The 70,822-nt window shown below is 41.3% G+C and overlaps 2 protein-coding genes across 2 annotated transcripts; one reads left to right on the forward strand and one right to left on the reverse strand.

Moving 5' to 3' along the window:
• Positions 1–19,312: 19,312 nt before the first annotated feature.
• On the forward strand, positions 19,313–25,210 carry LOC131701745 (zinc finger and SCAN domain-containing protein 29-like). Its single transcript, XM_059001512.1, has 2 exons — positions 19,313–21,064; positions 24,892–25,210. The coding sequence occupies exons 1-2, from the start codon at positions 20,056–20,058 to the stop codon at positions 24,897–24,899; spliced, it is 1,017 nt and encodes a 338-aa protein (XP_058857495.1). The 5' UTR covers positions 19,313–20,055; the 3' UTR covers positions 24,900–25,210.
• Positions 25,211–26,371: 1,161 nt separating this feature from the next.
• LOC117430952 (V-set and immunoglobulin domain-containing protein 1-like) lies at positions 26,372–41,371 on the reverse strand. The gene is made up of 7 exons (XM_034051551.2): positions 41,197–41,371; positions 38,703–38,866; positions 32,114–32,312; positions 31,460–31,615; positions 30,739–30,855; positions 28,796–28,931; positions 26,372–27,642 (listed from the first exon to the last, which is right to left on the reverse strand). The coding sequence occupies exons 1-7, from the start codon at positions 41,231–41,233 to the stop codon at positions 27,489–27,491; spliced, it is 963 nt and encodes a 320-aa protein (XP_033907442.1). The 5' UTR covers positions 41,234–41,371; the 3' UTR covers positions 26,372–27,488.
• Between the last annotated feature and the right edge of the window lie 29,451 nt (positions 41,372–70,822).

The raw sequence follows: 70,822 nt of genomic DNA on the forward strand, positions 1-70,822 counted from the left end.
GAGAGCTCCAGTGTGCAGGTAAGCAGAGGACTGTACTCTATTTTATACTGTGAACACAAAAGAAAACGCATCAATTACAATGCAGTCTTCTGTTTTAGTTATGCAGTACAAACATTTTCATGAAACACTCTTCCCAGTTCAGTCTTTCTTCAGCTTCTTAGACTGAGTAGCTAGACCTAAAAACCAGTTCAGGAAACAATTTTATTAAATACACATTGTGTACAGTCAAACAAAAACAATATTCCGAATAAAATAAAAAAAGCATCACTTCTAAACGTATTATTAGTTCATACATATTTTGGTAACACTTTACATTGTCTCTATTTACATAGCAGTCACTTAGTAAATGCATGTGTACTTACACATAGTTACATTATTGTGCATAGTTACAATGTTCTTCATGCATGATATATGTAAACACACAATTGCATCAGAAAAGATTTAGGGTTAGTGGGGTTAGAGTGAGGGTAGGGATAGAGTGAGGGTTATATCATGCAAAAAGATTTACACATTAACTACATTGTAACTATGCATAATAACACTGTAATGATGTGTAAGTACACGTGTATTCACATAAGCAATACAACAACACACCACACAACATTAAACGCAAAATTGGAGCTGTCAGTATGACAATAAAAATGAGAAGTGAATCTCAAGCTGGTGTGAGGTTTCTATGAATGGGTGAACATGCATCTTTATTGATTGTGTTACTCTCAATAACTTAGCTAAAGACTGTGAACACCACGTTTCATTAAAATGAGATGCTTAAGATACATGTAAAAATGTAAGTATGACATACAGACACCTCCATATATCCTCTAATTCTCATACTCTCAATTACCCGCGATAAATAATGTTAATCTGAAATTTCAGATGTATAAATGTGGTGGATAGGATCATTAATGCCCTTTTAAATCTTCTTGTAATTCAATGTTTTCACCACTAGGTGTCACCGCACAGTGCGTTTCAGAATTGTTTGAGTTGCTGAAATCATGCTGTCAATGTAAACCCGCATGCAGAAGCGTGTTTTTGATCCTGTAGCTCTTACCCTCAGGATCTCATTGTAAACTGGATTCGTCGACCGTTTTTGCACTGTAGTCTCCCTCTTTGACATTTTGTATTTGTCTGGGAGCAAATATGTTTTTATATACCTGGAAATCAAACATAAAAACCATGTTTTAAAAAACGAAGTTACACAGAGCAGGTGGAGTTAAACCTTCTACCAGGCCCCAGGTAATAGCGTGTGATTATTTACGCTGCTGTTCTGAGCACATTTTGAGATCAGGATGGGTATTCTCCAAGTGAAATATGAGATAAATAAAGATTGAAGCTGTCGCCACTGACAGATTTTAGTTAGTTAGTTTATTGCTTGTTGTTGTTCACTGCTCACAACGCAGTAAAACATGCAACACCTGCTCAACAATGCTGCAAATGCAATAATGACTCTCTGCTTTTTGTTTATTAAAAACGAGCGCACAAACAAGCAAAACAATGTTACTCCCTTTGTGTTAATCGTATAGTAACCACTTTATAAAGTAATACAAAGTAATAACATAAAACCTTCTTAATGTCCCTTTAAACAACCCCATTTCAATGCTCCAGTTACTGGAGTTACTGCCTTTGTGTATTCTGTCCCCTGTCGATAAAATAAGATGACATGAGGTTAAAGGGTACATAAGGACCTTTTTATTTTATTGTGCTACATGTTCCCATGTGTTGCTACAACTATTTATGTAAGGTGTGTGTATTGTTTTAATTATTATTTTTGACCACTTTTTTAACTTTTATTGCATTCCCTGCCTCAAGATGGCCTCCCATGTACCCGCATAGACCTCTCAGAACTACATTTCCCATCATCCTGCTCACATATGTAACTGAGATGGATTTACTAGTGAGCAGGAGGGTGATGGGAAATGTAGTTCTGAGAGGTCCATGCTTGTTTGTGGTGTGCGGGGCTGCTGGGTGGCGCCCAGCCTCCACACTGTTAACATGTTGGTAAGTTAGTTTGTTAGCAATTCTTTGAAATGAAGTGTGACCTAGTAAAATCATGAGATATACTTTTTTACCACATATTTATCTGGGGGTACTCTTGTTACACTACCTCTCGTTTTGCACTGGTATTGATATTGTGATTGGATTACTGTACTGGTATAATAGCTGTACCTACAACTACAGCTGCGATCAGAAGAAGTTTTGCATCACCTACAAGTTATAGTATTGAAACATCATTTAAAAAAACAAGATCAACATCATTTAGATCTTTTATTTAACATCATGTAATCAACACATCTACTAAATATATTACCAATGTCTACTAGAAGCCATAATAGTGGTACAGTATTTCATGTTAGATTTCCAAATGTCACATTCGTCAATTTGTCAGTTTTTCGTTAAGTATATGGAAAACTACAAAGTGGTATGTAATTCAACATGTTATAACAATATGCGGCAAGTTTCGTTTGACTTTATGAAGCTAAATTTGTTAATTCTATGGGAAGATTCTATGTATAGTCAAGCGTCCCTTTGAAACACGTAAAGCAAATCGACTGTAAAGCATAGAATCTTGTAAATCAAAAACTTGACTTAGAGACGCAATCAACGACCAATTTCCGAATCCAACTTTGACAGGAAATAATCAACAATAATCTTTACATTAAGAAAACGTTATTATTAAAAACCAACAAAATGATGCCATTTCTCATCCTGAAACATACACAAGAGCTTTAGCCAAGTAACTGGGTAGCTAGCAAGGAGAGGCTCCAAACAGGGCACCAGTGACCAATCAATCAAAGAATATTTAACTCAAGGATTAATAATGGATTAGCATCTCTTAACTTGACAATCACTGACGCTTGCAGAAATATTCCATTTCAAAGACAGTGTAACAATAGCCAAATAAAAGACTTGTAAACGATGGAGTCGTACTGACGCGTCAACGCTGCCTCTGCGCACCTCCACCCTGTCGAGGTTCTTGCACTGGGAGATATGGATCTGGAACTCCTGGCTCCTCTGGGAGAAGTCAAGTGCAAACTGTACCCGGGGCTGGTCATCGAGACTGCTCGAATCCACACTGTTCACACTCCAGTCAACCCTGACGGGCACCTGGGCATAGACACAAGGCTGTTACTGCATGCTGTTGTTACTGTGGCAAATATTCCCTGGTTCTGGGAATTTGCGTAACGCAGTTTCTTAAAATGAATTTGGATTTACCTCCGATGCTGAAGCTGTTGATGGGGTTGAGTTTTCTTCTTCGGTGTCGTTTTGCTCCAGATCTTCATACGGGATTACTGGAGAATTATACGCTAGAAATCCCCAAACAAAACAGGCACAGGTTGAGCAAGTGACGCTTTTCTTCTATAAACACATTAGTTCTTGAGTTTAGGAGCTGCTTTTCAGATGTAGTTGCCTGCCATAGATACAGGTAGCAGACGCTGGATCAGACTAAACGTCTTTAGTAATTGCAAAAAGGATGAATGCAAACATAAAAAGCTAAGATAATGACATTTGAATCTACTTTCTCTTTAAATATAAACAGTAGATGTGTTTATTGAACTGCCATACACCGTACAGGCTTGTCTGGCTGTTTCTTAGATGGGAAAAAGTTTAACATAACAGAAAGTAGATTCAAATGTCATTATCTGACAGACGTACACCTCCCCAGTATGTGCCACCAGCAGTAACTGCGGACACAGAGCTGAGTATTCAGAGCGTACAAACACAAGTCAGCACTGTAAAGAAAACCTGTGCAGGAAACAGTAGATCAAGGAGGAGCAGACACACTGTAATAGATTCAACATGTTCTAGCTACTGGCACACAGTACATGTTTCTAATACTGGATTCATCATGCATTTCAACAGGTGTGTGAGAGCAGAAAACACTCACAATGAAAGACAGACTCACTGCGTTCAGATGCAGAATCCTTCACTTTTGCAGTGGTGGCTCTGGCCAAAGCTTTCATGACAGGAGATCCCATTTCATGTGTGTCTGATTATACAAGCAAGCAAATAAATACGTACCTATATGATTAAAAAGTGCACTTGAAAGCATGTTCATCTTCAAACAGTTACAATGCATACAACACGTTTACACTTTTACACAGAACACTCCTGTAGTATTTCAATATTCCTGGGAACATCCAAACATACTGTAACAACTGCAGTAAAAGCAGTTCAGAATATAGTTGCCATATACTTCAGACTGCAATAACCGAATCATTGTTTCTGTAGTTCTAGGTGCATCCGTCATGTCTACTGTATAATCTTCGGTCACTATAAACCCAGGCAGACCGGATACAGAGATGGCAGCAGTGGAATGGAATCGACATGCTTTTAAATAATACACACCTGAAGCACTGAGAAGCTTGAGGGTCGAGTCTGGTTTCAGGCTGTTTTCATTTACCTGTTTCTGTGGACTTGTCTTGCTCCTCTGTGTGCTCGGCTGGCACAGCTTTATTCTGCTCTGCTAAGAGATTTCACAGAGCTCTGTTTATTGTACAAGGGCTCTTCTCTGGTACACTGTTCAAGACTGAGGACTTGTCTATTTGAGTAAGCTTAGTCTTTGTTAACCATTGTTTAGACTTCAGCTTTTTATTATTATTATTATTATTATTATTATTATTATTATTATTATTTATTTCTTAGCAGACGCCCTTATCCAGGGCGACTTACAATCGTAAGCAAATACATTTCAAGTGTTACAATACAAGTAATACAATAAGAGCAAGAAATACAATAACTTTTGTTCAAGCAAAGTACAAGTGTGACAAACCACAATTCAATAATACAGCAGATAATAGTGATAGTTACATCAGGATATGATTAAATAGTGATAGTTACATCAGGATGTGATTAAATACAAAGTACTACAGGTTAAACACTTGGCAGATTACAGTATTCTGAAGTACAGGATTAAATGCAGTAAAATAGGGGGCAGATAAGAGCAAAATAAAGCACATTTACATGAAGGGTGATAGTGTCCCAGGATACAAACAGAGGAGTTCTACAGGTGCTCTTTGAAGAGGTGAGTCTTGAGGAGGCGCCGGAATGTGGTCAGGGACTGGGCAGTCCTGACATCTGTAGGAAGGTCATTCCACCACTGCGGAGCAAGGGTGGAGAAGGAGCGGGCTCTGGAGGCAGGGGAGCGTAGCGGAAGGTAGAGCTAGTCTTCTAGTGCAGGCGGAGCGGAGAGGTCGAGTGGGGGTGTAGGGAGAGATGAGGGTCTGGAGGTAGCTGGGTGCAGTCTGGTCAAGGCATCTGTAGGCTAGTAGAAGAGTCTTGAACTGGATGCGAGCGGTGATCGGGAGCCAGTGGAGCGAGCGGAGTAGTGGAGTAGCGTGGGCGAAGCGAGGCAGAGAGAATACCAGGCGGGCAGCAGAGTTCTGGATGAGCTGGAGCGGACGGGTGGTGGACGCAGGGAGGCCAGCCAGGAGGGAGTTGCAGTAGTCTAGGCGGGAGAGTACCAGGGCCTGGACCAGGAGCTGGGTAGCATAGTTGGTGAGGAAGGGTCGGATTCTTCGGATGTTGCTCAGGAAGAATCTGCAAGTGCGTGCCAGAGTGGAGATGTGCTGGGAATAAGGGGTCCAGGGTGACTCCAAGGTTCTTAGCTGAGGAAGAGGGAGAGAGTGTGGTAGATTCCAGAGGAACAGAGATAGAGAGATCAGAGGAGGGGGAGGAGGAGGGAAAGAAAAGGAGGTCAGATTTAGAGAGGTTGAGTTTGAGGTGATGCAAGTGCATCCAGGAGGAAATAGCAGACAGACAGGTAGAGATACGGGAGGAGATGGTGGAGTCAGAGGTGGGGAAGGAGAGGAAAATCTGAGCATCATCAGCATAGAAATGGTATGAGAAACCATAGGATGCGATGAAGGGGCCCAGGGAGCGGGTGTAGAGAGAGAACAGGAGAGGAGCCAAGACTGACCCTTGGGGGACTCCAGTTAAGAGAGGGTGAGGTGTGGAGGTTGCTCCACGCCAGGTTACCTGGTAAGTGCGGTTGGAGAGGTAGGAGGAGAACCAGGCCGGAGCAGTGCCAGAGATCCCCAGGTCAGCAAGAGATGATAGTAGAATAGAGAGGATTTGTTTGTTTATTCTGATTTTAACCTAAGAAAATGTTTACACTGTTTCAAAAAACAATCCTTAAAAAACTCAAAGATGTGTAACGCTATATTTTTCGGAAACCTCCTACTTATTCTTTGGGTCCAAATGTGTGTTATAAAGGATTTTAAAAACAATATTAGGCAGTTAAAAATAATAATAATAATAATAATAATAATAATAATAATAATAATAATAATAATAATAATAATAACTATTTTTATGGCTTCCAAGCTCAGTACCAGTGGAAATTTTGGCAAGCTGTAGCATTGCAGCACAAGTGTCAGCAACAGATCAGTTTTATGGAGCAGTTTCAATTCAAAATACTGCATTAGTTCATTATCTCACAATGCTTTATAACTTTAAACACCATAGCAACCATGACCCTATCTACACACTGAAAGGAGTTTTAAGCTAATTTTACATTTAACCGTAAGCAGAGGTCAAAGGTCACGATCAAGGTAATTTTTTTTAAATAGAGCATATATGGGTTCCTAAATGTGTTGTATAGCAACCATAACTCTATGTGCACTGTAAGGAGTAATAAACTAGTTTTACATTTGACCTTAGAGAGATCAAAAGTCACAGGCAAGGTGATTTTTGGATAGAGCATATGTGGGTTCCTATCTGTGTTCTATAGTAACCATTAATCTATATACACTTTGTAAGGAGTTATAAGCTAGTTTTACATTTGACCGAAGATTTTGAAAGGTTTTTAAAGAAATGTGTCAGACCATCTTGCTTTGCGCACAAACAGAAAAAGTCAATTGTATTGACACAGGGATAAAGCTTGTCAACTTTGGAGTTAATCAACTAAACCGTGTTCAACTGAAGCGGTTTTAAATTTATGAAAGAAACGTAGGTCTGGCCGCCATCTTGTTTTACGTAAGAACACCATTTTGCCATATTTCAATTCCATTGTCCCCAGGATGACGCCTACCAAGTTAGGAGTTAGTTGGTTAAACGGTTTGCAAACAGAAGCAGTTTGATGTTTGGGCCTGTTTTGGTTAATTTGGTGGCAGACATTTTGATAGTAAAATATATTGCAGCAACTTCTGCTTCGCAAACTTGAAGCAGGTTTGGTTGCTGATGACGTATGCGAAGATTCAGATCAATCGGTTCACCGGTTCCCAAGGACAAGATTTGAAAGGTTTTTCCATAAAATGGGTCAGGCCGCTATCTTAATTGACACAGGAGCGTGTTTTCTTTTTGCATCTGAACTGTAATCTACACGGGATGATACCTGCCAGGTTTCATGTTGATTGGTTACACCGTGTGCGAACAGGAGCAGTTTTGGGGGGAAAAAAAGGACAATTTTTTTCAGACATTGAGTATTGGGTTGACAAACATACATTAGTAAACTCTGACATTAAAAAAACATGTGTTTGAAGGGTTGGGTTATATAAAGGGTGATTTGGTTGTATTCTGCTTTTGTTTGATATGTATTATATTGTTGCAGACAAAGGAATGAGACGACCCTTCTATTTACTTTATATTCACTGCTCATCTATGCATGAAAAGGAATGTTTGTCAACTGTTTAAATCATCACTGGAATGGATCAGAATTCTGAGATGCATATTTCAGCATCCTCGTAATGTGCAAATTAGAGATCAGAGCAAATCAAAACAGTATACATATGAAACAGCAATGCAAATGGAAGATAGGCATGGTTTCCTTAATGTCATTGAGCTGTTTCTAATATTGAGAAATATATGCAGCAAAAACAAGATTTACAAACCGAAAGCATGGCTCTGATAGGAAGCGCTATCCACGACAGTTTCCTTGACTAAAATGGCTTCTCCTCTTTCCTGGATGTCATCGTCCATTTGCATGTTGGTGTTTGTGATCAGCTTCTTCACGTACTCCCGCAGTTTATAGGTGCCATCCTTGCTCAGGGTCAGTGCTTCTTCAGAGTTGTCTATCGTATCAATGGAAGGCTCTGTATCTTCTACAGGATCTACCCCATTTTGCTCATTCTCCTCCAGGATCGTCTCATATGCCGAGGAAGGAAACCTAACGTGCAATGGGAATCCGACCACTTCTTCATTGTTAAGGCTCCCCCCATACTTGTTTGGAGACAGGTCGCTGTCCTCAGCTGTAGCGTATGCTGATCTGGGTGCAGGGGTAGGTGGATCTCTTCTCGGGGGAGACCACTGCATTTTATTAGCATTTCCAGTTGACAGGACATCCTGGGAGGCATTAATGAAATACATTTTTATATACATCTCCACCATGATATTTCTGTGGGGTGGACTTCTGAAGGGCTGCAGAGAGATAGACTTTAGAAATCTTGGAGGGCTACTCAAATCCAGACTCCTGTGCTGGTACAATGCATATGTGCTTTCACCTGCAATGCTGTAGGTTGAGTCCCTGTGGTTTTCTCTTTGATCTTTCAGCCCGAGCATTGAGCCTGTGAAGGAGGGCTCTTTATTTGTGTTGTAACTTTGTGTGGCAGGCTGGCTCGCAGTGGTGAACTGTGGTGACGTCACGGACCAGGAAGTAACTGAAACTAAAACAATGGATGGGCGGGTGAAGCTGAATGCTACGGCATTCAGGTGATTTTATTAACAAATAAACCAAAAACAAATGATTTTAACAAAACAACAAAACAGCGCGTTTGCCAACCAATTAAACAGCAACAAGTATATGAAATATACTTTGTTTTTGCTCTTGCTCGCTCTCGCTCTCCCGTGTTCTCCCGTACTCTCCTCTGTACATTCCACCCCTGCAGAACGGACAGCTGCCGCTTCTTATACTCTGGCCGAGGGGTTAACTAGTTGTTAATTATCTTATTACCCCTCGGCCAGAGTCTGCACGCGTTTGGTAAGGATGCATGACTGTCAGCTACTTAAATAATCAGTAGTTGATCAGTCATGCATCCTCACAGGGTTTTTAAATTATAAATAATAAAAGACGCGGCGCTTTTAACTGCGCCGCAAACAAAAATACAAATAATAATACATAGGGGCAGGACACTCCGCCACACTTTGTGAAAACTCAGAGGAGCTGCTGGAGTCCAATCTTCTGCTTTTGAAATGTCCATCTTCCTGATGATCAAACCAGTCCTCCAATGGTAAACTTCTTGCATTGTCTGCTTCTCCACTTTGTTCATTTTGTAACCCATCTAAAGAAGTGCTGGGATTTGCTGGCGGTTTAAGCTGATCTGGAACATTAAATATAAAAAAGTGGATTTACTTATTTGCATTTGCTTCATACAATTGTATTACCCATCAGACTGGAACCCCCACCCTTAAAACCATGATACTGTGACATCATAATCTACTTTACATTAACTGAGCTATCAGGTGAAGGGAGACACTCATGTGACCAATAGGAGGATTTCTGAAGATCATATTCTCCCTCCCTCATGCAGGCACAAGCAGGTGCTATTAATTATCACAAGAGTAAATATCTTTGAGAATCTAGCCCAGTCCTGACAGAAGTAAAAATGACACCTCATTGTAAACCCCTCTGTAGGAGCCTGGTGTGGCATATTATATTCAGCCTGAAACACTGTTCATGTAATGTACAAAATCACTCCACTTGTATTCCAGTTATTCAAAGCGTTACCTTTATCTGGTGTCTGTGCCGCTGCAGGAAATGCTGCAGCATCAGATCCAATCTGACGCTCTTCTGTTTGCAAGGCTGCGTTCAACCGCTGTGAAGTGTAGTGCCATAGAAAAATACCAACTCAGTACTGAATCATAATGAACTGTCTACGTAATCACCCAAACTACAGCACTGCACTGCTCTATATTAAACACACACACACACACACATTATAGCAAATGAAATTAACTTTTCCTATAATGTGTGTTTTTGAGTAATATCTTACATTGTCTCGACTACACTGTAAAATGGACTATAATTAAGTAGTAATTACACATATTGGTGTGTAGTAACATACTTAATTACAGTTGCTAGCGTCTTTTGTAATTCCACTGTATTTACACATAAGGTTGTATGGTCCTATGGTGACACACATGCTATTACAGTCTACTTACAGAGTAGGTAGTGTACAGTGCTCCTCTGTTTTGTTTAAAGTATACAGTTGAGTGTTAAAGCTTTATATTAGTTGCAGTGCTTTGTATTCTTGTTTTCTGTTAATGTTTCATAGTAAGATGTTGTTTTGTGTAACTGCTCATGTATAAAAAAAGTGATTTAAATAAATGATTGTAACAATACACTCCTGGATGCAATGTGATTATGGGAGGGGTCAGTACTGGATGCAATGTGATTATGGGAGGGGTCAGTACTGGATCCAATGTGATTATGGGAGGGGTCAGTACTGGATGTAACGTGATTATGGGAGGGGTCAGTACTGGATGCAATGTGATTATGGGAGGGGTCAGTACTGGATGCAATGTGATTATGGGAGGGGTCAGTACTGGATGCAATGTGATTATGGGAGGGGTCAGTACTGGATGCAGTGTGATTATGGGAGGGGTCAGTACTGGATGCAATGTGATTATGGGAGGGGTCAGTACTGGATGCAATGTGATTATGGGAGGGGTCAGTACTGGATGCAATGTGATTATGGGAGGGGTCAGTACTGGATGCAGTGTGATTATGGGAGGGGTCAGTACTGGATGCAGTGTGATTATGGGAAGGGTCAGTACTGGATGCAATGTGATTATGGGAGGGGTCAATACTGGCTGGAGGTACATACTGAGTCAGGGTCCAATGAGGGGGGGGGTGGGGGTACATACTGAGTCAGGGTCCAATGAGGGAGGAGGGGGCGGGGGAGGAGGTACATACTGAGTCAGGGTCCAATGAAGGAGGAGGAGGGGGTGGGGGAGGAGGTACACGTGGGGATCTCAGAACAGGAATCTCAGCATTCCTTGAATTCTCCTTCTTTTCAGCAATACTTACAAGGAAAAGAAATAGTGATTACAAATAAGCCTGGTTATAGATACATTACTGTGCAGTAACACAATAGAGATGTGACTCAGAAGCGATTTCAATCCTAGCACTTCAATACAGTTTGTTTCAGTCCTGTTCCTCATACTGATGTGATGGACTTGTGGATACAATTAAATATTACTAGTACTAAGGGCTGAACTCCAGCCTCAATAGTTTTTGTTGATAGAATAATTGTTCCGTTCCATTGAAAACTGTGGTCCCAAACAGTACATACATTTTACACAAAACGATTAATTATTTATCATGTATTTGTCGGTGGTTGTAATGTTGAAGAAAACGTTTTTATACCCCAAAGCTTAGCTGTTGTAGATTTTAAGATTCTAAACGACTTGCTATATCTGAGTTTCCCTACCTCTGGGGTTGCCGGTCTGCTGATCCGGTGGACCAGCTGTCAAGATCCTGTGAAGATTCAGTGCTTCTGACAGAGCTGCTGCTTTCATTCAACTCAACTACAATACAGAAATAAAAAACTGACTGGAATTAATACACAAAGTAAAGAGACCTCACATACTGAATCAGGTCAACCCTGGCCCACCCAACAATGGAACACACAAGCTTCTGCATTTAATGTAAATATTCCCTTTGTGTACCTTTAACATGGGACCACAGTTTAAAGCAAGAACTACATTGGGTTGCTTTCTTTTGGACATGATGTAAAACAAACACCCCATAGATAATGCCTAAACGATCAAATGTGTCATTTTCTAAAGCTTCCAGGATACCGGTGTATCATTTAGCAGTGCTTTACATGAGGTTAGCAGAGCGGGCGTGATCGCTCCGTTAAGGCCCTTAAGCCCCCCGTATCGAACCCTGCTGTTTTGGTAACTTTACTGGGTTTGTTTTAAAAATGTGCAAATGACGAGTAGAAGAGTAGAAAGAGATTAGAAAGCTTGGAGGACCTGTCCCTTTGCAGGCTGCTCTGGAGCTGCTGTTCTTTAAGGATGCTGATAGAAGAGCTCCTTGTTCATAACGAGCTCCGTCACTCATAAGCCCTGCTGGTTCTCTGCAGGGATGCCAGCACCAGCTCCGCCCTGTTTAGCCCATCACAATAACGCATGGCCTTGGCTTCTTCAAACCAGCTCCCTGTCACCAGTCTCTGTGTCCTTTCATCACCAAAATCAGCAGGCAGCTGTCTGAACAAACATCTACAGAATAAAGCACAAGTATAATACACATGTACTCTTATATAGCCCTCTTCATGCCAAGGCATCCCAGATCGCTTCACAATTAACATGTAAAAGATCACCAATGAGCATGTGGTTAGGATCAGTTCCAGCTATGAAACAGCACATTCATACAGATGCAGTATGTCTCAAATCTACTCAAAATGCAGTTCTGCTGGCTTTGATACTGATTGGGATTGATTTCCATAGCAACTAAACGGCCTTGAACCAGACGATTATAACAACTAAACGGCCTTGAACCAGACAATTTTAACAACACCCTTGAACCAGACGATTTTAACAACTAAACACCCTTGAACCAGACGATTTTAACAACTAAACACCCTTGAACCAGACGATTTTAACAATGCCCTTGAACCAGACGATTTCAGCAACACCCTTGAACCAGACGATTTTAACAATGCCCTTGAACCAGACGATTTCAGCAACACCCTTGAACCAGACGATTTTAACAACTAAACACCCTTGAACCAGACGATTTTAACAACTAAACACCCTTGAACCAGACGATTTTAACAATGCCCTTGAACCAGACGATTTCAGCAACACCCTTGAACCAGATGATTTTAACAATGCCCTTGAACCAGACGATTTCAGCAACACCCTTGAACCAGACGATTTTAACAACTAAACACCCTTGAACCAGACGATTTTAACAACTAAACACTCTTGCCCCAGGCTATTTTAACAGGATTTTTGGAAACCGCAGAAGGGAAAACTCTCTAAATTTCTTTCATCTAAGAATATGTTCCATTTTCTTTATTTTTTAATGGATGCATTTACCTTATTCTGTTGGTATCCTTCTCCTTCAGTGATACATTTCTGATCAGAACACCCATTAGATAACCATTCTCCTCCTCACTTAGATAACTGAGGTCCAACATTGTGGCTGATGAATTCCTGGAGACAAAATATGCTTGGATACTGTACGTACTTTGAAATTCTTACACAATCACTGCATATACAGCTTTAAATACTCTATAATAATCTATCCTCTAATTATCATGCAGATGTTTCTTTGAGGAATTTCATCTGCAGCATGTTGGTGGAAGGTTACATTGGCTTTACTGGAGTTAGTGACTATAAAGTCTGGATAACTAAACTGCAGAAGGTTAACAAAGACAGTTTATATGACAATAACAGGTTAGAGAATACATTTGTGAATACAGTCATTCATTTGTGAAATTTTAATAAGCTACTGAAATTGTAGGGTATAATATAGTATGAAATCTTTGATAAGAATGCTTTGGGGAAGACTCACAATGATGTTACTCACCTATAATAGAGGGGACTCAGATCTCATGCTGCAGAAAAACATCTGTAGCCTCTGACAGCTCCTGAAATAGGTTCAGCAGCAGTGGGGTCACACAAGGTTCTTTTGTAATACAGTGCACTCCGTTTATTAGAATCACATCCGTCCCATATGAATTGATTCTTATAAGCGATTGATTCTTAAAAGCGGACCGATATGATTGCTGTGGTGAAGTGCTGCAGAATCAATATGTTAGTTTGAGAATGAAAGCTTTGTTCCCTGCAGTGTAACGGTTTGACCACTAGATGTCATGAGTTCCCGCATGTGTGCACAGGGACCACACAAAGTATTGTTCAGTTAGTGCTCCAGCTGAAAACTAGGTTTATTTATTTAGTTTGTTTGTTTTAATAGCGGTTGTTTCCTCACCACACTGTAACAAAAATAAAACCAACACCGGTTTTAAACTGTAAATCAAGACTCCAGCCTGAAAACTTACACTGTCCTCGGCCACGTCACATTACAATTAGCAAACGCGCCTCTGTGCGTCAGCAGTTTAAATACAGTATACAGATGTCAATGGTGCTCAATCACTGAGGACAGTACATCAAAACAAGTTATCGTGGGTAAGCAGCTTGTTATACGATCACGGTTCTGACTTCTGTTTACTCAAGGCTGCAGAATCCTATTTTACTACAGTATACTTGAGAAGCGATCGTCTCATGAGGGTGCCTAGTTTAACTGCCGTACGGTGTTACATGTAATGGCCTTTGAATTAAAATGACATTACAGTACAGTATTTTACTGTCAGGACTACCACTGCATTTAAGCATCTGTGGCTTACTTATTTTCTGCAAATCTCACAGTTTTTCATTAAGCGGAGATGCAAAGCTCTGCAATCCCCCCCGCCCCCTCCTCCTCCTCACCCTCTTCCTCCTCCTCCTCCTCCTCCTCATCCTCATCCTCCTCCTCTTCCTCCTCACCCTCTTCCTCCTCCTCCTCTTCCTCCTCACCCTCTTCCTCCTCCTCCTCCTCCTCCTCACCCTCTTCCTCCTCCTCTTCCTCCTCCTCCTCTTCATCCTCATCCTCCTCCTCCTCCTCCTCACCCTCCTCCTCCTCCTCCTCCTCACCCTCCTCTTCCTCCTCACCCTCTTCCTCCTCCTCCTCCTCCTCATCCTCATCCTCCTCCTCTTCCTCCTCACCCTCTTCCTCCTCCTCCTCCTCCTCCTCCTCCTCACCCTCCTCTTCCTCCTCACCCTCTTCCTCCTCCTCCTCCTCCTCACCATCCTCCTCCTCCTCCTCACCCTCTTCCTCCTCCTCCTCCTCATCCTCATCCTCCTCCTCCTCCTCCTCACCCTCTTCCTCCTCCTCCTCCTCCTCTTCCTCACCATCCTCCTCCTCCTCCTCCTTATCCTCACCCTCTTCCTCCTCCTCCTCCTCATCCTCATCCTCCTCCTCCTCCTCCTCACCATCCTCCTCCTCACCCTCCTCTTCCTCCTCACCCTCTTCCTCCTCCTCCTCCTCCTCCTCACCATCCTCCTCCTCCTCCTCCTTCTCCTCACCCTCTTCCTCCTCCTCCTCCTCATCCTCCTCCTCCTCCTCTTCCTCCTCACCCTCTTCCTCCTCCTCCTCCTCCTCCTCACCCTCCTCTTCCTCCTCACCATCCTCCTCCTCCTTCTCCTCACCCTCTTCCTCCTCCTCCTCCTCACCCTCCTCTTCCTCCTCACCATCCTCCTCCTCCTTCTCCTCACCCTCTTCCTCCTCCTCCTCCTCATCCTCATCCTCCTCTTCCTCCTCCTCCTCCTCCTCCTCCTCACCATCCTCCTCCTCCTCCTCCTTCTCCTCACCCTCTTCCTCCTCCTCCTCCTCATCCTCATCCTCCTCCTCCTCCTCATCCTCATCCTCCTCCTCCTCCTCCTTATCCTCACCCTCTTCCTCCTCCTCCTCCTCCTCCTCACCCCCCTCTTCCTCCTCCTCCTCCTCCTCCTCACCATCCTCCTCCTCCTCCTTCTCCTCACCCTCTTCCTCCTCCTCCTCCTCATCCTCATCCTCCTCCTCTTCCTCCTCACCCTCCTCCTCCTCCTCCTCCTCACCCTCCTCTTCCTCCTCACCCTCTTCCTCCTCCTCCTCCTCACCATCCTCCTCCTCCTCCTCACCCTCTTCCTCCTCCTCATCCTCATCCTCCTCCTCCTCCTCCTCCTCCTCCTCCTCCTCCTCACCCTCCTCCTCCTCCTCCTCCTCCTCCTCCTCCTCTTCCTCCTCACCCTCTTCCTCCTCCTCCTCCTCCTCCTCACCATCCTCCACCTCCTCCTCCTTCTCCTCACCCTCTTCCTCCTCCTCCTCCTCATCCTCATCCTCCTCCTCCTCCTCACCCTCTTCCTCCTCCTCCTCCTCCTTTACATTGGTTAGTATAGGAATGATTTGGTCCCAGTGGTTTTGATCACTATGTGCGGTTAATTCTTACATCAGTGATTAAACAGAGTGCACTGTAAAATAAGTAAAAGGGAAACTCTGCCATATTTAACTTTACAGCAACAGACATTTGCAGTTTTTATATTACAGAAAACGACCACATGTGCTCACAGCAGACCCATTTAATATGTATATACAACCTATGCATTACAAGATATTTTAATGGGAAACCCAGGATCCTTCTACTGCATGTCTTGCTTACCATTACAGGCATCAGTATTTCAATTTAATCAGCCTAAGCTCCCTCCTGAGTTTAAAATCCTCTATATTCTGTAGTTACAATGAAAATTGGTTTAGTGGATGGACACTAGGTTATTATTGAATAGCAATAAATAACTCTGGGGTGTACATTACATGCGATTAGAGAACAATGAAATGGATCGAAAGACTAGACCTGCGATCTCATCCCGCAATCCTTTTCATAATCCTCAGATCGCACGTGATGCACACCACAGTGTTCTGCATTGTGGCACCACAGCTAGTGAATCTTAAATTACCTTGACAGTTGCCAAGATAAAGGAAATATTGATCTATTAAACCACTAATAGTAAATAGGCCCACAGGAAATTACTCAATACAGGGCAATGGCGCAATTGATTTTTTATAGTGTTTATACAAGTCAGAGCATAGGAAGCAATAAGGTACAGATATTATTATTATTATTAGTTGTAGTAGTAGTGTAGTAATAATACTAATTACTGTTTTTCAAACCTGAACACTTTTACATTTTACTTTTCTAAAGTAAAGCAAGAAAATAGCAAAGACATACAACTATTATTATTTTACATTTTCTTTACAGTAACTAACATAAAAGTTACCAATGTAAGCTTTCCAACCAGCTATCCCAGTTTTGCTTGCTTTAGAACTACTTACTTTTTTTCTTTTTCACACTGCATTGCAGGTTTTTATTATTTTCTTTAAGATGTTTAACTGTAAGACAAGCATGCACAATATGGCATTATTATCATTTCAATGTGTGGTGCCTCAAAGGGCACCTGCTGAAATAGTTTTTTTTAAATAAGTATCCATGAAAGTAAAACAAGAGTGAAACTTTAGAACTGTACATATGACAAATAAAGGACAAAAAAATGTGTGTAAACACTTACATGAAGTTTTCTCTAAAGTATAGTGTTATTTATTTCACCATCTGGCATTAGTGAGTCCGTGGGGTAGTTTAGCAGGCAGAGGAAACGCAGAGTAGATTTGCAGGATTAGCCTGAGGGGATTCTTACAAAGACACGACTAACACGTCACCACAATAACAGGGACATCGTTTGCATTCTTGTGATACTTTTGCATTTCTGAAGTACTTGAGTTCCCACATATTTAAAACTTCATGTAGTGTACAGTAGCCCCTCGATCCATGCAATCCCTGGGTTCTTTAAATCACATGACCACTCGCAGAGCAAGCATCTCAGTGACATTCATCCCAATCAGGTGCAAAATGAGAGCTCTTTAGCATGGAAGAAAGTGTGTCAAAGTACAGGCAGGTGGACAGATACCTCCTTATAACCCCACTCTGATTCTCTAAATAACATGCTCTAAGAAAGTCCAAACCAAGTTTCATCAACACTGAAGAAGCCCTTTCCTAGACATATGCACAACTTATGAAAAGGAACATTAACTCCACAATTATAAACATTTTCCCCTCATCACAGCAATTCCCCATATAGCTCAGGAGAACTGAAGGTTCAGTGGGCGTCTTCTGATTCCACGACCGAGCAAGCTTCCTCTTTTACACCCAGGAATTTAAGGGCGGATGTCAGCAAGCTACCGGCCTCTGGAGGACAAAGGCCAGCCCTGTAGGTGTCTGCCCTTGAGCTCACAGGACACCTGGACAGCAGGGTTCCCTGCCAGTGTTGCCCTACTTAACCCACAGGAGCACCAGAACCAATGCTCCCTTTGGAAATCCCCAGTGAAGACCGATCACTTCGCACAGCCAGGACGTGAACCCGCGCTGTATGACTCACCCTGCACCCTGCTGTGTTTCTACCAGGTGAGCCACCATTAGGTTTCTGAGTTTAGTTTTGCACTTAACCACACACTACACAATATGACCTGGATATTTGTATCACGTTTTAACCAGGTTACACCTAGCTTTTTCATAGATAAACTAGCGTTCATCCCTGATTAACCATTGTTAATTGCCAGACCATGCTTGGTATGCAGCACCACAGCCAAACCATGTTCAGCTCCTACACATTGTCATTGTCAGGCCATGGAGTTTCAGAGCACATGTCAACACCAGTCATTGCTGTATCTGTTAACATGAAATAGTCATTGTCAGCAATGGTACTGTGGTTTATCCAATGGCTGGGGATGCGTGGGTGAGAGGGCAGCTTGAAGTCAACTCAATCCAGGCCCATGGTGTGACTGTGTGAAAGTGTAACAAACCCACAGTACTGTCAGCTAGGGAATTCTTTGGTGTTTGCAGCTTGCAAATGACTTGAGTTTAAGCAACACTAGGGACCACTTATGAAACAGATTTGCATCTTGTGAAGATATAGTTGAGGTTCCAGCCCAACCAAAGAACACTTTGTCTGAAGCTGGCACCTCCTAGTTGCAACACTGTAGGCTGCAGTGGGGGCCACAAATGAATGCCAAATTGCATCTTAATGTTTAGCTGAATTAAAAATGTAATTCTGTATATAAAAAAGGTAACGACAATGGCAACTGTGGGAGAAAAGAGTATCATGGAGTAATACAGGATGGAAGATAGTACAAGTATACATACAAGATAGAAGATAGTACAAGTATACATACAAGATAGAAGATAGGTAGAAACAACACGTGTTGCTTTATGTGTGCCCATGATACTCTAGCAAAGCCATGATTTGATCCCCATTGAAATATATTTTATAGTTACAATACTGAGTATTGAATCATATTAATAACTGGTGGGAATACAGGAGACATACATCCTGTAGATTCGAACTGTTCCTGATTAATTCATGACATTAAAGTTGTGGAGGAAATAAAAATGTATAATATGTTTAAATATATACAAGTCCATACAATTGGAATTTATATAAAACAGCTGTACTTTAGTTTCTCTGAAAGGATTACAGGCTCTGCAATTTCGCAGGACAAAAAGCACCACTTCCATACATGCTGTCTTGACGGATTATTAATGACCAAGCTTCAAACAAGCAATTGTGTATACTTTGGTAAACACAGGATCTGATTTGAATTAAAACTGATGGTTCTGCTGACTGCAAGAGATAATGAACAGGGGTGGTTCTGCCATAAACAGACTGAGAGACAGCGTTCATCACGGGATTTGTTTCAAACTTTCCTCTTACACAAAGTATGGTAGCTAAACAGTTTATTGAATTTAACGGTGCATTCATTCTGTGTAACTGTTTCTGATGAAATGTGTTGATGTGACAGAAATACAATGAGTTCTGGTGATAAATCTTCCTCCCGACCTGTGAGGGCGCTAAAGAACGGGAGGAGAAGTATCTGGAAGGGCTGGCCTGACAGTTCGTTTCCGGGACCGGAAAGTGGGTCAGCCTGGAAGGAAGCGAGACTCTGTTGTAAGACCGTATTGATTTGACAGGTAAACAAGGGGCAGCTGCAAGTAATAAGGCAGCTGCAACCGTTTACCTAGATATCATGCGGGATTACATATAGGGGCCAGGGTAACGCTGTTCTTTTCCTTCGTTTGGGTTAAACGTTTGGAGAGAGAAGGATCGAGAGAGGAGCTCTCATCGTTAAAAGGAAATAATTACGTGTTGGGTTGTGTTGTGTTTGTCTGTGTAATTGTCTGTGTTTTTCACCACCAGACAGTTAAAGCACTACTCCGGAGCTGTCGCCAAGGGTCAGCACTATCCGGAGCACCACTGCACCCCGCACTATCTGTGTTTGCCCCAGCAATACTGCACTCACCCAGGACTGGTGACCGTCTGTTTGTTTTTGTTCAGGACTGTGCCTTGTTTATTGTTATCCCCGTGCGTTACACATCGTTGTGTATCGCCGGGGATTTAGTTGCTTTGCGGTCACCAGACCTGGAAAAAGAATAAAGCACTGTTTTCACTGGAATACCGTTGTCTGCCTGTCACTCCTGCACCGCATCACCGCTACACCTGTTCCCCTTACTTACCACTTTGCCACACGTGGTGTCAGACTACGGGATCATGGACCGCAACGCACTGGCGGAGCTGCTGCAGGCGCTGGAGAGCAGGCGCGACGCAGAGGAGAGAAGGAGGGAGGAGCGCTACACGGCGCTCATTGAACGGGTAGGGCTGGCCGTTGCTGCAGCGACGACCCCTACCACAACACCGCTGATGTCGCCCCCGAAGGCACGGGCAATGAAGATGTCGGCGGAGGATGACCCGGAGGCGTATTTGGTGGCGTTCGAGCGGCTGGCTACCGCGGCGGCTTGGCCGCGGGAGTTCTGGGCCAGCCAGTTGGGACCCTGCCTGATTGGGGAGGCTCAGGCAGCCTACCAAGCCATGAGCGACCATCACGCCACCGATTATGACCTGGTCAAGCAGGCTATCCTCCGCCGGCTGAACATCACCACGGAGACCCACCGGGCGCGATTTAGGGAGTACCGGAGAGCCCCGGAGACACGCCCCAGGGTGGTTGCAGAGCAGTTGTGCGACCACATGGTGCATTGGCTGACCCCCGGGAAGAAGACCGCCCAGCAGATGGGGGAAGCCATTGTGGTAGAGCAATTCTGCCATGTGGTCGGCGCCGAAACCCAGGCGTGGATACGGCGCCACAACCCCGACACCCTGGAGGAGGCGGTCAAACTGGCCGAAGACTTCGAGGACTCCCTGACCTCTGCCCGGATCGGGATCCTGTCGGCCCCTGCCCTTCGGAGCAGCCGACCTCTCCCTCCCTCTCCTCCAACACCACCACCACCACCACCCCCCACGTTCCAGGGACCCAGACCTCCCAGAGCACCGACCCCATTGGGCCCCCTTGCCTCCCCCCCATGGAGACCAAGGTTGGCCCCCAGCTGGGGTAGAGGTGCTGCCCCTGCCCCGTTGCCATACCAGCAGCGGGACAGATTTCTGACCTATGCCCCCTCTGTCCCTCCTATCTGTTTTAGGTGCCACCAGCCGGGACATCTGGCCAGGTCATGCCCCGCTGCCATGGAGTGTGACGTGGCCGCGTGCAATTGGGCACCTGAAACTGGTAAGCGTGGGGAATATGGTCGGGAGGGGCCTTGTTTGATTAATGTTGTGTTAGGGAATGTGAAAACCCACGCATTAGTGGACACAGGGTGTGAGCAAACCTTGATTAGGACAGCTCTCCTGGGCGGTGTGTCGTGGCGGCCACGAGGTCAGGTGGCCATCTCCTGTATCCATGGAGACACGGCGGCATACCCCACATTAAAAGTATATTTATCGGTAGGACCGATAAAACGTCACCTTGTAGTCGGGGTGGCGGAAAGGTTGCCACACCCAGTTATTCTGGGTCGAGACTGGCCAAAATTCAAAGAATTGATGCAAACAATGGCAGTCTCAGCCACACACGTAAACGTGGCAGAAAAAAAAAAAAAGAGGAACGAATTGGTGATGTGTTTCCTTTTCACACTGAAATGTTTTCCCCTCTTTTCCGTCCTAGAAAAACAAATAAGGAGAGACGGACCGCGAAATGGGAGGGAGCATTTGTGAGACAAGGCTGGGGTCTGGTGGGAGAGTGCTGCAATGGTAACAAACGCCAGTCGAAGGGAGTGGGAACGCAGTGTGACCGAGAGAGCGAGGTTACTGGACCGACTAGAGCAGAGGTTATTCCAGCCCCTCTCAATGTACCGGACCCGTGGTACTCAAGCGCGGACCTAGTGTGGGGCCAACAAAACGACCCGTCACTGGTGCACGCTTGGGGGCAGGTCCGGTCCATTGAAGGTAAGGATGTTGACGGCGCTGGGGCGCTAGTATATCCACATTTCAGTATCAAGGGGCAATTACTATATAGGGTAAACCTAGCCGCGGGCACAGGACAGCCTGTAACACAATTGTTGGTTCCCCCGTCTTGTCGGACCGAGGTCATGAGGCTGGCGCATGATATCCCTTTTGCGGGGCACCTCGGAGCCGAGAAGACGAGGGAACGGATATTGGCTCGATTCTATTGGGTAGGTCTTCATACTGATGTGTCGAGATATGTAGCCACCTGCCCAGACTGCCAGCGAGTAGCGCCGGGTCGAGTGCGCCCCGCCCCTTTGGTCCCACTGCCGATTATTTCCACTCCTTTCGAGCGCATTGCAATGGACATAGTCGGCCCTTTGCTACCTTCTGACTCCGGGTATACGCACATTTTAGTAGTGGTGGATTATGCAACGCGATACCCGGAGGCAGTTCCATTGAGGTCCACTAGTGCCGCTGCAATAGCCACCGAGTTAGCACAGATTATGGCCAGAGTAGGGATCCCCAAGGAGATTTTGACCGATCACGGAACTAACTTTTTGTCCAATACGTTACAGCAGGTGTACAAAATATTAAAAATACGTCCCATCAGGACGTCCGTTTATCATCCACAATCGGACGGTCTGGTGGAACGTTTTAATCAGACCTTAAAGTCGATGCTGAGGCGATTTGTGACACAAGAGCAGAAACATTGGGCATCACTTCTCCCCTACCTCCTTTTTGCAGTGAGAGAAGTGCCGCAGAGTTCAACGGGGTTCTCCCCCTTTGAGCTCCTGTACGGCCGGCAGCCTCGCGGCATTCTCGACCTGCTGAGAGAGGGGTGGGAGGAGCACAAAGGCTCGTCTAAAAATGTAGTGAAGTATGTGCTCCTACTCCGAGATCGCCTGGATTTGGTCGGTCGTTTGGCCCAAGACAACCTCAGATCGGCTCAGCACCGACAAGAGCAGCATTATAACAAAAATGCACGGATTCGAACCTTTCGACCAGGGGACAAGGTAATGCTGCTACTTCCCTCATCAGAGTCAAAACTGTGTGCTAAATGGCAGGGGCCGTATGAGGTGATTCGGGCTATAGGGAAAGTAAATTATGAAATTAGACAGCCCGATCGCTGGAATGAACGTGAAATTTACCACATTAATTTGTTGAAGCCCTGGCAGGCAAGAGAGGTCTTATTTATAGCCCCAGGCAATATGGAGGATGATTTAGGTCCCTGTCCAGAGACCCCGAGCACAAGAGCGATTTCAATGGGGGAACAATTAGTTCCGGATCAGCAAAGAGAGCTGCGTAAGCTTATTGAGGAGTTCAACGATGTTTTTTCTGATGTGCCCGGCAGGACGAACTTAGTTGAATATGACATTATCTCTCCCCCAGGTGTCACAGTGCGAGAGAGACCGTACCGGATCCCGGAAAGTCGACGAAGTGGCGTTCGCAAAGAGGTACGGGATATGCTCGAGCTTGGAGTGATTGAACCTTCCAGGAGCGAGTGGTGCAGTCCTATTGTAATAGTGGCTAAGAAGGACGGCACCAACCGCTTCTGCGTAGATTTCAGAAAGGTGAATGCTATTGCCAAGTTCGATGCGTATCCCATGCCTCGGGTCGACGAACTTTTAGACAGACTGGGAAAAGCGAGGTTTATTTCCACTCTGGACCTGACGAAGGGATACTGGCAAATCCCTCTAACCCGCAGCTCCAGAGAGAAAACCGCATTTTCAACACCAGAGGGGCTGTTCCACTTTAAAACCATGCCGTTTGGGCTACATGGTGCGCCCGCTGCCTTTCAGAGACTGATGGACCAGGTTTTACGCCCACATCATGAATATGCAGCAGCGTATATTGATGACGTAGTGATTTACAGCTCCACCTGGCGAGAGCATTTGGCTAGGGTTGCAGCCGTTCTTCAGTCTCTAAGGGCAGCCCGGCTGACAGCTAACTTGAGGAAATGTGCGTTTGCCAAGACAGAGACTCAATATTTGGGATTTGTAATGGGAAATGGAAGGGTGAAACCTGTGGTCACCAAAATCCAGGCTTTGGTTGATGCAGCGATCCCCAAAACCAAGACTCAGGTGAGGTCACTACTGGGCTTAGCCGGTTATTACCGCCGCTTCATCCCCGAGTACGCCACAGTGGTTAACCCGTTAGTCGACCTCACCAAAAAGAGTGCTCCAAATTTAATTAAATGGTCAGCTGAGTGTCAGGGGGCGTTTGATACGATTAAGCGTAAACTTTGCCAGGCCCCCACTCTTATTACCCCAGATTTCACCAAGAGATTCATCCTCCACACCGACGCCTCGGATGTAGGTTTGGGTGCAGTCTTGTCCCAAAAAGTAGCTGGAGTAGAACACCCGATATTGTACCTGAGCAAAAAAATGTTACCTCGGGAGCGTAACTACTCCGTAGTCGAAAAAGAGTGTTTGGCCATTAAATGGGCTACTCACTCTTTACGATACTACCTGCTGGGACACTCATTTGATCTTGTCACAGACCACGCCCCACTCCAGTGGTTAAGCACCATGAAGGACAGCAATGCCCGGATAACTCGGTGGTATCTGGCATTGCAGCCCTTCATGTACCATATGGTACACCGTGCGGGGAAAGACCACCAAAATGCGGATTATTTTTCCCGGGAGGGGGGAGCAATGGGAAAGGTAGATTTAGCCGAGTGTTCCTTCGGCTCCACTCTGAGCGGTGGGATATGTGACAGAAATACAATGAGTTCTGGTGATAAATCTTCCTCCCGACCTGTGAGGGCGCTAAAGAACGGGAGGAGAAGTATCTGGAAGGGCTGGCCTGACAGTTCGTTTCCGGGACCGGAAAGTGGGTCAGCCTGGAAGGAAGCGAGACTCTGTTGTAAGACCGTATTGATTTGACAGGTAAACAAGGGGCAGCTGCAAGTAATAAGGCAGCTGCAACCGTTTACCTAGATATCATGCGGGATTACATATAGGGGCCAGGGTAACGCTGTTCTTTTCCTTCGTTTGGGTTAAACGTTTGGAGAGAGAAGGATCGAGAGAGGAGCTCTCATCGTTAAAAGGAAATAATTACGTGTTGGGTTGTGTTGTGTTTGTCTGTGTAATTGTCTGTGTTTTTCACCACCAGACAGTTAAAGCACTACTCCGGAGCTGTCGCCAAGGGTCAGCACTATCCGGAGCACCACTGCACCCCGCACTATCTGTGTTTGCCCCAGCAATACTGCACTCACCCAGGACTGGTGACCGTCTGTTTGTTTTTGTTCAGGACTGTGCCTTGTTTATTGTTATCCCCGTGCGTTACACATCGTTGTGTATCGCCGGGGATTTAGTTGCTTTGCGGTCACCAGACCTGGAAAAAGAATAAAGCACTGTTTTCACTGGAATACCGTTGTCTGCCTGTCACTCCTGCACCGCATCACCGCTACACCTGTTCCCCTTACTTACCACTTTGCCACAGTTGAACACAGTGGTGGCTGGTGACCAAAATGTTTGGGTGTTCACACCTCAGATGCAGGTGAGAAAAATTGCCGAACACAGCAAGATGTTACTGAGCTTAAGTTAAAGCAGCAGCCTCGGGAGAAAAAGGGACAGACGGCACAAAATAAAAGCAGATTAAAACTGTGAAAAGAACAAGGTTGAACAAATAAGACAAATAACATTCATTTGTAAGTTAGACAAAGATAATTAGACTTTGGAATTTTATTTTAATATTTGAACAGCTTAAATGTTTTCTGTCTTTTTGCAAATTAACACACCATGCAAGTGCTGCTCATATTTATAGCCTTTATTGTCTTGGCACATGCGTGCTGATCACCTGATCACTGCGTTCACTAACCTGCTGCAGACATTTTTAAGCCAATCATAGCCAGTCCTGGCTGACCGCTGGCTGCTACTGCACATGTGCACGGCGGATTTGGGTGCTCGCATTTCTGAGCCAGCACAGCCCCGACATCAGCCCATTAAACAGATGGGTTGAACGGCATTGTTGATGTGCCAGTGTCACGTGAGAGGGGGAAATGAAATGCACATCACCCAGAAGAAGGGAAGCGCAGTTCATTAATAAGAGATTGGGGGTTCAGTGAGCAAGCGAACACTGTTAACTGTCCGCCCCTGGTTGAATATACTCTCAATATACTTTCAATGCCAGTTGTGACAATCCTCATTTGATATTTGCATTGAATTGTGTAACTTGTAAATAAACACATTCATTTTGTTTTACTGTTCAAGTCTTCGTTTTGCTTTCTCTGTTACTCAAGGCTCTGATATATTGCATCTTTTGAACCAATAGGGTATATTAAATAAATGATGAAGTGACATGTATTTTAGTTACGTTTAATTGCATTGAACTGGAAACGTTGGACCACGCTTTGTATTAAAATACAATAATGAATTGAAATACTTTTAACTGTGCTGGAGTTTAATTTACCCTGAGATATATTCAATTAAATCTTACAATATACCTCAAAAAGTGTAGCCGTTATTTATTAACACTTCTTTGATATTTCACGTTAAGCACTGTGCTGTGCATTTTTATGGAAATTATTGATTAAAAGTTCCTCTTATGTTTTAAAAAAACAAAACAACAACGCAGCATTTTTTAAATGTTTATTTTATTTTCAATGACAGTGAAACATGCTGTCCCAATCAAAGCCACCCTTGTTATCAACATTTTAACATGCATCACGACAATAACAATCAGGCATAATCATATTAGAATATTTTCTTAACTGTTAATTGGACTTAATTGAATATGAAATTGTAAAAAATGTAAATAAAATAAAATAAAAACGCCATTGGAAAAGCTTGTTACCAGAACATTTAAAAAATAACTGTAAAGCCAAACAGTCAGTAAACTACAGGGCAGCCATGGCCAGCTATAAAAAACAACAAAGTGTGATGCGCTGTACTCTGCAGAGTAACTGGGGTGAAGGTGCTGGGGGGTTTGGTTAACCCGTTTTGCACACTAGTGGGCGTTATCTGACTTATCTCACTGTATCATTGCGGATATGCTGAAGCCTACAGTAGATCGGCAGTGAGTGAATAGCGGGCCACGGCTGTGCTGTATATTCGTGATGTCAATGAGAGGCTCTTTAAATCACCCAAGGAGGGGAACTCCTGCAGGATACACACAGCTAAACAGTCAGCCGACGTTCAAGTAATAAAAGAGTGAGCAGCTTCAAATGTTCCCTTTTCTTTTTGAGATGTTTGAAATGATGTTGAGTGGTTTTGGGTTCCGTAGATCCAATATTGAGTTAAATGTTCCCTATATCTGAATGTATCTGTCTGTGAGCTTGTCTGGGAATTAAAATTGCCCACACTGAACGACTTCTTCATGTGACAAAATGACTCTTCCACTTGGCTGGTCCCATCTACTCACCCTCTCTGTATATTTACAGTTGGACAGTTGAGTTGTAAGGTCACATTCTCCAATGGATTGGCTAGAATGAGATCTGTTCAGTGCTAGGCAGCTAGAATCCTACAGACTGGCTCAAAGCAAGTTCCAAGCCAGGTAAAGACAGATATAGATAACACATACTAATAACTCAATACTGGAGCATCAAAACCCAGAACTCATCAAAATGATTGCAAACATTCTTCAAAGAAAGGAAAGGCAAACAGATTCATAAAATGACATTTGAAGCTACTGGCTTTTTACAATCCCCCCCGTATCGCCTCAGTGCTGGCCTGCTGGGTTTTCATGCCCCCCTGTTGCCCTTGCTCCTCCTATGCTTCCACAGATGTATTGTTCTGCACAGCCTCCTGCTCCTCCCCCTCCCCGTGGGGCTCCTCCGCCTGGACCTCCACAGCATGGGCCTGGACTGGAGCCGCCTCCACAGTGGGGACATCTTGATACTTCACATCGCTTTTAGCTTTCGTCCTTTTGTTAAGTAAATAGAAACATTCATATCAATTCCATCTGTGTATACAGTATTGTGAGATTTGCCGGAGTAATACATTGTAATGCACAAGTCTGCCTTTGCTTTATCCACAGCCACACTATTTTGACAGTACTTTAGATTATGAGGCATACATTACGAACTAAGAAGTATAATAATTATTACATGGTAACTACCGATGGAATAAGTGAGTAAACATGGGAATGGCCTCAACCCTGCTGTTACTATGTTACAAGCCTGTTACTGTGTAAGAGCAGGTACCATTGGTAATTACACATTTATTACAATGTAATTACACAGGCTATCCTGTAATCTAGTGCTACCCTATTTTGAATTAATAGGGTCAGTTTTTTAATTAATAGGGTCAGTTTTTATTTGCCTTGTGTAATACAGTGGAGATAACTTCAGATCATCTCATATCAGCCCACAAGCAAGATTGTCAACTCAGCATGGCCGGGATTCAGAGCAGGGAGTTCCCTAGCGCATAACTTTTCTGTTCTCCACGCAGCAGTGCCTTTACTAGGTGAATCGCTGGGGACTTGATGAAAGTCAGTCTTGAGAGGGTTTCACTGTATTTCTGTGCACAAGGCTGGCAGTTTAATTTACCTAGCTGAGGCACATCAATGTTGCTCATTATGCAGCAATAAATAAAGACAGCTGTGTATATAGTGTAGTTAATCAGAATTAGCTAGACTGGGCAAGTTAGGTGGCAATTTGTATACCTTACACAACAGGGCATTTCATGAGTGGAAGAACTTCGGCACCATCTATTGAAAAGTGTCTGAACCAAAATATTGAACCATGCATGCAAAACATGTCATGTGTACCTTGTGTAGTGTGTGATTTCTGTGCTTTATGTGCACAACAGAACAGTTTCATTTAACATGCCTTGTATAATGCACATGTGTTGTATAGCGCACACAGGGGTAAAGAATATTACTTAATAGGCACAATCATACTTTAAAAGCTGTGTTAATACATACAGTTATGGCCAACATTTTTGCACCACCTACAATTTTAGGATTGAGACATAATTAAAAAAAAAAAAAACTATATTAACATAATTTAGATATTTTATTTAACATCATGTAATCAAAGAAATTACAGAATGAGATCACAAAGTATTGCACTTACTGCAGTTCAGTACCAGCAGACTTCTTGTTAGATTTCCCCTTCCTCTTGCTTGAGATAAACCAGACAACCGTCCCTATAATGACTGCAGCCAGAACAGCCCCGATCACGGCTCCAGCGATAGCTCCTTCATGTGCACCTGTGATAGGAGATATTACTGCATTGTAGGAAACTCCTTGTCCTACAACAATCACAGGAGCCGATTCTTCCCTGTGCTATAATAACAAGGCATGACTTATTTCATTTAGTACACTGCAAAATTCTATTATCACACTTTATATTTTTTTCTTTTTACATGTATTTGTATAATTCATGTCCCTTTAAAGTGGGATATTTCAATGGAAAATCCAGCCCACTGTGAGTCTGCAGATGTGTGCAATGAGTACATCATTTGAAACATATGTGATCAGTGGAATTTTAATATAAAATCTGCATATACATAATTTGGGACTTTTACCATTTTGAGACATCAAAACAAAATGTGGTGAAAAGGTTCTTTTTTTGTGATTTGTCAATAGTGTACATTTACATAATAGATCAACAGTTTGTCATACAGTAGTTTATAACAGTTTACCGTACTCTGTTCTTTACCACGTTCGTCAATGATTTGTTGTGCATTTACCATGCCAGGGTAGATTTTAACACAGAGACAATGTTGATCTAAACAGTGTCAGATTTCAATACTGCCACCTTAAACCTGTTCTATGGATCACGTCAACTGGATGCGTATTGTTTTAAGTGATGTCAATAAGGGTAAATAAATATACAGTCAAAGGGTGGCAGTATTAGATCCACCTATATGGTAACAATATCCTGGGAGACAGTCAGCATGGTTTTAGGAAAGGGAGATCGTGTCTAACTAACCTACTTGATTTTTTTGAGGATGCAACATCGACAATGGATAACTGCAAAGCATACAGCATGGTTTATTTAGATTTCCAGAAAGCTTTTGACAAAGTCCCTGTGATAGAGAGAGAAAGGATCGATGCTGCAAATCTCCCACCCGATTAGAAAGGGCGCTGTGTAAGGGGGAAGGTATGCTGCCTCCTAGATCTACCACCTCGGTGGTAGGTGGAAACCGGAAGGTGACCACATTAGGAGGACGAGTTGAACTCAGGGAGGAGTTTGCTGGGTACAAAGGGGAAGCAGCTACGTCAAAACCTCCCCTTGCGCTGAGAATGTAAAACAGACGGCCAGAGCCTGTATTGTTTTATGGTTTTTGGATTACGTGTGTTTTGTGTTGCAGAGGGGGAGTGAGCCGCAGACCGGCTATAATAAAGAGCACGTCCCTGCACTGCACAGCACAGCACCGCACCGCACCGCACCGCACCGCACCGCACCGCACCGCACCGCTGACGGCACCACGCTTCTCAGGACCGAGAGCACTGCGTGCACGGAGAACCTGGGGACGGACAAAGTCCAGTTTTTGTTTACTTTTTGTTTTTTATTAAGAGAGCTGCCGTGTACCCCCCCAATACCATCGCTGGTAAAGGGGTGAACTTATTTGTGTTATTGTTATTATTTTTATTATTATTAAAACACGCAGACTGTTTTGGGAGAAAGATAGTGTGGACCTGATTTATTCACTGCACCACTGCACCTGACCACAGTCCCGCATAAAAGATTAATTCTCAAACTGAACACAGTAGGGATTCAAGGAAATGCATGCACATGGATTAGGGAGTGGTTAACATGTAGAAAACAGAAAGTACTGATTAGAGGAGAAACCTCAAAATGGAGTGAGGTAACCAGTGGTATACCACAGGGATCAGTATTAGGTCCTCTGCAATTCCTAATCTACATTAATGATTTAGATTATGGTATAGTAAACAAACTCGTTAAATTTGCATGTGGAGAGCAGGCTCACAGTGAGATGCAGTGACAGTTAAATGCATGTGGAGAGCAGGCTCACAGTGAGATGCAGTCACACTGAGTCCAGCCATTACCTTCAGAGAGCTCCACGGTGCAGATAGAGAACCCCTGGCTGTTGGAGGCATTGCACTGGTAAGTACCGATTTCAAACTGGGACAGATTTCCAATCTTCATATTGCCAGTTATGATATCTGAGAAAAAAAGAATACATTTTTGCAAAATCAAAAAAAACACTGAAAATGAAAGAAAAGCATCAATGTGTTACTGATTAGCCAAGTCACTCAAAAGCATGAGAGCATGCTGTTCTTCACCACAAATTTCAAATAGCCGTTAACAAAAAAAAAAACAAAGCTATTATTTAAGAAGATTCATTAGGAAATATTATTCTTTCAAAAATAATATATATGAAATATTAATCATTGATATCCCATTATATTGTTGAGTTGCATAACATTTTAAACACAATCTGTATTTACCATACCACTCCACACCACACCACACCATACCACACCAATTTTATTTATATCCCCTTCGGTCACAATTTTTTTTATTACATTTTTAGGAATTTTAGAAGAGTTTGTGTGAACTCTATAGAGTTCAGGAAGTTGTATATTGTCAAAACTTTAAAAAACAACATTGTGCATTATAAAATAGATAGATAGATAGGAACCTTAACATGGTACAATGATACACGCAGTGACTGAAGGGGATACAGCATCCTTCATGTGCAAGCATCCCATGATGCTTTACAAAATCACCAGCAAGCCAAAAGAGCTATTGGGACTGAAGTGTTACCCATTTGTCCCAGCGGTTGTGTGGCGACCCCATCACTGAGTTTACTCCAGGTATAGGTAGGGGCGGGGTTTCCTTGCTCTGAGTGGCAGGCCAGGGATACCCGGTGACCTGATTCTGGTGTCCCATGGATGGCACAGATTGGTTTTGATGGCTCAACTGCAAGGAAGAAACATTGATCGGTTTCAAACAGGCTGGAGCCTCAAAGCAAGAGCAACTTGCCCAGACAGAGACAAACAGAGCTAATTGTGACAAAGAGAACTCAGCAGAGTGGATTACCTGCATCACACGTTGAGATTGTTCAAAATGCTACTGCAAGAGTTAACTGTGTCTAGGAAATATGATCATATCACCCCGGTTTGGCCCTCGCTACATTGGCTTGCGGTACCATTTAGAGCTCATTTTAAATTCCTACCCCTTACCTATAAGGGGTTGCATGATGTTTTTCAAATATATCTCAAAGAATTATTGTCTCCATACATCCCTGGCCATACACTACGTTTAGAAATGGCCTACCCCTTTTAGACAAGCATAGTCTGTCCTTATTTTAAAATCTTGCTTATAAAATCTCTTTGAAAAGGCATTCCTTCCTTAGTACATTGCCTTAAGGTTGTGTATTGATTTTAAATTGCTGACTAACAACTCCACTTGTATTACCTAATACAGACACAAAGAACACGCCCTGGTTGTTGCCCTGGAAGTCCGGTGGGTTGTTCACCTCACAGATGTAGACACCGGTGTCGGACGGCTGCATGTTGCTGATGGTTATTGTTGCGTTGCTTGGGGACGTTGCTGCTGTGATCCTGTTTTTAAAGCTTCCGAGACTGTAGGACTGTCCACTTTCAAAGTAATAGATCTGAAGGTAGGGAATGGAGTGATTAAACCACAGAGCAGCATGGCGGGGGTAGCAGTGTAGCAGCTCCTGCATGTAGAATTATAAATCTGAAATCCTGCTGTTAGTGTGTATAATTGTAAATCTGGAAGCAAGCCTGGCGTTAGCATGTATAATTGTGAATCTGGAAGCCTGCTGTTAGCGTGTATAATTGTAAATCTGGAGCATGTCATTAGCGTGTATAATTGTAAATCTGGAAGCCTGTGTTAATATAGAGGGAGGGAGTATTTAGATCTGCAGCTCAAAGTAGACTCTGTCCTCGTCATAGCTGGAGGAGAAACGCAAACAAAGGAAAAGGCTCAACCACGGAATAGAATAGGGAAGCTCCACCCAGCCCACACCAACCCTTCAACTGGGTCTCCACGGGGCACTAGCACAAGAAGCCAGCTGTGTTACAGAACAGTCTGGGATGAACAGGTAGGTAATGCTTGTCAAAAAAGTATAAATGTCCAAAATGATTTTACGTGAGCACACAATGGGGTGAAACGGTGGAAACTTGTAAATGATGTGATTGTTTAAATCATTAAAAGACATGGATTTCGAGTAAACCAACATCTCTAACAGTGTGTGTGAGAGTCTCTTAATTGTGTTTTAGTCTTTAAAAGTCAGTAACATTAGAGGTTTTGATCCTAATGTAATATTTAAATGTTAGCAGTATTTAGATCTTACATTGTTTAGATCAACTTACATCAGCCTACATGACACTGCGACCCATTCTATACATCAATACCAGCCTGCATGACACTGCGACCCATTCTATACATCAACACCAGCCTGCATGACACTGTGACCCATTCTATACATCTACACCAGCCTACATGACACTGTGACCCATTCTATACATCAACACCAGCCTGCATGACACTGTGACCCATTCTATACATCTACACCAGCCTGCATGACACTGCGACCCATTCTATACATCTACACCAGCCTACATGACACTGCGACCCATTCTATACATCAACACCAGCCTACATGACACTGTGACCCATTCTATACGTCAACACCAGCCTGCATGACACTGTGACCCATTCTATACATCAACACCAGCCTGCATGACACTGCGACCCATTCTATACATCAACACCAGCCTGCATGACACTGTGACCCATTCTATACATCTACACCAGCCTACATGACACTGTGACCCATTCTATACATCTACACCAGCCTGCATGACACTGCGACCCATTCTATACATCAACACCAGCCTGCATGACACTGCGACCCATTCTATACATCAACACCAGCCTGCATGACACTGTGACCCATTCTATACATCTACACCAGCCTACATGACACTGTGACCCATTCTATACATCTACACCAGCCTGCATGACACTGCGACCCATTCTATACATCAACACCAGCCTGCATGACACTGCGACCCATTCTATACATCTACACCAGCCTACATGACACTGTGACCCATTCTATACATCTACACCAGCCTGCATGACACTGTGACCCATTCTGTCTTATGCAGTGTTATCAGAAAACATCAGTTGAAATGTTGATCTACTTGCTCAACTTCTCTTGGTCAGTCAGTACATGCTATGAATGGTTTCTTACCTGCTTTTTCCAGCTACATCTCCCCCATTTATCTGTGCTGTACACAGTCTTGAGAACTGGGTGATGTATCCCTCTTCCAAAATGAAATAGTGCTGATCACAGTTGCTGTAAGTTGCTGTTCAGGACTCTGCTCTGAACAACTTCACTGTGTCAGCTCAAGTAATTATGAACTTAAATATCAATAAAGAAATAATGCAGATTTTCTAACATTTACAAATCGAAGATATCATCAACTGTAATTACATTCTTGCTTGGGCAGCACACATTGAAATGGGAGCTTTTTTTCTAGACCTGTTTTAAACAAGAACTTTCATTACAATAAACAGCATTTGTTTTTATTCTTTATTTAAAAGGCAGACATAAAAAACGAAATATTCTACAATTTACGTTTTTTGGGTAAGCATTTAAAATATTCAAAAGGCCGTAAATGATAACTCCAGTGTTAATCCAGAAATCGGTATGTACTGTAGCATTGATTTTGTCATTTTTAAGTGGTCATTATGCCTATTTCATTATTAAATAATCTTGCTACTGTGATTTCCGAAATTATGTTGATTTACGAAATAATATTAATATCTTAACGAGCTGGGCTTCTTGCAACTATTTCTTTTGTTTGCGTGGGAATTTAAAAGGAAATCTGTGCTAATTGTCATAATTTATCAGGAGTTAATTTGCACTTGGAAAAGGAGGGTTTTAATTAATGAAAGAGTATATAACTCACTTTGAAACTGAAATTTAACAGTCCGCGGCTGTGACGCCGATGAGACAGAGAGAGAGAGAGTGTACAGTTAATTTCTCACAGACTACCTAGATAATTCATTATCTGTAGTTATGAAAATATTTTAGCCTTTTCTTTACTTGTGGTTATGAATTAGATTTATTCACTTGTTTTAACCATTTGTAACTTTACAGAACGTTTGTTGCATTGCTAAAATGATTATTAAACCGTTATTTGCACCCAGTTTAATGTTACTACCAAGAAATTATCAATGCAACTGTAGATACGTACATTATATGATAGCTGATCTCTACTGTAGATTTCATTTGAATTATACAAATAAAAACCTAAGAGTAAATAATGAAATCTTGGTATAGGAAACTGCATATTAGATATTACAATAAAATGTCCTTAGGTGATTGCGGATTTGCAATGCATCCTTGGCTTTAAACACCTGTGTCTAATCCACACAAGAATGAAGAACAGGCATCCAAGGGCACACAGATCCACTAGGTATGTGATCGAGATCATTGACATGGATTTTGCCGAAACATATTTGTAATGTAGTCAGACTCCTGTACACTTTCACCTTCACACATTTGTATGCATATACAATGTTCTTATAATACTGTAAGTGTTCATTGGCTACTTCTAATCATGTCGAGTTTATTTATCGCGGAGGCGAGCAAAGAGTACCAGAGAAAATGCATTCAACATGATTAGAGGAATTCACCGAACAGTTAGAAATAAATTGTGTATTGAGTAGGGAGTTCTATTGTAATTTTAAAAGCTTAATAAATATATAATGAAGTGTTACATACATGTATAATAACTAGCAACTACAAACACAAATGGCACTTCAAACATATTTATTTATAGCCTACAATCGTACATATTAAAATACATACAAAAGTAGATGTCAACATAAGAAAATAAATCCCAACCAAGTCTACATAGATGGCTTTTTTTTAAAAAATCCGTGCCGTCTGAGTTTTACCCACACTCCAGATAACGGTAAATCAGCATTTTATATGTGAAGTGTTCTAAATAAATGTACATTCTGCATGACAAAATGCACAATTTTAAATGAAGTTTACAAATTATACACAAAATAGATATTTCCAGTATTTTTTATTCCCATTTGGCTGCTGCTCGCTGGTGGGAAAGCCATCTCCCTGTATACTAGTAGTTTACATAACAGCGAATTATGCTTTGTTTTTTTGGATCTTGTTAACATGCATTTTGATTAAGTTCCCCTTATCTAGTCATTAAGACAGGAAGTGACGTATGTGACCTGTGACAATTAACTTTTTAACGAGAAATGCATTAATTAACAACCTCATCGATTTCAAAGCATTAACAGATTGATTTTATTAACAAATTTCATTTGAAATCACTTGCTACTAAAGCTGTCGTTACTATACTGCAACACTGTTTTTTGAAAATCCTGTCTATTAACGTAATATCGTAAAATATCTTGAAATACCTATTTTTAGACCATCAAATGCAGTGAAATTAGCCATGTTACCATGAAAGAAATACAGCCCTAATTATAACACGCACGCACACACACACAAATGTATTTCAGAAATACAAGCAATGGGTACAGAGGTGCAGTTTCCCAAAACGTAAAGTCTGGGTTGTTTGATAACAGGCTCTCTGCTCTGCTAGTGAACCACACAACAACGATGCCGAATAAGAAATGTTTACCTATGTTAATATGTTTGTGTTGGGCGGGGCCCAGAGGCCCCTTAAAGCGAATGTAGCCTAATGTACATGCACAACTTTGACAGTGTTGCAGCGTGAGCGAGCATCCAAATTCAAGACCAAGGGAAGCAATATGCTGTGCCCTTTTGTCAAAAAGTGGGGGGCCCCTCTGCCCCTCTGCCCCCCCAGCTCTGGCGACCCTGGAAGTGTGGCCTCCTGACCAGACCAATCTATGACCCTTATCGAGATGGAGGTGACAATAGGTCCGGAGGTCGGGTTGTGGCAGCCATCTTGATAAGGGCAGCTACACAGGTGCTCTGGGTTTTCTCCTCATCAAGTCTGTGGTTAAGCGATTAACCAATTTGATGAGTGGCTGAAAAGGGATTGATGGGGTGAAGCCCGGAGTATATATAGGGAACTGTGATAGCAGTAGGGTTGGGTTGAGCAGGGAAAAGCAAGTAGTGAGACGAGATGAGACGAGTGCAAATTATTGTGAATAAATAAAAAATCCACCAGACGAGTGAAGGAATACCTGGACTGTTGTTTTCCTATCTCTCAGTATCTCCACCTCTGTACTGCTTACATGGACTTTTATAAAATCTCAGGATAAGTCTGTGGACTGGATTCTTAAACATTGTGTGTAGTCTTACATTGCTTCTTATTCATTTAACAATTTGTAATTGTTTTTCCTTTCAGAAAAAAAGTGATGCTTTGAGAATCTTACCGTATGTACTGTATGGCACACTTGATATTAAAATGTCAGACAGAACCTTCCTATGTGGTCATGTCTCAGTGGTAACACCCATCCAAGTTGCTTTGTACCATTTAAATCATGAATATAGATATTTGTAAAACGTACATTTTCTATGCACTTTTCTTTCAGTGAAAAAATCAATAGACCATAATCTCTCATTATGAAAGAGTGCTTCAGTTTTGAGCATTGTAGAATTTCACAGTAACAGCAGTACTGAGCCTTACAGTGAGCTCTAGAACAAGTGCACTCCTCTCAATGGGCAGGTCCAGGCAGTCCAGTGTGTGCTTCACTGACCCCTTTATTACCATAGCAGAACACAATAAAGACACAGAGACTTCAAACCCTGATTCTGATGCCATTAACAGCACCAACTGTATCTTATGAGCATTAATGAGCATTAATTGAAACGCAGCATGTTAAAAACTTGCCTACACAGGTGTATTCTGTCAACCAAACTAAGATAAGCCCTGGCCACTGTGGAGTTCTATTGTAGGCTTGTGATACCTTGCCCTGAGCCATGGCCCTGCCTTTCAGCAATAGTGAACCCATGCACCTGATAAGCCTCAACTTAAACAAACCCTCCCGACGCGTCTCGCATCACTTTCTACAATTCATAATTTTGTCTGCAGTTACTTTTGCAGGAGAATTACTGGATAATTACCCCCCTCCCATTGACATATATTGTGACAGAGTGACCGAAGGAGTGCATGTCAGTGTTTGAGAAGGGCTTTATTCCCGCATATTGAAACAGACATTGGATAAAATAGCCTGCAGTATAACCCAGGTGACCACTAGAGGTCCTCACCTGGGTTTGATTCTTCAACAAGGTGACTGTCAGTTAATGAGTATAATTAATCAAGAAGGGACTGTATAACTACTACAGACGGTGTATAAAAACCCTGATGTGGAGGGAGCCTGTGTCAGGGTGGGGCGGAGAAACAGGTATAAAACTCTGTAAAAGTGTTGTGATTTAGCCGTCCTGTTTATAGTTAGAAACAATAGTTTAGTTAGTTCTGCTAGGGGAGATAGGATTGTGTTTTGCCTTTTGTGTGTTAATAGTTTGTAAACGGAAATTTTGAAACTTGTCTTCAAGAAGTCTTGAATTTAAGGAATTGCACCAGCAAATACCTTACCATTATATATAGGTTTGAAATGAGGTATAACAACAGTGTACAAAAATGAAAACAAAGAAAACGTTAAAGTGTTTTTCTGCATGTACACAAAAGATTTAAATGACAAAAGCCCTTCATTTAAATCTTGTGTACATGCAAAACAATATTTTCATTTTTTCTATCTATCTATCTATCTATCTATCTATCTATCTATCTATACTGTATATAACATTTGAAAAAAGAAAACTGGTCTGTCCCAAAAGGTGCAAAATCAAAAAGAAAAAGGTAATTTAGGTACAGAAAATGTGAATAACTGATAAAAAAAAAATATATATCTGGATGTTTCGGTCTTTCTTCTTCATTTATCTTCCATTGCTCCATATTTTGAATTTCTGAACAGATAGAGCTGGCCACCCTATTCTATACCAAACAAGAGAAAGGACATTCAGAATATACTATCGGAGTTGACATGATTATAAACCATTTACCTGATCATTTCTTTGCGAGTTTGCCTGGTGAAAGGTCCACTGAATGTTTAAAGCAGTTGTTGTGTCTATATTAGTTGTATAGGTGCACTGCAGAGTGGCGCTCCCTCCGTCAGTCACATTGAGGTGTTGGTCTAGAACCTTCACGGTGACTAAGTGACTGCTGCCTGTAACAAAGACAATACAGAAACATTACAAAGCACACAGAGGTAGCCACACACAGCAGTGTAAACTGTGAAACAAATAGTGAAATGTTACCGTCAGTGTTGGGCAGTCATGCACTGCATGGAACGCATTGCTGTCATCTCATTACATTATTCATTAACCTGGAACTGGAACCTTCCTTTTTCAGACATTTTATGTGAAAACATAATTACTTAGCTTCATTTTTAAAAAAAGGACAACAGCTAATACATAACGTGGAAATATGAAAGTGCTAGAAAATGGCGTCCGAGGAAGGAATGAGTGGGTTCGATAGCTGAATATTCAAAGAATATTTCGAGCTGCAGCCTGACCAAACCGAAAAAAAATATCTCTGTAAAATGCAAACTGTACCTGAGAAGCAACTATTTGTAACTGGAACTATTTTTTTTTTTCAAAGTAATGTAACAAGCTACAATTTTGTTCAAGGTACGTGCAACTGTAACAGATTACTTTTTAAAAGTAACTTCCCAAACATCTCTGTTGAAAATTCCAGTAGCTGGTGGTGAACTGGTGACTGGCTAAGAACTGAGAATTTTAACAGATATTTGAGCCTCTTACTGGGCCCCCAGCCAGTATATACAATACCGGACAGGATTTACAGCACATATATGGATGGTAGACAATAAACATGGGACTCTGAACATTTTCAGTAATGGCATTTTAAGACAAGCCTTACTACTGAAGGGGTAACAAATAATACCATGTTTTTTTTTTTGTTTTTTTTTTTGTTTTTTTTTTTAAATATAAACAAGTTATTTACACTGATTAAACACTGAGCCTTTTACTTATATTTTGTAATGTCATTCTCTGAAGCAAACTGACCAAGTTTTTAGTTTTAGTTTCCAGCTTTGTTTTTCCAGTTTTTACATCCTTGATGAATCCAAGCTGCCAGAGGGATTGAAGAAAAGGCATTGGGTAGTTTACAGCATGTTGAAAAGGCGATGGGTAGTTTACAGCATGTTGAAAAGGCGATGGGTAGTTTACAACATGTTGAAAAGGCGATGGGTAGTTTACAGCATGTTGAAAAGGCGATGGGTAGTTTACAGCATGTTGAAAAGCGATGGGTAGTTGTTGGTCTAGGTCATTAAAGAGGTTTGATACACTTGGAACTGCAGAGGGTGGCCTCAATACTGAATGCAGGCCTCAATACTGAACATGACTTTACACTACTTGAATTGTATGCAGAGGCAAACATGTTTGTGCATTTTTTTACAACAGCATTTATACATGACTATGAACAAAGATATAATCTAAAGGAAACCTTTGCATAAATGACACCTGAAAGAAACAGCACACATCATCCTGTACAGAAGTGTCTCTCCTCTATAAGATAACAGGATGATGTAACAGGTGTGTATTGCTTCTGAGAAATCTCTCTGGAGTAAAACAGAAATCATTTGAATATTCGTTTGAATTTTGAAAGAATATTTTTGCACACCCAGTCATATATTTTCACAAAATCTATTCCTGTTGAGTAATAAGCTCTTTAGGTGCACCTTTCCTGGAAATCTCTACAGTGCGAGATGCGAGCCACTCCCTCTTAACCAGATGAGCGGCTACATTAGTCCAACTGAACAACACCAGTATCACATTTCCAACAAACTGAAAATATTTCGTCCAAAATTATATTTTGCCAAGTGAGTCTATCAAACATTCTATAGGCAATGCAATGTCAGTGAAGTTTGCACCCTTTCTATTTCATCCTTTATTCCAGTACAATGCACTGCCCACGTTGCACAGTAGAAGCCTAAACTCATAAATCCACAATTGCCATGAGATTACAATTTAATTATGGCCCTCACCATGATTCCCTTTGAACTTTTTTTCTTCTAGAGCAAATTTTAGAATTGAACAAGTCTAACGATTCTACTTCTATTGCAAGAAAAGAAAACCAGAAATGAAATAGGGAGCTAGCAAATATAGATATACAGTGGTCTCTATTATTTTCCACAATTCGATAATTCACAAATTCGCTTAATTCGTGGATAGTCTGTGTTGGCAGTAAATTGCACATGTACTATATTTTACTGTTAACGCACTCTATAATTCAGTTTTCAATATTTCTTCATTTTTGATGTGTAAGTATGACTGACAGCGAAATGAAGAGAGAGTACTGTGTTATTATTTAATCGTTCATACATTTTAGTTATATTGCATGGAGCAATGCCACACCCATAGTCCTGCTAAAATGACGGGCAACTCAGATTTTCAATAAAAAATAATTAAAAATAAAATTCCTGCAGCATTATTTGAACGTTCAATGCAAAGACGATAGAAGGTATTTGGAACTTACCTAGAACACTGAACAGGATGGTAATAATCTTCAGCATGGTGAAGGTCGTGTTGGAACTAAACTGAGAGTGGATTCTACTCCAGCCGTGCCTGCTCCTCTGTAACCCTAGTGAGTCGAGCTTCAATGAAACTGTTTCCACTCCCCTTATCAGTCTAAACCCCAAAGTGCAAACACCCCATACAAGAGCGCTGATTAATGTCCCTTCATTATCAAGCCAGTGCTGACGCAGCCCACTTCCCTGCCCCAGATATAGATGCTGGCTGTTTGATCAGGTTTGTTTGTCGAACCAACTGAGCAGGGTGTGAATACTGCACTGCTCTGTAATTCAAACTGATACCAAACCTGGTTCAGTACTATGAGAAACTAGGGGTTCTCAATGGGCTGAGTGTCTCCAATACCAGGTATTGAGGAGTCACCCTCTGCTAAGATAGTTATATATAGTTTCAATCATTCAGAAGGACCTTTCACGTATGGGTTATTCTGTGCTTTAGGGGCGTTCACAATAACTCGCCAACAAATATTTAGTAAGAAAACAACTTTTAAATCAACAACAACATTTTGAATGAAAATGTACCATGAACAGCAAGAAAACAAATCCCTCCATTGTAGCTGGAATACATTATTTCACTTGTACAGCAGTATTCTTTCTAGATACAGATGCGTCACACCCTAAACCCTAGGCTTGATGAAAGATTTAACTTAAGAAATACCAGTTTAAACGCTTTTCGAAATCTGTTTGTTGGAGTTTATCTTACTGTACTTCTCTGAAACTGATTTAAAGATAATTCCATTTGCCAGAGAAAATAGTTAAGTGTGTTTATATGTGACATTGGACAGACTTTTTTGTACCCCCATAGCAGAGAATGACTCCTATTTGTACAGGAATACACAAGAGGCTCGTAGGCATTGCTGGATTTTTTTAACTTTGGCACGCAAGGAGCCTTTCATGACATGTGTGGATAGGGTATTAGAGTAATGGATTTGTTCAGTGCCGACTTGGGTACTGCATTGAAAGACAAGGAAACCTGTTAACTGTGCAATAGGTTGCAGTATTAGTTTTGGTTTTGAATGTAGAAGTGTATTTTTTGCCTGGGACATGGATAGCCAAGGAAAGCCAGCAGCAAATTGGACGTCGCTCATATCCAACAGCCGCCTTGCCTTACTTTGTCAAGCACAATGCAACTGGTTTAATTGAATTTTAACACATCAAGTAGCAATTCCACTTCAACCTGTTGCACAATAATCACATTTCATGATTGGTGATATGACATATAATAATGTTACTTTATACCATGGCTAACTCATTTTGTCCACAGCACAAAAGCATGATAAGGCAATAAAGGGAATGGTTTCACTTCAACACATACTTTCCAGCACAGCCACTCCCAAACAATGTCCTTCTGAACAATGAGCAGCATTGAGGGGATCCCTCCACAGGGCTCACTCAAAGAGCTCCCTCCACAGGGCTCTGTCCAGACCTACAGATCCGTGAGCAGCATTGAGGGGCTCCCTCCACAGGGCTCACTCCAGACCTACAGATCCGTGAGCAGCATTGAGGGGCTCCTCCACAGGGCTCACTCCAGACCTACAGATCCGTGAGCAGCATTGAGGGGCTCCTCCCAAAGGGCTCACTCCAGACCTACAGATCCGTGAGCAGCATTGAGGGGCTCCTCCACAGGGCTCACTCCAGACCTGCAGATCCATGAGCAGCATTGAGGGGCTCCTCCACAGGGCTCACTCCAGACCTACAGATCCATGAGCAGCATTGAGGGGCTCCTCCCAAAGGGCTCACTCAAAGAGCTCCCTCCACAGGGCTCTCTCCAGACCTACAGATTCGTGAGCAGCATTGAGGGGCTCTCTCCACAGGGCTCTCTCCAGATCTAAAGATCCGTGAGCAGCATTGAGGGGCTCCCTCCAGACCTACAGATCCGTGAGCAGCATTGAGGGGCTCTCTCCACAGGGCTCTCTCCAGATCTAAAGATCCGTGAGCAGCATTAAGGGGCTCCCTCCAGACCTACAGATCCGTGAGCAGCATTGAGGGGCTCCCTCCACAGGGCTCACTCCGGACCTACAGATCTGTGAGCAGCATTGAGGGGCTCCTCCACAGGGCTCACTCCATACCTGCAGACCCGTGAGCAGCATTGAGGGGCTCCTCCACAGGGCTCACTCGAAGAGCTCCCTCCACAGGGCTCACTCCAGACCTACAGATTCGTGAGCAGCATTGAGGGGCTCTCTCCACAGGGCTCTCTCCAGATCTAAAGATCCGTGAGCAGCATTGAGGGGCTCCCTCCAGACCTACAGATCCGTGAGCAGCATTGAGGGGCTCTCTCCACAGGGCTCTCTCCAGATCTAAAGATCCGTGAGCAGCATTAAGGGGCTCCCTCCAGACCTACAGATCCGTGAGCAGCATTGAGGGGCTCTCTCCACAGGGCTCTCTCCAGATCTAAAGATCCGTGAGCAGCATTAAGGGGCTCCCTCCAGACCTACAGATCCGTGAGCAGCATTGAGGGGCTCCCTCCACAGGGCTCACTCCGGACCTACAGATCTGTGAGCAGCATTGAGGGGCTCCTCCACAGGGCTCACTCCATACCTGCAGACCCGTGAGCAGCATTGAGGGGCTCCTCCACAGGGCTCACTCGAAGAGCTCCCTCCACAGGGCTCACTCCAGACCTACAGATCTGTGAGCAGCATTGAGGGGCTCCTCCACAGGGCTCACTCCAGACCTACAGATCCGTGAGCAGCATTGAGGGGCTCCCTCCACAGGGCTCACTCCAGACCTACAGATCCATGAGTAGCATTGAGGGGCTCTCTCCAAAGGGCTCACTCCAGACCTACAGATCCATGAGCAGCATTGAGGGGCTCCCTCCACAGGGCTCACTCCAGACCTACAGATCCATGAGCAGCATTGAGGGGCTCCCTCCACAGGGCTCACTCCATACCTGCAGATCTGTGAGCAGCATTGAGGGGCTCCTCCACAGGGCTCACTCGAAGAGCTCCCTCCACAGGGCTCACTCCAGACCTACAGATCCGTGAGCAGCATTTAGGGTCTCCTCTCAAAGGGCTCACTTCAGACCTACAGATCCGTGAGCAGCATTGAGGGGCTCCCTCCACAGGGCTCACTCGAGGAGCTCCTCCAATCACGTTTAGTAAAAAACAAGACACAATGGGGAAACTTGGCCCCCGCTTTTTTTATTCACGTTGCTACCAGTTCCTATTGAAGTAAAAATGAGGGGGGAGGAATGTTGTCCCAATTATGTCTTGTTTAAATGTACAGGGCTTTTTTTATTTTATAACCTTCATTTTATATGACATGTTAAGATGACTTGTCCCTTTATTCTGACTTGCCCATTATTGCACTTGTGAAATGTTTTTGGACAGATTAGTATACTGTATATTTAACACACACACACACACACATACAAGCTTCCAAGATGTGACATGTTACATGTATTCTGTGTTTATAGAAATTACTTTTAGCTTTCTTTATTGTTTGTTGTTTTGATATTGTTCTCCAAAATTAAAAACCTGAATAATTTCAACAGAGTACAATTTCCTTTTTAATATGTTGCTGCTGACATGCTTTTGACTCAGCCAGCAATGTAAGAATTGTCCAGTCACTGAAGGGGATCTCTGTTAGTAAATCACATAGTGTTAACTGCAAGCAAGGGACCTTTTGTTGCCTCCAGACAAAAGTCAGGAAAGGTGTGGTATGAGAGTGTTAGGACCTGTTTCAGGGGAGTTTCATTTAGGAAAACAAATTCTTATCGAGGTGTATTGTTAAAACATACAAAGCGAGTTAGCCTGCACCAGGCTCTGTTTGATAAAGGAAGTAGTTAATAATTAACCCTCAAATCAGCTGCTAATACATTGACACACCACTCCTGAAACACCACCTTTAAACATTTAAGCATAATAGTTTCTATATTAGTCAATCAATTATTGATCAGATGTTATCAACGTTTAAAAAACTGTATTTTACTCCAGAGACTGATCTTAGGGGATCAAATACCCAAACTAACAATAGAAGAAGAAATACTGAGTACCTGTTGCTTGGCTACTTTATCTGACCATGGAACAAACTTGATGGGGTGTTTGAAATGGCTCTGTCTCTAATTATAGATACTGTAAGCCTCCAGATTCAAGACTGAAGAGAAATTAAGAGGTCGGCCATCAAAGTCCAGTGGAGATTTATCACAATTGTAAGGAAATTTGATAGTCCATATTCATATTGTTAGAATATTGTAGGTATGGTACTTTTAATGGAGAGACATTGAGCACAGAGTTTAGGTGGCATATTTTGGAATGCAGTTTGACTAGATTGACAGCAAATATGACCATTTATGGGCATTTGTGTAGGGGGTATCACAGCTCTGCTCTGCTTAGTTGCATGGGGGATGGGAGCATCTCAAAGAATCTACAGATGCAAAGGAATGTGTGTGAGGCTTGGAGACTTGCCACGTACAGGTACAGTGGCTCTCAAAAGTATTCACCCCCCTTGGACTTTTCCACATTTTATTGTGTTACAACATGGAATCAAAATAGATTTAATTAGGAGTTTTTGCCACTGATCAACACAAAAAAAGTCTGTAATGTCAAAGTGAAAAATAAAATCTACAAATTGTTCTAAATTAATTACAAATATAAAACAGAAAATAACACCTTGTAACAATTTTTTTTTTTTTTTTTTTTGTTCCTGGGTATTAAGTGTTATTTCCTAATTGCTTATGCCTCAAAAGTAGAGAAAATGCCTATTATTCCCCACAAACTTTGCTTTTGTGACCAGGACAGTGATATTTTGAAATTTACCTATTTCCAATGAGAACACAGGTGAATTTGTGTCTTTTCGTTCACATAAAGTCAGAAAAAAACAACATATGAATCCAAATTAACATGTATTTATACTAAAGTAATACAAAAATGACTACAAAAGATTTAGAAGTGAGTAGTTTTTCGAGATTTACAATTATACTGTAAATCACTTTCACGAATCAGCCCCCAAATGTAGTCTCCCATCATGTTCTCGTTATACTGTCCTTGGTAGCGGCGTTCAAAGTCCAGTATATCCTGGTGGAAGCGCTCGCCTTGCTCCTCTGAGTGCTCTCCCATGTTCTCCTTGAATTTATCAAGATGAGCATCAAGGATATGGACTTTGAGGGACATCCTACAGCCCATTGTGCCGTAGTTCTTCACCAGAGTCTCAACCAGCTCCACATAGTTTTCGGCCTTGTGATTGCCCAAGAAGCCCCGAACCACTGCGACAAAGCTGTTCCAAGCCTCTTTCTCCTTACTAGTAAGCTTCTTGGGGAATTCATTGCACTCCAGGATCTTCTTTATCTGTGGTCCGACGAAGACACCGGTTTTGATCTTTGCCTCAGACAGCTTAGGGAAGAAGTCTTGAAGGTACTTGAAGGCTGCCGACTCCTTATTTAGAGCTCTGAAAAATTGTTTCATAAGGCCCAATTTGATGTGCAGTGGTGGCATCAGCACCTTCTGGGGGTCCCAGCTGTACTCATCATACTTCAAGGCGTCCAGCAAGGTCTTGATGCTGTTGTAATCCTCTTTGAGGTGCACCGAATGAGCCAGGGGAAGAGACGGGTACTTGTTACCATTATGGAGCAGCACGGCTTTGAGGCTCCTGGATAAGCTGTCAATGAAGGACAGTATAACGAGAACATGATGGGAGACTACATTTGGGGGCTGATTCGTGAAAGTGATTTACAGTATAATCGTAAATCTCGAAAAACTACTCACTTCTAAATCTTTTGTAGTCATTTTTGTATTACTTTAGTATAAATACATGTTAATTTGGATTCATATGTTGTTTTTTTCTGACTTTATGTGAACGAAAAGACACAAATTCACCCGTGTTCTCATTGGATTCTCAAAATATCACTGTCCTGGTCACAAAAGCAAAGTTTGTGGGGAATAATAGCCATTTTCTATACTTTTGAGGCATAAGCAATTAGGAAATAACACTTACTACCCAGGAACAAAAATTGTGTTACATAGTGTAATTGATTGCATAAGTATTCACCCCCTTTGCTATGACACACCTAAATAAGCTCTGGTGAAACCAATTGTCTTTAGAAGTCACATAATTAGTTGAATGGAGTCTACCTGTGTGCAATTAAGGTGTTTCAGATGATTTCAGGTTAAATACACCTGTCTCTGGAAGGTCCCACAGTTGGTTAGTACATTTCCTACCAAAAACTACATCATGAAGACGAAGGAACATTCAAAGCAAATCCGGAATAAGGTTCTTCAAAAGCACCAATCAGGGGTAGGATATAAGAATATTTCCAAGGCATTGAATATCCCCCGGAGCACAGTAAAGTCGATTATTAAGAAATGGAGAGAATAGGGCACAACTATGAATCTGTCTAGAACAGGCCATTCTCAATAACTGAGTATCCGGGCAAGAAGGGCACTAGTCAGGGAGGCCACCAAGAGGCCTATGGCAGCTCTAAATGAGTTACAGTCTTCCACGGTTGAGCTGGGAGACACTGTGCATACGGCAACAATAGCCCGGGTGCTTCACAAAACTGGGCTTTATGGGAGAGTGGCAAAAAGAAAGTCATTATTGAAAAAAACTCACATCAAATCTCAGCTAGAGTTTGCCAGAAGGCATGTGGGAGACTCTGAGACCAAGTGGAAGAAGATTCTATGGTCTGATGAGACCAAAATAGAGCTTTTTGGCCTCAACGCTAAGCGCTATGTTTGGCACAAGCCTAACACCGCACATCATCCTGAGAACATCATCCCTACCGTGAAGCATGATGGTGGCAGCATCATGCTATGGGGATGCTTCTCTGCGTCAGGGCCTGGAAAGCTCGTGAAGATAGAGGGCAAAATGGATGCAGCAAAGTACAGAGAAATGATACACAGTGTATGATATAAAGTACAATGATACACAGTGTATGATATAAAGTACAATGATACACAGTGTATGATATAAAGTATAATGATACACAGTGTATGATATAAAGTATAATGATACACAGTGTATGATATAAAGTATACACTGTGTATCATTATACTTTATATCATACACTGTGTATCATTACACTTTATATCATACACTGTGTATCATTATACTTTACTTTTTAGTTTCCCTTTCTTTACCTCGTCTCTACTCCTGTTCCCCACTCACTGAACACTCAACCCTGTTGCAGCCAAAGCTGCAGGTCTTTATAGTGGTGACTGAGGGGTTAACTAGCTATTAATGATCTTATTATCCCTCTGCTTATTATGACTGTCAGCTATTTAAATAATCAGTAGCTGACAGCCCTGCATTCTAACGAGGTATTTTTAAAAACCAAAACAAATAATGGCGGCCAGCACCTCGCTCGTCCTGCCAAACATAATAAATCAAAACACTGGCTTTCTGCCGTCATATAAAATACATAAATCATAATAATAAGAAGAAGAATAAGAAGAATAAACAAATACAAAAATGCATGGGGCAGGGAGTACTCCGTCACAATGCTTCAACTGACTTCTCTGTGCTTTCCAATGCTTACCTATGCTTTATTACACTTTGCTATATGCTTTTAATATGGTCATCTTTCATAAGTTATAAAAACAAAACTACTAAGAAAGCAATGGCAAGGTTTCATGTAACAAGGAAACTCTATTAATGCCCATGGGATACTGTAGTTGCTCCATGAATTAGGATAATGCACGTAAAGGACAGTCTTGTTCACCCTAAATTACTCCGCCGAGGAGAGTTACTTCCCTAGATGAAGAGTCGCCTCTGCTTAGCAACGCAGGACGATTTGGAAAAATAAGATCCAGTCATTCTGTTGATAGATTTAACAATTAGACAAACAAAACAAAACAAAACAAAAAAAACAAACACTGTAGCATTGAATAAATTATTCAAAGCTAGAACTCTTTATAATACAGGTTCCATCAAGTCTTCAACTAAGCACATCAATTCATAGAGGTACAGTAGGAGACAGGTGCATAATAGTAACACCAACATCACACTGTACCTCTATGAATTGATGTGCCTAGTTGGAGACTTGGTGCCACTATTATGCACCTGTCTCCTACTAAACCTGCATAAGCAGTGCCCAGATATACATGGCTGCACAACACACCGGCATGGCAGCAGACCTCATACACCTAGAGGACCATGATGATGGATGTCTCTTGTGTTATCTGCAGAGAGTTGTATGTTGTTTGTCTTAACTGATGATGGCTGACTGTGGTTGCTTGTGTTGCCTCTTCCACTGAGTAAGGGGGTGGTTGGGAATGCAGAGTTAGGGTTAATAACATCGCGTTTCCCTACTTTTCTCATTTGAATATCAACACTAACTGATGCATTAACAGAGTTTTTTGCAAATAATTTCCCTCCTTTCTGAGAATATATTTATAGCTAGAAAGCACGTATATTCTATTATAGACCACAACAAGTAAAACTGGCTATATTTGTGAACTTGATTAAAAATGTCACAGGTTTATATATGCAAAGTGTTTAGCGATCTTAACCCCACCCCCCACCCTGTGCTTTTGTCACGTGAAAATTGGTCCCCCATGAAATATGAGCCCCCAAACTGTTTTTCATAAATCACCCTATGAAAAACAGTCCCCGCTAGCAGTCGCAGTAGTATTGTTGCTGTTCACATTAAACTTTAAATAACCAGTAGGCTATAAATATATAACCTGCTTCAGTTTTTGACATAGCTGTTATTTTGCATTACTTTATCTGTAAAAATTCTGCATTAAAATTACTTTTTTTTTAAACAAAATTGTGTTTTTTCCATGACAATAAGGTTATCAATTATTATTATTTGTTTATTTAGCAGATGCCTTTATCCAAGGCACCTTACAGAGACTAGGGTGTGTGAACTATGCATCAGCTGCAGAGTCACTAACAATTATGTCTCACCTGAAAGGCGGAGCACAAGGAAGTTAAGTGACTTGTTCAGGGTTGCACAATGAGTCAGTGGCAGAGGTGGGATTTGAACCAGGGACTTCTTGTTTACAAGCCCTTTTCTTTAACCACTGGACCACACAGCCTCCTATTATATTTACAGGGGTGGAGGTTTGGCATCCAGCCAAAGGTATGACTGTATGACATTTTAAAAGCAGCTATTAACTGAACCTTATGCAGGCACATGCTTAGCCTTTTGCATCAGGCAGCAGTGTGGAGTAGTGGTTAGGACAGAAGGGTCGTGGGTTCAGTCCCAGGTGGGGGGGCACTGCTGCTGTACCCTTGAGCAAGGTACTTTACCTAGATTTCCCAAGTAAAAAAACCAACTGTATAAATAGGCAATTGTATGTAAAAATAATGTGAGATCTTGTAACAATTGTAAGTTGCCCTGGATAAGGGCATCTGCTAATAAATAAATAAATAAATAATAATAATTTTGTGATAATCCCGTATTTCAAAATGCATCAAGTAGCCAATTACATTGATATATCAACACCTGTTAAACCATCCTTCTGTTTCAGGCCTTTTTTACATTTTAAACCCAAATATTTAGTTGTACTTTTTTTTTTTTTTTTTTTTTTTACAATATGCATGCTTAAAATGTAATTCATCCTGCAAAGCTATATATTTCATTTCAATCTATGAAAAATAGACCGGGAGGACCATTTTTCATAGGCTGGTCTATGAAAAATAGTCTGGGGGAGAACCTTTTCCAGAAGGGCCCAAATTTCGTGTGACACTGGCGTTACGATTTACTGGGCCCTGGTGCAAGACTGTGAAGTAGACCTGAATCCCCCCCCCTCCCCGGCTTCTATAAATGTGCATGTCTGAACCTGCCCTCAGTACAACTCATAAGCAAAAACATCCTTCTTTGAACAAACATAGTAACCATCCATTAGTAATGTTCAAAGTTGATGGAATTTTCTGAGGCAGGAAGACTCTGACACGTTCAGTTTGTTCGATGTGGAACATAAACAGATTTTAGCCTTATGGCAGACAGTGATTAGGGGATGCTGTTTGCATTGTGGAGATTTTATTTAGACAAAAAGTTCCACGCAGTAGTTTCATCATATGTAATTAACATTAATATTATGAGTCAAATATATAAACACATCCCGCTATACAGTACCGACCATTGTAAATCGAGGCTGTGTTTATTGTATTTTGCCAGTATTGCATGTACAGTTGTAATTTATCTATTAGAATAGAGTGAATCATCAGTACAGCTATGGTCAAAAGTTTTGCATCTCCCTATATAATTAAATCATTTTGCTTCATGGAGTCGAATGAAGCCTGTGGAATAATGCTATGTTAACATACTGAATTACATACCACTTGTAGTTTTCCATACTTAATGAATAACATTTAAAAAATGTGACATTTCGAAATCCAACATGCTTTAAATACTACTATTATGGCTTCTGGTAGACTTCTGCGATATCGTTCTGTAGTTTCTTTGATTACAATAAAACATCTAAATAATGTTAATCTAGGCTTTTTTTTTTTTAAATTGTGTTAATCCAAAAAAAAAAAAAATGTATGTGATGCAAAAGTTGTAGCAATAGCTGTATCATCTCTCTCAGCCAAAAAAAAACAAAAAAAGTGAAAACATAATAGTTGATAGTTTCAAGCGAGGACATTTAATTTTACTTAATACACTGTTAGCATTTTGGATGTTTGCACTCATGTTTTCACCAGCTGTATAAATAGTTGCACAATCATCTAACTGCAAAAGCTGTACCGAGCATGCTCAGAACCAAAATTTCAAATCCCTATAATTTAGGAACAGATTAATATTTTAATCTGCATATTTAAACCGAATGAAATGGCCCACATCAAGGGATCTGACCAAAGGGACCACACATCTAAATTTTCGTGCAAATCCATTGAACAAGGTTATTAAAGTACATAAATTGGGGTTTAACATTAAACTGCCTACTCAATATATTGTATATTCTTTAAGGTGTGCAGCCTATCACTTGTGTGACTGTTTTGTTGCTAGTACAGCACTGAAAGGCAGTAAACATCCCTTTACTGTTCTGCTATTTTCTGGAAAGGATTTTATTTCACAATGACCAACTGGTAAAAGTGTGAACAGCCCCTGAAAATCCTGTCAGTGTAAACAGTGAAAATCTCTCACAGACATCCACCAGCTGCCTGTATTTATACAAACCCTATACCCAATTAAGTTTTACTGGAACTGACTGGACCCAATCCCACTGAGCTGCAATGATAAACTCCAGAGGTCATTGCAACATTCCAGTTTATTAGACTGCTTCAATTAGTTCAATCCTGCAAACAGCTCTGCAGACTAATTATTCTACAGGCTAATTAAAACATATTTCAACTTCTAATGTACCAATAACAATCTAATTAGAAAATGCATATTGTATACCTCTTTTTCATTTTTCAAATATAGAGCCATGGCCAAAAGTTTTGCATCACCTAGAATTTTAGGATTGAGACAAAATAAAAAAGTAAATGAACATAAGTAGATATTTTATTTAACATTGTGTAATCAAAGAAACTACAAAATGATTTAGCAAAAGTCTACCGGAAGACATAATAGTAGTACAATATTTTAAGTTAGATTTCAAAATGTCAATTTTTTCAATTTGTGTCAGTTTTTAGTTAAGTACATGGAAATCTACAAAGCGGTTTGTAGTTCAATAAGTTAACGTCACATTATTCAGCAGGTTTCATTCGACTTTATGAAGCATGACCTTTGCTGCTGCAACAGTGTTTGCCACTCCTACTATTTTTGTGTCGTCTGCAAATTTAACAAGTTTGCTTACTATACCAGAATCTAAATCATTAATGTAGATTAGGAATAGCAGAGCACCTAATACTGATCTCTGTGGTACACCATTGGTTACCTCGCTCCATTTTGAGGTGTCTCCTCTAATCAGTACTTTCTGTTTTCTATATATTAACCACTCCCTAATCCATGTGCATGCATTTCCTTGAATCCCTACTGCGTTCAGTTTGAGAATTAATCTTTTATGCAGGACTTTGTCAAAAGCTTTATGGAAATCTAAGTAAACCATGTCATATGCTTTGCAATTATCCATTGTCGATGTTGCATCCTCAAAAAAATCAAGTAGGTTAGTTAGACACGATCTCCCTTTCAAAAAACCATGTTGACTGTCTCCCAGGATACTGTTACCATATAGGTAATTTTCCATTTTGGATCTTATTATAGTATCCATAAGTTTACAGTCAGGCTTATTGGTCTGTAGTTAACTGGTTCAGTTTTGTCTCCCTTTTTGTGGATTGGTATTATGTTTCCAATTCTCCAGTCTGTCGGTACAATCCTTGCTGCATGATCTTAGTTAGCAGTTTGTAAATAACTTCTTTAATTTCTTTGAGTACTATTGGGAGGATCTCATCCGGCCCGGGGGATTTGTTTATTTTAAGAGCTCCTAGTCCCTTTAACACTTCTGCCTCTGTTATGCTAAAGTTATTTAAAACTAGATAGGAACAGGTCGACATGTGGGGCATGTTGTCTGTATCCGCCTTTGTAAAAACTTGTGAAAAGTAATAATCATCTCATAACAATTCATCACCACATGGGGAAGGTGGCCCAGAGTGCCACTGGTCCTGCCGCTGGCATGACTGTCATTAATCAATAACCATTACATCACAATCAGCCAGTACATGGGGCAGTGGAACATGACCCAGAGTGCCACTGGTCCTGCTGCTGGCATGACTGTCATTAATCAATAACCATTACATCACAATCAGCCAGTACACGGGGCAGTGGAACATGACTCAGAGTGCCACTGGTCCTGCTTGCTGGCAATAGCTGTCATCAAGCAATAATTATTGATCTCAGTCAGCCAGCACACAGGCAGCTCTAGAGCTCAATGGACAAGGCCATGGGCCAAAATGTATATTACATTCTCTTTGTTCTTTTGACAAACGCATAAAGATTCGGTCAAATCAATCTTTGGTGGAGGGCTCCTTTCTGAATGTGTATTATAACTGCAAACCTCCTCCTGTCTTTATTGACTCTCCTTCGAGTTCCTTCTTTGTAAATGTAAACAGATTATTCACACTGATTCACACTCCTCTCAAGGACTCCACTGTTAGCTCTGATTCATGTTCTGTTTATATACAGTGTTTTTGTTTTTACTCTTTTAACAGATTGTAAGTTTGTTTTTTAAAAGCTACATACCGGCGTCATATTCAGTTTTTGGTACTGGATAATAATAATAATACTGATGAGTACTTGGCACACTCCATCTGTCTAGGCAATTTTTTTATTAGTGGTAAACTATTTAATATTAGGCAACACCCTGTAGTTTGGATGTGAAAGTACATGTTTAGTAAAATTACATTTTACTGTATCATTTATTGTGTATCCAATGCAGACAGTCACATGACTATGAATGCCCTGAATCTACTGATTGAAAAAAGAGCAATACAATTGGTCCTATGTCTAGAGAACAGCGAGTGGTATTTCATTCAGCTTGTGCATTATGAAGGGGATTTGGGTGGGCATTCATTTGGCAAGGGACTGTATATCACATTAGACTGGTACCAAATTTAACACCAAAAATTGCCAGTAGACCGGTGCCCCTATACTGTAGATCTTTATCAAAGCCTTCCTTGTTTTCAACTCTGTCGGAGCAATGTGTTGGGTGAGCTAGACTCTGATTGGGCCATGAGACAAAACACTGGGAGACTGGACAGTAACATGAATGGGTGCTTTCCTCATAGGGGAAGTGTGTCTGATTACTGTATGTATTTACATCACAGTTAGTAAGTACATGTGTACTTACACATCATTACAAAATTATTATGTATAGTCTTTAATATGTAAATCTTTTATATGTAACTACACAATTGTTTCATACCTGTTTCTACTGCCTCCGATTAAGGATTGCTACGGATTCATCTTCCCTGCTGGTGACTTACAGAAACTAGGGTGTGTGAACTATGCATCAGCTGTTGAGTCACTTACAACAACGTCTTACCCAAAAGACGGAGCACAAGGAGGTTAAGTGACTTGCTCAGGATCACACAATGAGTCAGTGGCTGAGCTGGGATCTGAACCAGGGACCTCCTGGTTACAAGCCCTTTTCTTTAACCACTGGACCACACAGCCTCCTATATGTGTTTTTGTTTTATTAGTGAGTTAGTTGTGTATTTTAAATGTTTATAATTCTTCATTTGCTTTTATATGTCTGCTATGTCTTTCCATCTGCCATTCCTCTCCAGATCTTTATTTTTATTTTTCTATTTTATTTTTCAGTTTAAGAATTGATATATTGTTATATTTTGTTTAATTTCTGTAAGTCGCTTTGGATAAAAGCATCTGCTAAATAACTAACTAATAATAATAATAATAATAATAATAATAATAATAATAATAATAATAATAATAATAATAATAATAATCGTATCAGAAAAGGGTTAGGGTTAGGGTTATAGCTTGCAAAAAGATTTACACATTCAGTATATTGTAACTCTGCATAATAACACTGTGATTATGTGTAAGTACACAAGTATTTACTAAGTAACTACTATGTAAATACACAGTAATTAGGGACACAATGTAAAGTTTCACCTTAAACTGAATGTTTCTCATTGACACTCCTTTAATAAATGTTAGTGCCAATGTGGCTAATTGTATTAAAATGTACTGTGTGTATTCCGTAAGTACAATCGATGTGCAGTATTTACCAGGACAATGATGTACCATTTTTTGTATTGCAGGTTAAGACTCAAGAAGCAGTTTTTTGGATGATTTAACAGATGGAACTGCACTTTCCACAGGGTAATATCTTTTAATCATAGGTAATGTGTACAGTTGTCTTCCCGTGGGCCCTTATACCATACGACACAGGGCCAACTACATAATCTTATTATAAATCCGGTTTTAATTCAAAATGAGCACAATAGATAAGGATGAACTGTCCATGTGCTGGATGTACTGGGATGTTCAGAAATCTGCCGTTTTGTTTAGAATCAGAATTGCCAGTAGAGGCGTTGTTACTGTTTTGTGTGTCTATGTTGCAATCTACTGTTTCCAGAGGAAGAACATTTCCAGAATGAGAGATAGAGAGCCTGCTTTACTGAATGATGTCTAACAAGTCAGAATACATAGACAAAAACTATTAAAAAAATTATTTTAAAAAAACCTGTTTAATTGTCCTTTTCAGAGAAGTACACACATTAGTTAGATATAAAGAAAAATATGTAATATAATGTTTATAATGTTATGTTTATAAAGGTACAGTGTATCCACAAAACACCTGTCATATAGATAACATTCTTTGATGCACCCTTTTGTTACTGGTTGAATCTTTTTGAGTTTATTCAGATTGATATTTGAACTCAGTCCACATTCTAGAACACTGACTATTTCACAGACTTGATTTATCCATTGTTATAGTGTTCTAGAGTGTTAGAGGCCTCGGTAACAGTCTAGAATTTCAATTTGTAAAAAACAATTTAAAAATGGTAAAGCTCATTTCTACTGAAAACAGAGGAAAAAACATCAGCTTCAATTACCTATCTTAAAATATAACAAACAAAAAAAACATTTTCATCACCAATGGAGAAGGTAAGATATTACAAAATAAATTTAAAAGTAAATTTATATTTTATATTTTACTTATTTAATATTCTTTTTAATATTACTTCTAAGACTGTTTTAGTGTTTTATAGTTTGTAAAAAGCGCAGTATTTTATGTTGACAGCTTTTCTCTCTCGTTAGTTTTTGTTTCAGAGATCGGATCTCCGGCGAGCGGAGGGGAGTGCTTCTCGACACTACGGCCTCCGCAGGACAATCACCCCCAACAGACGCTTCCAGGACTACTTTGTAGGGAGTCTGCCCCAAAACCAGGGTGCCTGCTTCAGGAAAGAAAAGCTTCATGAAGGCCAGAAAACCTTCTGGGAAGTGGTCAGCGAACCTGAGGATCCCAGCAATCCCACCTCCGTCAAGCTGGTCCTGAAGATGATCAAGCCTGTCGAGACACCTTCTGTCCTCTCCAGGGGCTGTGCTGTGACCCCACCCCTCAGCACAGTGAGCCCCTCAGACTGCTGTCCCATCAGGAAGCACCCCCAGTCCTGTGGAGAGGAGGCTGGGTTGTCCCAAACCTGTAGGACGCCCCCGGAGGAGCGTTGGGGTGAGAGGACAGGGGGCTGCAGCTGGAGCTCAGTGTCCTGGGACAGCCGAGGGGCAGCCGCTCAGGAGGAGGCTGGATATTGTGTCCAGCAGGTTGCCTCTGTCTCAGCAGAGGTACAGAGTACAGAAGTGTTTAGGATCTCTTTCTTTGATTAACACACTTTAATATTAAATAGCTTAATAAAAAGCTGCACGTGTTGCTATGTAGTTTTACAAATCCATGAATTTGATCCAGTTTTTTTTAAATATATTTTTTAATTGACATTAAACTTAAAACAAATTACTGTCAACAATAAACCCTTGTTTTCATTTCCAGGACTGCTGTGTGGGGAGTCTCCCTCAACGCCAGAGCCCCGGCCTCACCAAGAGAGACCCTGCGGAGAGCCAGACAACTTTCTGGGAGGTTGTTATCGAGCCCTATGACCACAACAACCTCTCCTTCAAAAAGCTGGTCCTGAAGATGGTGAAGCCAGCAGCTGCACCCTCTCCGGCTTCCAGGTGTCCCTGGGGGACCCCAGCCAGCACCAGGGACCCTTTCTGTGGCCAGCAGGACGTCTCTGTCTCTGCGGAGGTACAGTGTCTAGTGGGGCAGTGTGTAGGTCCAGGTGGGATCTGTGATGTGTGTATTTATAGAGAGAAAAGCACACTGAGCACACAGTTACTATTCACACATTCACATGGTTTGATCCTTTGGGAAACATCTGTCCATCTGTATTATTACTACACCCCACTGGGAGTGAGGCAGCTACAGAAACTTAAGATATTACACCATTCTAACTCCATAGATCCAGTTCTATCAAATAGTGACATCACTGGTATGAGTGGAATGAAGTGACTACACCATGTAGTGACTACATTGCTTGTATGTTGTTGTAGAGTAATACTGCTGCACTGAACTTTCAATTTTTATAAAACAATTTGCACCTGCTTCTTTGCTCTGAAGACACTGCTGGGTACGTAGCTCAGGTGACAGCTCTGTTTCAAAGGCCTGCTGTGTCTTGTTCCAGGTGGAAGAAAGGTGCAGGAAGGAAGTGGAGCTGCAGGGGGAGCTGGAACACCTGCGGCAGACAGAGGGCCTGGAGGAGCGCTACATTAAGAATGCTGCTGTCATTCCAGACCTGAGGTCCAGAGAGGAGGTCCTGGAGCCAGGCTACAGCCTCCCTCTGGCCTCCACAGCAGCAGCCAGACACTCTAGTGGGAGGGACGTGCCCCTACAGATCCACGGAATGAACGTGGAGGAGTACCGCAGGGTGTACAACGCCGTGGTGGAGCCCATGCTCAAGACCTCCTCAGGAAGCCCTAGGCGATATAGCCTGGCGCTGGGCCGGCGGATCAAGCAGAGGCTGTATGAGGCCCTAAGCTGCCCCAGCCTGCAGGAGAGTGAGTACCCAGACCGGAGTGTGGGCTTCAGGGAGAGCTCAGCTCGGGGGCACAAGAGAGACGCTCCCACCATCGAGGTGGACATCAGCGAGGAGCCACTGCCCACTACCTGCTGCTCAAACCAGCCACCCCTGAAGAAATGGAAAACACATATTGTCTAATTTAATTTATTTTGCTTGTTGATATCTGTGATTTGTTACTTATATATATATATATATATATATATATATATATATATATATATATATATATATATATATATATATATTTGTCTTTAACCTGTTGAATTTTTTGCTGTTGTGATCCAGGCTGGATGGGTGCAGAAGTCACACTTTTAGATGGACATCCAATTGTCATGAAACATGTCACATACATTTTAATTCCAATTTTAATTAACTGAGCGTCTCAGAGCGAGAATTTTTCCACTTGCTCGGCTCACCGATGAAATCTACTCTAACACACTCTGAGCTGCTCAGGATGAGCGGAACTGAACATACCTTTAAGTGGGTGCCTTTGCTGAGCTGCTCTGAGCGGCTCAGATACTTAGCACACCCAGCTAGTGTATATACAGCACTGTAGCCTGTTAAACACAACTTGAACCAGAGCCCCAAGGCAATCCATTTAAACTTAAATATCCACACCATCTCTTATTCTTAGATGTGTAATGTCTTTCCTACCCAACTTTAAACTAATCTTAGTTTCAGTGCTGCTGTGTGCCGCATTCCTCAGGCAGCACAATGCACACCAGTGCTGGAATAATGCAGTGATGTCATCCACTAATACAAACAGTGACATCATCATCTCTGACCACCTGCAACATGTCGTTAAATCTATATCTAATCTCCATTTGTGACCCCTGGTCCTTGTTTCTTTTTTTAGGTCGAAAAAGTCCCTTGGTGTGGTCTAGTGGTTAAAGAAAAGGGCTTGTAACCAGGAGATCCCTGGTTCAAATCCCACCTCAGCCACTGACTCATTGTGTGACCCTGAGCAAGTCACTTAATCTCCTTGTGCTCTGTCTTTTGGGTGAGACGTAATTGTAAGTGACTCTGCAGCTGATGCATAGTTCACACACCCTAGTCTCTGTAAATCACCCTGGATATTATTATTATTATTTATTTCTTAGCAGACGCCCTTATCCAGGGCGACTTACAATTGTTACAAGATATCACATTATTTTTACATACAATTACCCATTTATACAGTTGGGTTTTTACTGGAGCAATCTAGGTAAAGTACCTTGCTCAAGGGTACAGCAGCAGTGTCCCATACCAGGGATTGAACCCACAACCCTCCGGTCAAGAGTCCAGAGCCCTAACCACTACGCCACACTGGTGATAAAGGTGTATGCTAAATAAACAAAAAAAAATACAGATCTTTTATACCACACCTTTTACCATGCTTGGGCTGACTTTGCCAACTTTTCTTCCACAATATAAACTCCTTACTATTGCTTCCTCAGAAAAATACATTTATTTGATTCAGTCTGTTGGTATTTCTGTGTAAGGACAAGGTACTTCAGCAGAGGGCATCCGAAGTTTGAAAATCAGGCTGAAAAGGCAGCTGCCAATAATGGGGCCATGTGTGCAATACAGTAGTCTCCGGCTAAGAGAACACTCCTTGGGAAGCAAGTGAAGTGTTCTTATAGCCAAAGTGTTCTCTAACACGGAGTGAGCCACCAGACACAATATGAATCAATCAATAAATAAATACATGTGTATTACTTGTCATGACGCACGTGCATCAACATATGAAATTAACTGAATAAGTAAAAGCAAAATAGGCAAGTGCATACATGCCAACAGTCCCTATATGGTCGGGACAGTCCCGATTTCCTAACAAGTGTCCCGATGCATAGGAAGAAAGTCCCGATATTTACCAATGGAAAAAAAATAATTTATTTTGCACAGTAGAGTTAGTGAAAACCACACGCTGTGCTCTTCGTGCGGCTGACACATCTGCTGATCACTAACTTATACAAAGGTAAGAACGCCTCATTATGTCTATTCTTACTGTCATGATGGTCGTGTCGTGTTGAGTTGGGGGGATACGTCTATTATATGATAATAAGTGTTTTTTGCTTATGACCCCTCCCATGTGTATGATGCGTATGATAAAATAGTATTCTATTATTATATTTATTGTTGGAAATGTTGAAAACCTCCAGTTTAACCGTGTCTGATTGACTATTTTTTCTCCAAAGCGGAAGAATATACAATAAAATTGTTCATTTTTAAAAAAAAATATTTTAAAAAGTTTGTTTTTCTATGTATCATTGTGCCTCAACCCAACCACAGCCATATGTTAATGCAACACAACCAACGCCCTGTCGGGTGTTACCACTTACAAAATAATAATGTAACAGACAAACTAACATTAATAAAACTAAGCAAAACAACACCAAGGGACTTTTTCGACCTAAAAAAAGAAACACGGACCAGGGGTCACTAATGGAGATTAGATAAAGGGGCATTCAGAACACAAAATAGGAGGCACTTTTTTACACAGAGAATTGTGAGGGTCTGGAACCAACTCCCCAGTAATGTTGTTGAAGCTGACACTCTGGGATCATTCAAGAAGCTGCTTGATGAGATTCTGGGATCAATAAGCTACTAACAACCAAACGAGCAAGATGGGCAGAATGACCTTTTCTCGTTTGTAATCTTTCTTATGTTCTTATGTTCTTAATTGCTATGTACTTTGAAATTAGCTGGCGGGTGTGATTCGGGCTATCACAATAGCAGAGACAAAAATAATGGGTGTTACTTAGGGTTAACTTAGTTAATAAACTAACTGTCAAACTAAATTAACACAGCACCCACACACACGCTACAAAATGCAGAATCGTGAAGCAAGAACGGAAAACTCCAAATTGCTTAGAGACTTGTGTCTGATTCAGGTTTTTTTTCAAGACCTTGAACAATTTGTGTAGTAAGAGATACAGCGGCGTGTTTCACTATTTGTTTATGTGCCATTTTGTAGCGATGAGGTGCACTCATGGAAATGAGAATATAAAACAACTCAATGATATGACGGCGGTTCTGGAAATATTTAATAAACCAATCAGTCCCTCAAGACACTCTTACGATGACATGTCACTTTTTTACAAAACAGTTCTGTATCCGTTGTGAACGAATAGCTATCGTTGCCAAGAAGGTGTTCTTTTAAGAGAAGTTCCTGTTCCTTTAGCCGTAGCATTTACAATGGGAAAATCTGTTTCACCACAAGGGTGTTCCCTTAGCAGGTGTTCCTATACGTGGAGACGGCTGTATATCACCTGTTTTAAAAACAGAGAGCTAATTATCACCATACTGAAATATAATGGGAGTCAATTGTGACATATCACTTCACTCATTATTATCACACTGCTGTTAATATAAATCATATCTATCAATCATGTAACTAATTTTCCACACCACTAAATATAGCTTTGAGAAACCATTAAAGTATATGACTAGAAGGTTTTTTAATGAAGTTGCTGTACAGTATTGAAGTGTATGGTACTGCAATGCAGCATACAGAACACTGCAGTGTGTGTGTTTACAGCTTTCTTATGTCTTTATTTATTAGTTATTAATGAACAGAAATACATGCAATGCCATGTTTCAAGATGTTTAAGAACTCATCAATGAACAGAATGCCTAGTTGTCAAATGCTTAAATGGGCGGGGACTCATTTGCATGTTAGCGGAAAAAAAAAAACACCTGGTAAATATTTGTGTTTTTTTTACACTTGGCGCCCCATATGGGGGGTCGTATTTGTGGTCAGCTGTGCTTGAAGTGATATAAAAAGAGCTGTGTTTATAGCTGCATCACTCTATTCATCCGACCTTTACGTAGCGCCAATGATGCAAATAATCAAGCAGTTGATTTACCACAAGAGCTCAGACACACAGTCCCTACGTTTGAGAACGCAGTGCCAATGGTTCCAGAGGTACATACGCAGATCAAATAATAACACACTGGCAGTTATCAGATGTGATTCATAGGGGATCAGACGCACTCAGCAGCCAAATATTTGAAAGCAAACTAATGAGGAGCTGCAGCTATTCCAGGAGGATGCATTACAGGATTTACCATAATATCGAGTGCATGGAATGAAAATGACATTCCCAAAATGTCACCGTTAGTCACCGTTAATGGAACTTGCGTTACACATTGCGGTGTACAAAGCACTACATGCAGGATACAAGCACCCCAAGATCTGTGCAGCCTTTATGTGACAGCAGTCCCTGATACAATAACTTATGCACACCAACATTGTCAGCATATTTGAAGTTTTGAAAACAGGCATACAGCAGTTTATAAAATGAAATCCTGTAGAGTATTGATCTGTGACAAGGATGACAGAGGTTGAGACTCAGAGACAGTTTGAAAGTTCAAAATAAAGTTTTTAATAAACAAAAATACAAAATAAACCAGCACAAGGGCCAAACAAAAAGGTTTTAAAACACAAAATACACAAAACAAAACTTACAAACATACGCACGCACGCACGCACACACACAGAGAGAGAGAGAGAGAGAGAGAGAGAGAGAGAGAGAGAGAGAGAGAGAGAGAGAGAGAGAGAGAGAGAGAGAGAGAGAGAGAGAGAGAGAGAGAGAGAGAGAGAGAGAGAGAGAGAGAGAGAGAGAGAGAACACAGTTGCTTCCTCTCCTCTAAAACTCTCTCCCCCAAATGGGAGGCTGAGGCCTCCTTTTATGCCAGGTGGCTGGTTCCTTAATTGCATAATTAATTAACCGATTGCTCCCACCTGACGCAATCAACCTGGGCAGGGAGGAGAATTTAACTCCTTCCCTGCCAGTATTTCTAAGGGCAGAGCCCTGCTCTGCCACATGATCATTTTCACAGTATGTATGCTTTTTAAAGGACTCTAGCTCCTAGTGTACACATCTGGTCCTCTAACCTTCCTTCAGGTATTAATCTGTATATTATGCAATGATGCCTAAGTAAGATTTGAGCACAGCTGATCTAAAGCATTTTCAGTGTGGTTCTGCCATCCCATATAAAAAGCTTCCCATAGTAAAAGCATGGCAAAGTGTAATGCATCGTAGAGAAAGCACTGTAAAGAATAGTGAGGTATGGTAAAACATATAGAGTAAATAAACAAGGTAAACTATGGCAAATGCATTGTATAACCATGGGAAACAATGCAAAAAGAAAGTGCAAAAGTACCGTGGTAAACTTTTATAAGGGATGTTGGACACAAGGATGCAAGAGTGTAGAGTTATAACTTATGCAGGACAAGATGTTATACAAGTGAGGGGGACTGTTCATCTCAGGCACTCTACTGTACATGCGCCCTGTAGCTCTAGCTACAGTATGCTAGGCCCTGAAGAGATGCATGAGCAATGCATCCAGGTGAGTCTACTCACCATGCCCTAATGGAAGCAGTAATGGGTGTAACATTCAGGCATCTCCATGACCCTGTGAGGAGCTGGGGTTGGTTCTAGTCATGTGGAGGGACTTCCACCGTCTGCAGATTTACAGAAAATATGTATAATTCTGCAATAATTGAAAATATTGACTCTGTCTCACCAAGCCCCCTGGTTATCATCTTAGAGATCTGAAGGTTTTAAACAGCATCTGACTTGGTCTAATTGCTTTGCTGGACTCCGTTCTAATGACCGGGACGGGCCCTCCTTTCTCATTAATCCCATTGATCAGCCTCAGAGTCTCTGGCTCGTTAAGACTGTTAATGAGCCACAGTTCTAAAATAAGGACATTAATCCGACAGACGACTCTGTGATCCAAACCTCCATGGACTCCATATTCCAGAGGCTGTTTGTGCAGCTGAGCCATCCCAGATTGTGCAGACTGCCCAGCAGAGATGTCCCACCACACGCTGTCTGAGCCTTGGGAAGCCTCCTCACTGCTGTGCTTCTGATATAAACCTCATTCCTGGATTTCCAACTTCCTTGCGGCTCCACCAGATCCAGAAGGGGATTGAAAAAGAGGGACACCTAACCTGTAATTATTCTTTATTCATAACATTAACCGCAACATATTGAGTTTCTACAATATATATTTGTTGCAATATCTTAATAAAATATTAAGCAAGTTTGACTGACTGTAAATGTATTTCCAAAAATGGCAGAGAATGTCTAAAAGTATAACACTTGAGATGCCTAAAATAACGCAAACAGGGAGTCTGTTAATAAATTAAAAGACAGCGCTGTTTTGAATACACTGCTGCAAAGAATGCCCTGGTTTTCATTTACATTTCCAAACCTCCCTGTATTTATACAAAGAAGCATTTCCAGTAATAGTGTGACGGTCCCTTTCCATATTCAGCAGGTCCGCTACATGCATGTAGACATCGTAATACAGGAGAATATTTAACACAAAAAAAGCAACAACAATAAAACATGCACTTTAAAACATCAGGTTTGTACAAAGAATTGTACTTAAATATGTGAAAAATAAGCTTGAATCCAACATCATTATTAATGCTAAAAGCTACATAAGAGCATTCTCTGGAGCACCATTTTTCAAACTTTTTAGGCCAGTACCCCTTTCCAAATAATTTAGTCTACCGTGTACCCCCCATCTGAGACAGGGTCATACCTATGAAAACAGGACAAAATATGGTCTTTTTAATTACTAGATTAAGTACTTGCAAAACCTCTTAACTCTTAGACACCAGAAGCCACTAACGGCTTGTTAGAATGAGGACAATTAGACCGCAAGCCAATACTGTATTTCGGTTTCAGATTTGACATGTGTTGCAGGGCAGATTTTAGTAAAACTAAGCCATGGTTACTAAAAAATGCAGCCATACACAGAGGGTATGTAATTCTGTATTTTATAAAACAGCTGTATCGATTTCTGGCTCAGAAGGCACACAGGGAAGGAGAAGGGGCTAGAGTTCAGCCAAGTACTGTAAGTACTGTAAATGGAAAACTGCTGTTAAAAACTAACTAAATAAAATAAAACGAGTTAACGACGATGCAAATGCACCAACTAAAAATGCACAATATGTACAATTATTTCAAAACCCAGATTCCAAATATGCCGAAACGAGTCCAAAAACAGGCTATGCTTCTGAAAAACAAAACTAAGGTTCCAATTTAAAACGAAATCAGAAAGCAATTCTCAACAAAAGTCATGCATATCTTCCAACAAATACAGAAGTGTAGAGAGAAAACAGATGGGGCATAAAAACAAGTTAAAAAGTTACAAATATAGGCATTATTATATAGGCAATTATTTCGCACAGTTGTGAAGAGGCAGGTAGGCAGAGGATTGTAAAGACAAATGCTGCTTTAAAGTTCATCCCAGACATGCCCAATGTGTTGAGTGTGGTGGCCAGGGAGATGCCTGAAGTCTCCGTCGTGCTTCTCAGATCGTTTGTGTGATTCTAGCACGGTGCATTATCGTATTATTCAGGGTGATGCCAAACAGGTCCCATTAAAGTAGCCAGACAGTGGAGACGTTAAATATATGTGGTCATTCTCATCTAGCAAGCAAAATGTTAGCAATCGAATGTGAGAGAGAACACTGGAGCATGACTCTTCCTTGGAGGTTGCTGGTTGTTTAAAGAAAGAACGCTGCTGGCTCTTCAGTTTGCTGTGTGCGAGCAGTTTCACAGTTGATTGGAGTAGGGTAGGGTTCTACTGATCATGTGATCAGCCCAAGCAACCTCCCATTCATGGCTATTTAAAATGCTCAAAATTCTAAGTAGTCTTTTGTAATTTCTTATTAGGTCTAGAATACATGAAAATGGCTACAGTCAGACACAGAGACAGCCTGTAATAAGAGAGGAGCCGTGACACTGGCTACAGACACAGAGACAGCCTATAATAAGAGAAGAGCCGTGACACTGGCTACAGTCAGACACAGAGACAGCCTGTAATAAGAGAGGAGCTGTGACACTGGCTACAGTCAGACACAGAGACAACCTGTAATAAGAGAGGAGCCGTGGCACTGGCTCCAGACACAGAGACAGTCTGTAATAAGAGAGGAGCCGTGGCACTGGCTACAGACACAGAGACAGCCTGTAATAAGAGAGGAGCCATGACACTGGCTACAGAAAGACACAAAGACAGCCTGTAATAAGAGAGGAGCCATGACACTGGCTACAGTCAGACACAGAGACAGTCTGTAATAAGAGAGGAGCCGTGGCACTGGCTACAGACACAGAGACAGCCTGTAATAAGAGAGGAGCCATGACACTGGCTACAGTCAGACACAAAGACAGCCTGTAATAAGAGAGGAGCCATGGCACTGGCTACAGACACAGAGACAGCCTGTAATAAGAGAGGAGCCATGACACTGGCTACAGTCAGACACAGAGACAGTCTGCTTCAATCACAGCTTTGCAAGCTCCTCTCAGACCTCAGACCTGTATAGATCTCTCAAGCCACACTGCCAATTATCTTCCATTGGGTTCTGGGACTGTTGTCCACTGGGGCTAAGTTAAAAGCTCCATGTTCCAGATTTGCATAGTTTTTATCTTTAATTTGGACCCCAAAATAAACTGAAGCATATGTGCATATGCTGAATAATTTAAGTTTTTGGATATCACTGAGACATAAAATAAATATGCTAGTTGCAGATTTGAATGAAATCCCTCTTTCATGATCCATGCTGGTTGAAATAATGATGTGTGCTGAATATAAACAGATGTAGCAATGTGACATCCACTCATAACTATGTTTTTAATGCTGGCTTGAGATAGTTATTATATCAGCTTGAAAATAAATCATTTAGGAGCACAATGCCTTGAAAATGAATTTCAGAGTTCTTTCAGGCACTTCAAGTGATTTACCATCTACAGCTATGGCCACAAATGTCGCATCGCCCTGTAGAATTATGTAACCTGCTGAATAATGTTACGTTAACATATTTACCTTACATATCGCGTTCTAGTTTTCCATATACTTAACTAAAAACTCAAAAATGTGATATTTCAAAATCTGACATGAAATACTGTACTATTAGTATGGCTTTCGGTAGACTTTTGCAATATAAAACTAATTGATTACATGATGTTAAATAAAAAATCGAAATTGTATTTTCTGTATTTTCTATTTCAACACCTCTGAATCTGTTGCCTCTTCTATTCCCCTCTACTAGCTTTCCTTCCTTTCTTGTTTGCATTAGCAGCAATAAGATCAGACATAGAAGACAGATTCAAAAGCATGGCATGGTCCTGGGCTCTTTGCTGCATTTCTAAGAGAGGTTTCACTGTTTTTACTTTGGACAGCTATGAGATGCTAGTTTGCTTTGTGACTCACCTTTTGACAGATAAAGCATCTCCTCCAATCAAGACGTGATGTTGACGAGTGGGTGGCTCTTACTTCATGAGGCTCTGGGTCAGGAGCACAAGGGGCAGAAAAAATTTCCCATATTTTAGTTGCCTTGTTCTTTACCGGTCGTTCAAGTAATGTTTTATTTGTATGTTTTATAGCACTTTTCATGCCAAAAGATTGCTGTGGATTCATCAAGGTCAGTAGTAATCCTGTCTGAAAGTTCATCTTCATAGCTTCGCAAAATGTCTTTACACCTTCTGACTCAGCCTGTCTTAAATGTTCATTGGCGTTGGACTGACATATGGCACATCTGGACCAATCTGTGGTGATACACAGTCGCTTTTTTGGCTGGAAGAAGCTTCAGGTTTAGTGTTGCTTTTCCTTTAGCTCTCAAGAACACAATGTGTCTACAACTGACACCCAGCTGCTCACAGAATTCTCACAATTCAAAGGCAACATTCCATAACTGGTGATTCCCAGAATACAGAAATTATTTTCTGTACACATATCTATCAATTTCATTTTGAAATTTTTATACAATGTCTATCACATGCATTGGCAACCTTAAAACTGACCATTTTTAAACAGAACATATAATTAATTATGAACAAAATAATATATGATTTATGAATTTCTGACAAGTAGTATTCACAGACGACTGGCAAATATGGTCCTACTCACTCTATTGAACGAGCGGAATTTTTGAATAAATGTAGGAAGTACCTGCTTCTATAATAAGGGTCCTAGCTCAACTCTGCCACTGATCTGTCACTTACCCCCAGGAGTCTCTCTATCAGGCTGACATACCTGGTGAAATTTTAATCCTCTCGAGGGCAAAAAAAAAAGTTAAAATCTTGACTTGGGTCCCAGACAATCACCACCACGACTATCAACCCAGAAGACAAGATTCACTAAAGCAGCAGCAGCAGCAGCCTTGGACAGTGTCTATAACTATGAAACACTCAACAGTGCTAAAACACAACTAAAATGCCACGACAAACAGCTTTTCAATCGTCTTCAAATCTAGCTCGCTTGCCACTGAATTTTTGTTTGTTTTAGTATTTCCAAGCCTTGTACAGCTAATTAAAAGTTGGCAAGTGAACAGAACGATGGAATAATAAGAGCTGAACCATCCCACTGCTCTACACTGAGCGTAATAAACCCTGTGGGGTCGAATGACCTGTAACACAGGATATGAACAGGGTGAAGAGATCAAGACTTGTAGTGTTGAGGCAGGAAACACCGACTTCATCCCAGTGAAAGGAAAGCAAAAAGGTTTAAGAGCAAAACTGGACCAGAGTGTTGTCATTTGAACCGGAGAGAAAGATTGTCTTAAACGCCATTTTAAAGAGGAAGTACAGTTTCTTCAAATGTTATTTTACTTTCTTTCTTCATTTTCTTTTTATTTCCCTTACTATTTTATGGTGGTCATCATTCTGAGTGCTTCTAGTTTATGTTGCCATGGTTTTGAGACGCCTTGGGTTTGTTAGAGAATCCTAAATCCCTGCACTGAGCAGCCTTCCTCATTCCATTCAGATCATGTGACAGCGTGGCTTTCAAACTCTTCCAGGCACACGTACTCTACAGTACATGTTATATGTAGAGAGTAGCAGGGCTGGCAGAGTTGAAAAGTCACATGACTTTTGAAAAGTCACGTCACACTGTCACATGATTTGATTGGAGGGAGGACGGCTGTTTACCCCCAGCACCTAGGATTTTCCAGGCAAGCTCAATTAAGAGATTTAGAGAAACATGTTCATAAAGTATTGTAGCAACAGAACACAGAAGCTCTCAACATGTTTGCCAGCAGCTACTTGCTCTTTGAATATTGTAAAAGAAATACAAAGCCATTGTAAAACAGACTTTAACTTAACCAGCCAGGCAACGTTATGATTCACTTTCCCAGGATTTATTTTGTATATTTATTCACAGAGAAAATATGAATCAGGGTATTTCCTTCCTCTGGGAATTTCACAGTTCAATTAGAAAGCAAATAAAATGGTTTTACTCATGACTAGAACAGGTTTTACTCATGACTAGAACATGCTTAAACAAATATCCCCTGGTAATACCAACAGTTGGACTGTACTTACAGCAGAGAGCAAACCCTGCATTGTGGCTTGAAATGTAATGATTCTTAAAATGTATCCCAGTTTTATGAAAATGTAAACATATGTATTTACCGTTTGAGGACTAACTAAGTAAATACTATACTAAAACAAATAAGTCCTTCAAATCACTTAAAATATAGGGACATAAAGAGAATGAAACTAATAATTAGTCCACAAAGGGCAAACCAAAGACTGCATTCCCATTAAGTGTGATCCTTTATTTGTAAAAAGCATGTTTAATCATAATAACTCTTTCTGTACCACATACATTTTGTATTAGTAAAAAAAACACAGTTTTGCTTAAACACATAGAAAAGCAGATTTACACAATACATTAATTGGCACTGACAAAATTTGAAGGAATACATTTTTTTTGTTAACTTTATATAAAGGTTGAATCAATTTCCTTGTTCATGAAAAAAACAAACAACAACATAAGAAAAAGGAATTTAAAAAAAGGATATATATATATATATATATATATATATATATATATATATATATATATATATATATATATATATATATATATATTCCAGGGCAGGATGTAATTGGTTATGTAGATTTTTTTTCCAATCAAAATATAAAAAAAAACAATCTAATATGATTGAAATATTATTTAGCAAATTAATAAATTGCAGATCTCAGATCTGTCCCTGATCATCAGCACACCAATAACACCCCCAAATAACTGCAATAAACAATTATAAGCTTTCTACATTTCAGTTTAAAATGTTAATATGTGTAAAGCAAGTTTCTGAATGCAACAGTAGATTCATAAAACATTAGAACACTGGTAAATGCAATGTATT

This window comes from Acipenser ruthenus, chromosome 26 (assembly GCF_902713425.1).
Source record: "Acipenser ruthenus chromosome 26, fAciRut3.2 maternal haplotype, whole genome shotgun sequence".
Taxonomy (NCBI): Eukaryota; Metazoa; Chordata; class Actinopteri; order Acipenseriformes; family Acipenseridae; genus Acipenser; species Acipenser ruthenus.

Excerpts from the sequence above, each read along its gene's own strand:
- LOC131701745 (XM_059001512.1), top strand. The coding sequence starts at position 20,056 with ATGGACCGCAACGCACTGGCGGAGCTGCTGCAGGCGCTGGAGAGCAGG.
- LOC117430952 (XM_034051551.2), bottom strand. The coding sequence starts at position 41,233 with ATGCTGAAGATTATTACCATCCTGTTCAGTGTTCTAG. Across the intron at positions 38,867-41,196 it reads CATCCTGTTCAGTGTTCTAG|GCAGCAGTCACTTAGTCACC; the intron begins GTAAGTTCCAAA and ends TCTTTGTTACAG. Across the intron at positions 27,643-28,795 it reads TCTGCTGGTACTGAACTGCA|GACGAAAGCTAAAAGCGATG; the intron begins GTAAGTGCAATA and ends ACTTAACAAAAG.